This window comes from Cryptomeria japonica, chromosome 5 (genome assembly GCF_030272615.1).
Source record: "Cryptomeria japonica chromosome 5, Sugi_1.0, whole genome shotgun sequence".
Lineage (NCBI taxonomy): Eukaryota > Viridiplantae > Streptophyta > Pinopsida > Cupressales > Cupressaceae > Cryptomeria > Cryptomeria japonica.
In genome coordinates, this window is record NC_081409.1 from 588497928 (window position 1) to 588570016 (window position 72089).

Consider the following 72089-nt stretch of genomic DNA (forward strand, 5'->3'; position numbering starts at 1 on the left):
ATTTCCACTATTGGTTCCCTATCATATGATATAGATTGATTTATGTATTGCTCGTCCACTTTCACATTTGTGCTCTCCACAATTTTCTACAATGTTTTGTTATAACATCTATATGCTTTTCTTTGAATTGAATATCCAAGAAATATCCCATCATCAAATCTAGGAGAAAATTTCCCAATTGAATCATCCCTTTTGATATAACATTTACTTCCAAAAATTATGAAATATTTAATAGTAGGTTTATGTCCAAACCATAATTCATAAGGGGTCTTACTGGTTTCATCTTTGATGTGAACTTTGTTGAATGTGTAGACTGTTGTACTCACTGCTTCTCTCCAATAGATGTGAGGCAATTTGGCTTCCATAATCATGGTTCTTTCTACATCCAAAATGGTTCTATTCTTTCTTTCAACTACTCCATTATTTTGAGGAGTTCAGGGTGTAGATAATTGTCTCCTAATTCCATTTGTCTCACAAAAAGTGTTAAATTCATGAGAAGTGAACTCACCACCTTGATTTGATCTCAGACATTTGATTTTCAAACTAGTTTATGTTTTTACCTTAGCTTTAAAGATCTTGAATTTCTCAAAATCTTTAGACTTCTCCCTTAGAAAAGTCACCCACATCATTCTAGAATAGTCATCAATTATCAGCATGAAGTACTTATCACCTTAAAAGCTTCTAGTCCTTGTTGGACCACATAAGTCAGTGTGAATCAAATCAAGCACATCATTAGATTTATCATGTATGCTATTAAAAGAAGTTCTAACTTGCTTTCCCAATTGACATTCCTTACATACCGGATTATAAGTCTTTATAATCTTAGGTATATCTCTAACTACCTTTGTTGAACTGATCTTAACAATACAATCAAAATTAACATGACACAAAATCTTATGCCATAGCCAACTCTCATTAATATGAGCAATCAAACATGTCTTATTACCAGTGTTCAAGTGAAAGATATTACCTCCAGTCTGAGTACCAGTTGTAATCTCTAAACTAGTTTTGTTAATGATTTTTCATTTTCTATCTTTAAACTGAAGTTGGAATCCCTTGTCCACCAATTAACCAACACTTAAAAGATTATGCTTTAAGTCTTCTACATAATCAACATTATCAGTATTATGATTTCCATCCAGAGAAATAATACCTCTACCTTTGATCATACATGCTTTGTCATCTTCAAATCTGACTTGACCGCCATTGTATTCTTGCAAGGATAGAAAAAAAAATTTATCTCTAGTCATATGATGTGAGAATCCACTCTCAATCACCCATTCATCCTTGTCTTCAACTTTTGCTGCCAGGGCCTTTTCTTCATTCTTGATAGCTGGTTCTGGTTCATCTTCTTTTAAAGCATAGAACAGCCATTCCTTTCCATTGTTGGATCCACTAGCAGAGTTTGTTGTCGGTTCATCCTCAAAGTCATCACTTACTCCTTCCTCATCTGTTATGTAGTATTATTTTCTTTTCTTGAATCTATATATGTTTTGATTAGGCTTAAATTATTTCTTAACTCTTTCTTCAAATCTTTCATTCCTTTCAGGACATCTAGATTCAAAATGACCAATCTTATTACATGCAAAACATTTAAAAGGTGAGTTTCCTTCATACTTACTTCATGTCAGTCCTTTAGGTACTTTTCTAGCAAATAAGGCTTCAATTTTCTCAAATTCTTCATTCTCTTTCCTCATATCTTGCAATTATTTTGCATATATTGCTTTCCAATCACTTTTTCCAGTAGATGATGATGCATGAAAAGTAGGTTCGTACATTACAGCTCTAGAGGGTCCAAATTCTTCAAGCTCAAAAGAAAATAATTTCCTAATCAGATTGTCTCTGTTAACTGAAGTGTGTTGGCAAATGCACACTCCAACGAGAAATTGTAGGTGATTGAAGTTTTTTTCATTGATGGCAACCTTGCAATCATATGATACCGGCAAGACAATTTATCGGCACCAACAATGACAAACTCTACACTAGCACACAGAACACCGGCAATGAAAGGAAGGATATCGGCACCCATGCCAACAGGAATTTTGTTTATAATATATTTTGTAATTAATTGTACAATCATTGTAAGCTTACATGGTGAGTTGTAAAATGACTCATATATGTATGAGATCATTGTAGAACATTTTGTAATAAGGAAATAGGAGAAATAATGCAGACCTAATATGCAAATTATAGGTTAAGGGTTTATGTATATAACAGAGCTAAAATCGGTACTAGATCTGGCATAGGAGATGCTATTTTGAAGCAGTACAAGACATTGGATTTGCATAATCCATTTTGTAAGTCAGTGTGAATTCCCATTTTGTAATTGAGCAGTGAGCTCTAGGCACTTGGCCTTCCTGCATGTGCAGGCCCCTATTGAAAGAGTAATATTCACTTATTGGCAAGTAAGCGAATATTGTGGGTCACAAATCCCACTGAGGTTTTTCCCACACCGGGTTTCCTCATTAAACTACTGTGTTATGGTGTGATTTTTATGTGGTTGTTGTTATTCTTGTTTACTGCACTATTCATGTTTACCGGTACACAGTATTGATATGCTTTTCATGTTTTAAATCAACTAAATTCATAAACCGGTAAGATACTGATTCACCCCCCCCGTCTTAGTATCTTTGGGAATCTTAACAATTGGTATCAGAGCAGGGTCCTCTATTTTCAGAAGCCTAATAGCTCGAGGAAGATCTTGACACTGATAGAGATGGAAAACTTGATGAAGCAATTAGAAAAAACTCATTCAGACTATGATGCAGAAAAGTTGAAAAATATCAAACTTGAAGATGATCTAAAGGCTATACAGGATATTATTCAAGCACTTCAAGAAAATCTTACCATTGCAAGAAATAAAAGAAGAGAACTTTGTGAAAAAATGAAGAATGAGAATGATGAAAAGGAAACTCTTAATGATCTGGTAAACAAGCTAAGACAAGAAAACAGTACAACAAAGAATGAGATGCAGGATATGACTATGAGATTTTGCAAAGAAATTGAAGATAGAAAGAAAAATGAAGAAGACTTGACTAGAAGACTGAATGATGCTACAAATGAAAACACAAGACTTAGTTATGAAAATGATATGTTGAAGACAGATTTGATGCATGCACTAAATGACTCAAATGAACTCATGAGACAGAAAGGTATCTTGGAAAGAGAACTAGCTACTGCAAATCAACACAAGGAGAAATTCAAGAAAAGCTCAGAAGAACTTGGTGACTTGCTAAAGAATCAAAAACCTAATGGTGACACTAATGGCCTTGGCTTTGAAGTTGGTGAAAGCTCCGATACTACAAACACACATGATCATAGCAAACGGGTAAGACAACCAAATGCTTATAAATTTAATGGAAAATGCTTCAACTATAATAAGTATGGTCATAGAGAAAATCAGTGTAGATCTAGAAATTATCAGAGAACTAATACACCCACCAATCAATGTTCCAAATGCAACAAGGTTGGTCATAATTTAGAGAATTGCAGAATGAATGCAAGATGTTATGTTTGTGGAAGATTTGGACATTTATCTAATCAATGCAGAACACAAACTGACATAGGATATGGGAAAGCTATTCAAAAAAACAATGTGACCTATTATGCTTGTAACAAGATTGGACATATTGCAAAATTCTGCAGAAGTAAGGCATCATTGGCAAATAATAATGGTGCTAGTTTGAAGGGGAAAGAAAAGGTTGAAGAGGTAAAGCAAGAATTCTCAAAACAATGGATCAGAAAGTCAGATCTAAATGTTGATAGGAATACTCCTCCACCGGTAGAATAGAGTAACACTCCACCGATAGGAGACTCTTCATCTAACTAAAGAAAATTCCTTTGATGGTTTAGCAACTAAATGAAAAACATGTTATTATTCCCTCGATTGATGGTGAGAAGTTAAAATTACTTCTATACCGGTAGATGAGTTAAGTTGTGACTTAATCGACAAGCATTAAATGTGGTAAGTGAAGAAAATAACATTATAAAACAAGTGTTTTGGCTCCATTCTCATTTCATTGAGCATTCAAATCTTTGAGAGTGCGAAAATTCCTAAGCAAAGGTATCCCAAGCGAAGAAGTGAAGCAATCCATCAAATCATTCATCCTTAAGGCAGATAAAGGTATTTATAACCATGGCTTCTTCATCTACTCCTTAATTCATTGAAAACCCTACTGTTGTTGAGTTTGTCAAGCGCCCTAGACCCATCTTCAAACCGGTTCCCAAAATTGCTAAGAAAGATGATAACATTGGTGCATTCTCTAAAATCCCTAAGGGAGTAGTTTATGCTGAAGACCCTAGAATGTATATACATTTCCATATAGAGTAATTGGGTGATGATGAAATCAAAAACATGTATAAATCTATAATTTTTTATGAATCCAAAAATATCAAACCTGAACACAAGTTAATAGAAACCCTAGGTTTTACAGAAATTCTTAGTATTCCATATTTTCCCAAGGATATCATAAGAATTGTGCTAAGCAGGGTTCATGGTGAATTCTTTTGGTTGGACTCTATTCGCAAGATTACTAAGGAAGTTGTCAAAGTTGTAACAGGGTTACCTTCCACCAGTAACAGACCAAACAAAACTAAGAAGGTCTCAAATGACTTAGTGATAAACCTAACCGGTGCAACATCAGATAAGAGATCACTAAGGGTAAATGATGTAATGGATATCAATGTCAAATTTATCAGTATGATCTTAGGCTACAAAACTACACATGCAAATAGGTTAAACTCAGTCTCTAGCCTATGTATCAAAAGTGCCTATGATATGGTAAAAGATAATGCAAGAATAGATGTGTGTGAATGGCTTAAAGATGAACTGATTGATAATTTGGGAAAGATAAAGAAAGACAAAAAGGGAACATTCAGATTTGGAAACTTACTTGTTTGTCTAATGTTGCACATAACCAAACAAGTACCCGGTATTGGTATTAGAAATTTTGGTTTTGATATACCAGTAGGCAAACAATTGTTAGATTTACTGAACAACATGGGAGAGAACAAGGAAAAGAACATAAATGAGTATTTTCAGGCATTGAAGGCCTAAATGAAAACTAGAGTTAGATTGTCACAAGCAATTGTGGACAAATATAAGGATGAAATCTATTTTGTAATAAAGAAGGATGAAATTTGGATGGAGGCAATTATTCCTAGAACCATCTGGGTAACTGAAATGGGGTATGAGACTAATGACAACATAATAGAAACTTATGCAAAAGCCCTCCTAGAAGCACCTAAGGAACCTGAAGAAAAAGTATTTGGCAGTGCTGAAACTTTAGAAAAATAAATTCAATCCAAGAAAAATGTTAAGAAGGTTGAGGAAGCTGTTAGAAAAGGAACAAGGCAAGCAAAAGATATTAAGGAAGATGTACTTAAATGAACTAGTATTATTGAAAATGAGTTAGAAGCACTTCAACCAGAAACTTACCTTTCACTGGTTGGAACTTCTTCAAAAAGTGACATACCAGTTGTATTCAAAAGAGTTGAGAGGAAAAGAAAATCTTCACCAGTATCCTCACCTTCTCCTAGAAAAACAAGACAGAAACAACAAGCAGTAAGGCCCCCAACTAAGAAATTAATTCTAAAGAAGAAGATGACCCCTAAGAAGAAGACTCAAAAAACTATTGCTCCCATTGATAAACTTCTCAATGAAATAACAAAGGATGGAAAGTTGAAAAACATTAACAAATTATATGACACACTATCAGCTGATGACAAGGAGAAAGTAGAGAACAGTGTAATCTTACACTTAGATATTTACAAGAAATTTTGATGTAAGTTGTTGATGAAATACCAATAGATCTATATAAAAGACTAGAAGCTAGAAGGCTAGCTATTGTTGAGCTTGATAAGAAAATAAAGATTGAAAAACTACTTGCGGTACATCCTGTTAACTCACCTAAAGAGATAGATGAATTGATCTTTGAGGCTAACCGGTCAGTATTTTCAACTGCTCACTGGCATGTAGCACTGATGGTAGGTAGAGTGAATGAGGTAATAGAAGAAATAGCTGATGCATGGGATATATTCCTTGTAGAGAAGGAGAAGCAGGAAGAGTATCGAAGCCCTAAACCCATCAAGGTATATCAAAAGGATAAGGGAAAAGGTAAGATTGGTGGACCACCCAGTATAAAAATAATAGACAACTTATCCCCACCGCCTCTAGATACTCCACCGGTAGTTACTACTGACAATCAACCGGCTACTGAAAGTATGGACATACCACATGAGGATACAAATCCTGATTCTGAGGTGTTATATACAATGAACATTGACACTCAGAAATTCAATATTGTGGTAGATAAGCCACCGGCAACAAGCAACACAGAAGAAAAACCGGTAGTGGACAACATTGAGAAATAGGCAAAGCAACAAGCTCCCTCACAGGAATAGATTCATGCAGAGACAGTGCCACCAACAATATCTAAGAAACCCAAACCTTTTCTTAGAGAAATGCAAACACAAACTGGCCTACCAGAGGTCACTACAAGCAAAGAAGTTACTCACACCAGTGGAATACAAATTGTTGGTTCTTCCATGGCAGAATTCAGACCAACAAATGTGAGAGAAGTTCTATTGGATTCAATCAATAAAATAACAATCCCAATTTTGTAAATGATAGCACCCAAGTGTAATGTGGATAATAAAGATTCTTTAAATCAACTTGACACATTGTCTAAGTATATTACTGACAACATTGTGATAGTTGAACAAATAAATTAGGAAGCATTCAAAGAGAAAATTGAGAAAGAAAAACATAAATTCTTTGAAGAGGAAATAAAGAAGTGCATGAGACAATTTGACACTCTTTTACCGGCACTATGTAAAACACTAAAAGAATTTAAAACATTGTACAGAGATACATGTAAAACAAACTTTTTGACAGTAGATATAGACAAGAAGATTAGTATGGTACAGGAAGAAATAAATAAATTAGCTAACAATTTCATTAATTCATCTGAACCATTATCAATTTTTGAGAAGAAAATAACAAGTTTTGAGGAGGAACTTTAGAAATTTCAAAGAGAGAAGGAAAGAATAAAAGGAAAGGCAAAAGATCTGAAAGGAAACTTAGTCCAAAATTGGACTACCTCACCTCCTTGAGAAAAGAGATATCTAAGGCATTAGTTCAAGGATAGAAGATGTCAGAACAGAAAATGCAACACCTCATCGGTATAATTGAGAGGACAGAGGTTGCATTAAAGGACAATGAACAGTTCACTGAGAGCCTGAATCTGGTATTGGCAGACCTTTTTCAGATTGTAACCAACTGGTTACAGGGATGAAGCTGGAAACCACACTCAGTTGACACTTTGACAACCTTTGTCATTGATGCCAAAGGGGGAGTAGTGGTAATGAGAAAAATAATCAGCAAATTGCTCATCAGCTTAGGGAGAGCACATATTTTTTGGCACATAGTTTTGGGTAAGACAATTTTGGCAGATTCTTTTTGCACAACACTTTTTGGATTTTTCTCATGAGTGTTGCCATCAATGCCAAAGGGGGAGATTGTTGGCAAATGCACACTCCAATGAGAAATTGTAGGTGATTGAAGGTTTTGTCATTGATGGCAACCTTTCAATCATATGATACCAGCAAGACAATTTACCAGCACTAGCAACGATAAACTCTACACCGGCAGTGAAAGGAAGGATACCAGCACCCAGGCTAACAGGAATTTTTTTTATAATATATTTTGTAATTAATTGTAAAATCATTGTAAGCTGACATGTGAGTTGTAAAATGACACATATATGTATGAGATCATTGTAGAACATTTTGTAATAAGGAAACAGGCAAAATAATGCAGACCTAATATGTGAATTATAGGTTAAGGGTTTATGTATATAACAGAGCTAAAACTGGTACTGGATCTGGCATAGCAGATGCTATTTTGAAGCAGTACAAGACATTGGATTTGCATAATCCATTTTGTAAGTCAGTGTGACTTCCCATTTTGTAATTGAGCAGTGAGCTCTAGGCACTTGGCCTTCCTGCATGTGCAGGCCCCTATTGTAAGAGTAATATTCACTTATTGGCCAGTAAGCGAATATTGTGGGTCACAAATCCCACCGAGGTTTTTCCCACATCAGGTTTCCTCGTTAAACTACTATTTTATGGTGTGATTTTTATGTGGTTGTTGTTATTCTTGTTTACTACACTATTCTATTTACCGGTACATAGTATTGATATGCTTTTCATGTTTTAAATCAACTAAATTCATAAACTAGTAAGATACTGATTCACCCCCCCCTCCCTCTCAGTATCTTTGGGAATCCTAAGAAAGTGTTTTCCATTGTTCTCAATTCATTAATTGCAATCATCTTCATCTTGTAAGCTGGTGGAAGGGCTCTCAAGAATTTGGAAACTATTTCATCTTCACTCAGAGATCCTCCACAACATTGAATTCCTATGACAATCTCATTTATTCTTTCTATAAATGTAGCAATTCTTTCATTATCTTCCATCTTCAAGTTCTCATACCTTACCTAATAACCATCAAATTTAGCAATTTTGACAGTAAGATCACCTTCATTCAAAGTTTTCAATTTATCCCACATAACCTTTGTCGATGATTTATCAGTCAATCCCATGATTCATTGATCAGTAAGGGCACACAAGAGGGCTTCTATAGCTCAACAGTCATTTTCAATATTCTTGTCCAAGTCAGCAGGAGCGGGATTGCCAGATGCCAGATCATAAAGTGTATATCCTTTCTCAGTGATCTCCCAAATATCCTTTCCAAGACATCTAAGATGAGTCTCCATTCGGATTTTCCATATCCCATAATTTGTTCCATCAAGCTTAGGGATTTCTCTTCTAAAAATAGTTGTCGATGGATTTGAAATATTAGTTGCCATAGGATCTACCTCAAGCAGTTAAGCTTCTACAAAAGAGGACCAAAGCTTTGATACCAATTGTTATGATAATCGATGGATAACTGAGAGGGGGGGTGAATCAATTGTCAACAGATTAAGTTAATCAAACCACTTTGTAACCTTTAACCGAAGCACATAAACATTGAATACCAGAATAGCAGAAATAGATAATGATAAGAAATAAAACTTAAGAATGAAACAGAGAATTAACACAATGCAACCATAACACATAGCACCATGATTTGTACGTGGAAAACCCGATAAAGAGAAAACCATGGTGGGAAGCCTACCCACAGTCAGATGATACATCTGTAGAAAGTATGTGATATAATAAGGGGCTTGCACATGCAGGAAGGCACACTTCCTAGAGCATACTACTCATTACAAAGGAGTCTCACTGACTACAGAGAAGTTATAACCACCTCAACATAATTGGACAACAATCTAGAAGAATGAGCTGCTAGAGATGGCATCTACCATGTCTGATTATAGTCTCGATTAAGCTCAATACTAGGGGCCTTTGACCTTTTTCTTAAACTCAATTTGATCACCTATGATCGACCAAATCTCCTTCGCATATGATATTTCATTCTGTGACCATGACACATGATCTACAATGAGATCTTACATCAATTTATACAAACCCTAAGGCATAAATCAATTAGGTCAGCCACCTAAAAGATATTACAATAAGATCATTACATACATCCCTATTAAAATGGTATTCCATACCATCTTAAGACCAAAAAATCATTAACCAATCCATAAAACATCCAAGTAACATGCAGAGAACATGTTAACATGATATCGATCCATAACCTAGATGGGTACTAGACCTAATCTGGGTCCACCACGCCAAGATGATGTCTCCAATCAATTGAGGCATGATCAAGGATCACCTTCAACATCCTGAATTCCATCTAGAAGCCGCACCAACACCACTTATGCATCATGTCAAAGATTCTCGATAAACGCTCTCCCAGTAAAACCTTAAACTATTACCAGTAACACAAGATCTTCTACCGGTAACCAAAACTTGTATGTCGGTAACCAACCATAATATCTAGTGTTGACATCAATGACAAAACATCAATGCAACACATAATCAATTCCTCCATATTCCCAACATATTGAACTATACTTCATTTCACTACCCACTTAGAAGCATGCAAATTGGCCTATCATGACATTTTAGAAACTTGGAGATGCAACTAAAGGTCCTAATTTCCAAGATGAGATCTATATAGATAGACTTTTCTTACATACAAAGACCTTAATGCCTCATGTGTTTTGTGAGCATTTGTCTCATGAGCAGTCTCACCTTTCTCAGCTGGACATGCTCCCGGGGTCCAAGAACAAAGCGTTGCTTTCTCAGTCCTCTAAGGAGAAGCAAAAGTAGAAACTAAAGCCAAAGAAGAATTCTACAGGCAGTGAGCATTCCTCCAAGCCACCTCCTAAATTTGATTCTAAACCACCATTTCCTCTGAAATAAAGGAAATCCTCACAGTCTGGCAAGTCTTCCTCCAAGACTAAGAACAAATTAGGAGATACTTGCAGTTTTTATGGCAAGGAAGGACATCTAGTTTTCAGGTGTTGGAAATGATTAGAGGCTTTAGAGCAAGCTATGCAGGAGCATCACATCTCCTCACCTCAAGTGTCTTCTCCTTCCATAGGGAAAGGTCATGCTCTCACTGCTCGAGCTTCGACCTATGGGTATACTTGGATTTTATATGTTGGCACTTCTCACCATATGACTCACACTCAGCATTTGGTTACTTCTCTTTCCTCTTGTGGTACTTCACAGATTGTAGTGGGTGACTCAGTTCAACTTTCAATCTTGGGTTCCGGTTTTGTCTCTTTGGATGGGGGTACTCTGCAAGATGTTCTGGTTATTCCTGTCATCTTGACAAACCTCATGTCCATTTATCAGATTTGCCATTCTGGCTCTGGTAAGACAGTTGAGTTCTCACCACATGATGTGGTTATTCGGGACCTCCATGACTTTGATTTGGTTGTGGCTACTGGGTGTATGGATACTGCATCTCATCTTTATAGATTTGATGGATTTGATCCCTCTGTGGGTGTAGGCTCTTCTCTTATAGCACATGCAGATAGTGAGTAAGCTTTGGCATGAGCACTTGGGCCATGTCAATTATAGATATCTTCAGCTGATGAGTACAGAGGCACTTATTCTTGGGCTCCCACAGATTTCTTGAACTCATGGTGTTTGTCATGGTTGTGTGCTTGGAAAGCATCATCGGGATCCCTTTCCAGAGGGAAGAGCCCCTTGTGCTTTGGCACCTTTGGAGTTGATTCACAATGACCTCATGTCATTCCCTACTTCTTTTTCTGAGGCCAAGTATGTACTCACTTTTATTGATGACTTCTCCAAACGCACATGGGTGTACTTTCTGAAGTACAAGTCTGATGTCTTTGATTCATTTTGAATCTTCAAGATATTTGTAGAGAAGCAGTCTGGTTGTTCTATTTGGTGGATACATACAGATAATGGGGGGTAGTATTTGAATCAGGATTTCAAAGATTTTTGCATTGAGTATGGTTTGCAGCATCAGTTTATTTTTCCCTACACCCCTTAGTAGAATGGTGTTGCTGAGTAAAAGAACAGAACTTTACAGGAGATGGCGAATGGTATGATTCAGTCCAGGTCCATGGATTCATCTTTTTGGGCTGAAGCAGTCAATTGTACCAACTAAATTCAGAATCAGATGCCTCACAAGGAGATTCGACATATGACTCCTAAGGAGGCTTGGTCTCATGACAAGCCTGATGTTTCTTTTTTTCGAGTATTTAGCAGTGAGGCATGGGCATTTATTCCTGATGCTCAGAGGAAAGTATTGGAGCAGAAGAGAAACCCCTCATTTTTGTTGGCTACTATGAGGATGTTAAGGCATACAAGTTGTTTGATCTTGATTCCAGAGAGGTCCTATTTTGACAGGATGTTCAGTTTGATGAGCGCCTTCCCACAGTGGATGCCCTATCTCCAATGTCTACCCCTCTGCCTACTCCTCCCACTACATCTCTTCAGGATTATTTTGAGGCTAATTTTGATGATGTTATTGATGATCCTCCATTCCCACCTCCACCTGTTCCACCTAAAATGCCCAAGTGGGCTCGCTTTACTATTGAGGTGGCAAGATCTATGGTCGATGATCCTTCAGATACTCGTCACACCCATTCTCATACTATGGGTTCTAGTCTTTTGAGTCATGCCATTTTAGATGATCCTCAAAAGTTTTTAGAGGCTATAGGCCACCCTGAGTGGGATTGTACTATGGAGGAGGAGTATTCTTCTTTGATGAGAAATCATACTTGAGATCTTTGTCCTCTTCCTAAGGGCAGAAAGATGGTTTGGTGTCACTGGTTGTATTGCACTAAGTATGTTGTTGATGGTTCAATTGATAAGTACAAAGAATGTCTTGTTGTGAAGGGTTTCTCACAGATTGAGGGTATTGATTACTCCAAGATATTTGCCCATGTTGCCAAGATAAATTCTATTTGCTTTGTACTATCTCTTGTAGCTTCTGGGGGATGGCCCATTTTTCAGATGGATGTGAAGAGTGCTTTCTTGCATGGATACTTACAGGAGGAAATCTATATGTAGTAGCCTCAGAGATTTGTGCAGGATAGTTCTTTGGTTTGTAGACTTTGGTGTTCATTATATGGTCTCAAACAGGCCCCTCAGGCTTGGTATGAGAAGATGGACTCTTTCTTGCTCTCCATTGGTTTCACCCATAGTCATTCTGATCACACAGTGTACATTCAGCTTCTTGAGGGTGAGATCATGATTCTTGTGCTATATGTTGATGATTTCCTCATCACAGGTAGCTCATTCTCTATGATTCAACATGTTCAGCAAGCTTTGATGGACCAGTTTGAGATGATAGATCTCAGTCTTCTACACTATTTTCTTGGTCTTCAGGTGATTCAGTCTTCTTATGGGATCTTCATTTACTAGCAGAAGTATGCTCTTGACATGCTTCAGCACTTTGGTAGGCTTGATTGCAAGCCTGCTCCCACTCCTTTTCAGTCAAGGTTTCTTTTGATTACTACTTGCTCCACTCTTTCAGTAGATTCTACACTTTACAAGTAGTTGGTTGGCAGTTTGTTGTACCTAACTCACACTCATCCTGATCTTTCCTTTGCAGTCGGCCTTGTCTCTTGATTCTCCCATGATCCTCATGAGAGTCATTCACACGCTGCCAAACATATTTTGTGGTACATTCGGGGCTCTATTTCTCATGGCATTCACTACACATCTAGGAAACCTCACATTGTTGGCTACACTGACTCAAATTGGGCTGGTGATGTCACTGATCGGAAGTCTACTTCTGGCTTTGTTTTCTATCTTAGCTCTGGTCCTATCACATGGTCTTTCAAGAAGCAGACTACTCATGCATTATCATCTACATAGGTTGAGTACCGAGTTGTTGTGCTCGCCAGTCAGGAGATCGTATGGCTTCGATAGTTGATGACTGAGTTTGGTTTTCCTCCTGATAGTCCCACTATTTTTTGGTGTGACAATCAGAGTGCTATTCATATTTCTCACAACTTAGTAGAGCATCAGTGGACAAAGAATATTGAGCTTCACATGCATTTCATCCACCAGTTGATTCAAGATGTCTCTCTCATTTTGGAGTACATTCCCATTGCCAAGCAGGTTGTAGACATTTTCACGAAACCTTTTGCTTCGCCACGCTATCTTCAGTTGCGCTCTATTGTTGGGGTGAAGTAAGTTGTCCTTGGGGGGTCTTTATGAGGCCTTCCTTCCTTCTTATTTCTTTCAGCATGTTCTTTTATCTCTTTTTGGAGAGGAGTTTTTTCCCACTGGGTTTTCTCTTTTTTCTTTGTTTCATAGAGATTTCATTGTATTTGGATGCCTGATCAGGCCTTGTTGTCAGGACCCATCATTCCTACTTTCAGTAGTTGTTTTAGGTTTTAGCTTCTCCCTAAGTCTAGCTTAAGGGGGGGTATTAGTGTAATCGGGTCTTTACTTGATTAATTAAACAACATTTGTTTAAATTAATTAAGTTCCCTTTATCTCTTTTACACTTAAGCTAACATTAGGTGCATAATAATTAATTTTTTTATTAATTATTATGTGCAAGCCTAGGTTTTTCCCTTTTAAGGTTTCTTGACCTATTAGAGGTTAATTATTTTCTTTGTATCATTATTCTATTACACATTTTTTGGTGAATACAGAGCTCTCATCTTTTTGAGCATTTACTGTGTATTTTATTTTTTCTTTGTTGCTTTCTTGTTTCTCCTTGTAACAGGTTTATTTAGCTTGCAGAGATCATTTGGGCTCCTATGGTGTTGTATTTCTCAACTCTCACACCTTTGACTGTATAGAATCAATGTGTTCAAAATAGAATTAGAATCCTACCATCTAGTTCCATCACATATACATCAATAAAACCACGTGATTATATTGAATAGATACATCGTTGTTACATAATAATTAAATCATATTTATATCATTGCCATGAAGGCATGCACATACATAAGTTACATCTGATGCACAAAAGTACAATGGACTTATACATAAAGTCTCCATCTAACTCACTGAGCTAACGAAATCCAAGAGATAAATCTGGAACAAAAGAAAAGTTGATCCACACAAGATCGATACAAAATCCCTGATGTGAAAAGGCACTACCACCCAGCCATGTGGACCCAAAAGGACCACCCCTTTGTGCTATGAGATAGACATAAGGCCCTCCAGAATACAAAAAAAAAGGTGAAAAAAACATGGTCAAAGCATACTTCCACTGGTTAAGGCACAAACAAGGTACAAATAGACAAAGCTTTAACAAGAATACTCTAGAGATTACAAACATTGAGGTAGGACTCTAGTGCTCAAAAGGGAAGAGTAGCATTACAATATCAATGAGCACCCCTCACGATAATTTATCTTTAATCTTTGCAATAATTTATAATGGTCAATTGGTACAACAATAGTCTCACTAGGATCTATTGAAAATATGAAGGAACTGATTATGTGTTGCATTGATGTTTTGTCATTGATGTCAACACTAGATGTTATGGTTGGTTACCGGCAAACAGGTTTTGGTTACCGGTAGAAGATCTAGTGTTACCAGTAGAAGGGACTATCTGTTGGACACTTCCGGCATGTTTGGATCAATGGAGTATGTTTGGTTTTATGTGTTACATGCTTTTGGAGCATTTTTTGGTCAGGTGGTATTGACTTGGTGATCGAATGCTATCATACACTCTAGTAATCCTATACCGGTAAGGGTTTAAAGTTTTATCAGCAGAGATTTTACTAAGAATCATTGGCAGGTTGCATAAGTGGTGATTGTGCGGCTTCTAGATGGAATTAAAGATGTTGAAGATGATCTTTGTCAGTGCCTCAACTGACTGGAGACATCACTTTGGCATGGTGGACCCAAGTTAGGTCCAGTACCTATCTAGGTTATGGAGTGGTATCATGTAATGTGTTCTCTATATGTTACCAGGATGACTTATGGATTGGTTAATTTTTTTTTGGTCTAAAGCCCACATGGCATATCATTGTAATGTGGATATAACTTATTGTAATATCTTTTAGGTGGCTGACCTAATTGGTTTAAGCCTTAGGGTTTGTATAAATTAATGTAAGATCATATTTTAGGTTGCAGCCAAGGTTATGGAAAAAAGGAATGTAATGTGTGAATAATATAATATCATTCAGGAAGGAGATTTGGTTGATCATTGAAGATAGAATTGGGTTTATTTGAGAGATCAAACGCCTCTGATATTGAGCTTAACTGGGACTGTAATCAGGCATGGTAGATGTTATCTCTGGTAGTTCATTCTTATGGATTGTTGTCTAATTATATTGAGGCAGTTATAACCTCTCTGTAGTCAGTGAGAACTCCTTTGTAATGAGCAGTACGTTCTAGGCAATGTTCCTTCCTGCATGTGTAGGCCCCTCATTGTATCACATACTTTCTGCAAAAGTATCATCTGACTATGGGTAGGCTTCCCACCGTGGTTTTTCCCTTTACTAGGTTTTCCACGTACAAATCATGGTGTTATGTAGTATGGTTTCATTGTGTTAATTATTTGTTTCATTCTTAAGTTTTATTGCTTACCAATATCTATTTCTGCTATTCTGGTATTCAATGTTTATGTGCTCCAGTTAAAGGCTATAAAGTGGTTTGATTAATATAATCTGTTGACAACTGATTCACCCCCCCTCCCCCCTCTCAGTTGTCCACCGGTTATTCTAACATGATCAAACATGATGCATAATTAAGATTTAGGTTTTTCAATGAGGTTCACAACAATAGTGGACTCTACACCTAATTCATCAGGAAAGAATGCAAGTAGTTGAGACTCAACAAAATTGGTAGAGTGAGAAGGTAAAGGGTTGGTGAAAATTTGGAGATTTTGATTGGGAGGTGCTACAAATTTGTTTCCTTTATCATTCACACCACCTATAGATATAACATTGTTATAAATAAGGTCTTGGAGGTTATACCTCAACTTATAACACTTCTCAATATCATGTCCTTCTTGACGATGTATTTGTTAGGTCCTAGAGACAACTGAGAGGGGGGGGGTGAATTAGTTGTCTAATAAATTTAAACCAAAAACAACTTAAACAACTTTAATGCTTGATACCAGTAAACTAGTCTTTTATGTTGGTAGTCAGTTATATCAGTTAATTGCAATACTGATAAGGATTAATGCATGAAACAAAAGGACAAAGTCATCCACAACACATAACACAAAATTTGTATGAGGAAACCCTGTAAGGGGAAAAACCATGGTGAGAAACCTTACCCACAATCAAATGATACTACTACAAATAGTATGTGTATACAAATGGGGTCTACACATGCAGAAAGGCCAAGTGCCTAGAGCTCACGGCTCAATCACAAATGGGAGTCACACTGACTACAATTGGATGGTTAAATCCAATATGGATGTACTACTCAAATTAGCATCTTTCTATGATGGATTCAATATCAGTATAGTTCTGATTGTCTTCACAAAAACCCTCCTTCAATCTTCAAATGATGTCTGCATGTATAGCTCTGCTTATTCTCGCATATACCTTCACACAATTCTTTTTCGCATTCCATATTCGATCTTACAAATAAGACCTTACATTTATATCATAACCTAAGACCAATTTTAGTAGGTCGGCTCTAAAGGATATTACAATAAAATCAATTTACAAATAAATTAATGCCCGATGCAATAATTGATTCAACATGTTGGCTTAATGCATTTACAACAATAATAAATCATCTCCATACGTGTCATGCTGATCTAAAAAACATAAGCCTGTCGATGTATAACCTGGACCTATTTGCCGATAACAACAAATATACAAATATGAATATGCCAATAAACAAATCTTCAAGACAGAATGATGTCTTTGACATAACCAAGTGTTTTCCATGTCATTACAAGTGTCGGTGATCATTATATCCTATCGGTGTACTAGATACCGGTGACTATGTATGAGTCATTTGCTTGCCGGTGAATGTTGTTGATTCTCCAAAGTGCCAGAGTTGATAGTGTTTAGTAGGTGTTGACATCAATGACAAAACTATAGAATAATACCAAAAATCTCCCCCTTTGGCATTGATGGCAACACAAGATGGAAAACCCATCAAAGTGCCAAAATAGAAATGCCAAATACCAAAAACCAACTGTAGTCACATAAATCTGTCCATTTTAATTAAATGAATATTTCGTATTTATTTGATTAAAAATCCACTAGTCATCAATTAATTAAATTAATATTTAATTAATTCATCCCCAAACATTCTTCTATTAATTAAATAAATTATTCAATTTATTTTAATTAATTCATTAAAACCAAATACAAATCAATTAATTAAATAAAATCTATTTATTTAATTAAATCCCCCTTTTCCTCTTTTAAATAAATTAAATAAAACATTTATTTAAATCATTATCCCCATCCCACTTGCATTTTCCTACAAATGCAACTTGCACACATATTTGAAATAAATGAATTTTTATAAAATCCTATTTTCCCTCACCCACCAAATCCACTTGCAAAATCTAATCCCCTTCTAGATTCTTCTAAACCCTTCCTAATTAGCCTAAACCATTTCCTAAATATTGTCACATTCCTAAGCAAAATGGAGTCACTTCTCAAAGACCCCAAAGTCTTGGATAACCATTGAAGGTTTTCAACCTTCAACCACCAAAAACCCCAAAGTCTTTGAAAACCATTAAAGGCTTCCAACTTTCAACCACTTAATTCCCTAAAGTCTCCAATAACCATTAATGGTTAATTCAACCCTCCCACATGGTTAAAACATTTGTTTGACTCAACCTCTATCCAACCACAAAGGTCTCATCAAGCATTTAATACTTTGACCATGATTATCTCTTAATCATTTGCACAAAGGTTTATCCTTAGATTAACTCCTAATCCAGTGGGTAATCCTAATTTAGGCTTGACTCTTAGCCTTTAGATAGCCATGAGGTCTTCTCGGGCCTTTAATGCCTCCAACCTCTTCTTTAAATCCAACCCTATGTTGACACTTGTCACCATTTCATTGGTGCAAATTGTGCACATGGATCCCCAACTTTCAAGCTTGACCCTTGATTAAACCTTTCAATCCTGGCCATCCATTGCTCCATTTTTCCTATAAATAGAGCCCATTCCTTCATAATCCAGATCCTGAAAACTTGTATGCATTTAGACTATAGCCATTTTAGAGAGCATTTAGCATAGCATAACTAAATATTGTCTTTTGGTTAAAACACATCATTTTAGCATTAAAATAGCTTTTCATTTCATGTTTGGGAGCTATTCTACAATCTCAATCCTCCATAAGCATCCATAGTGCGAAAAGCTGCTGAGAGCTACACTATTTTGGAACTTGGAGAGGAGAGGAACAAGGGAGAAGGAGCTAATCTCATGCTAAGAGATAGTTGGAGATGTCTCTTTGTCTTTACTTCTTTAGTTAGATTCATTAGCATGTGTTTTTAGTATCTCTCTTGGAATGCCTTCGTTGTGTTTGGTTTTTTGATTGATTAACTCTAACATCTTGTGTGTTTTGTGTTCTTTGATCTTAAGCTAATATTGTGCCATTTAGGAGGGCATCACCAACAATTTCCCAAAAAGAAATTATAACCAAAAATCAAAGTTCAGATATGAATAGTCTCTCCTCAAAGTAACAGTCTCTCCCCCTGAGAGTGACATGTGTCTTTCTTCTATTTTTCCATATACCAATCTCTCCCCCTTTGACATCAAATGCCAAAGTAATAAGAAAAAAAATACATTTTCAGATACAAAATACCAACCAATTCAGTATACCAACTACTCCCTCTGAGAAGTAGCTTCCTCATCAAAGCCGGAGAAAAAGATTTCTCTGTTAATTCTGTCGGTTGATGACAAACATCAACTTCCTAAGTCTCTATCGGTGGGGGTATGACCCCAAGCTAGTCTCTAAGATATTCAAAAGTCTTCTTAGGCAGAGGTTTAGTAAAAATGTCTGCAATCTGCTCTTTAGTATTCACATAAACTAGTTTTATTTCTTTTGCTTCAACACTTTCCCTTAGAAAATTCAGTTTTATAGAAACATGTTTGGTTTTAGAATGTAATACCGGGTTCGTAGATATATCAATTGCTGCATTGTTATCACAATAGATAGTTATAGGTTCCTTGCATTTTACCTTTATGTCCTTCAACATTTGTTTAAGCCATAATACCTGTGTACAGTTTGTTGATGTTGCAACATATTCTGATTCAGCTATTGATAAAGATGTACAACTTTGTTTCTTACTCAACCAAGAAATTAGTCTGCTTCCAAGAAATAATTCTCTACCGGTGGTTCCTTTCCTATCATCCACATCTCCTGCCCAATTTGCATTTGTGTATGCACATAATTCAAAATTTGCATCTCTAGGATACCATAATCCAAGATTTGTAGTACCTTGTAAGTACCGGAAAATCCTTCTTACTGTTGATTCATGATTTTCTCTAGGATTACTCTAAAATATTGAAACAATACATACTGCATTCATGATATCAGGTCTTGTTTGTGTCAAATATAGTAAATCTCCTATCATAGATTTATACCTAGTTGGATTAACAGGTGTAGATTAATCTCTTAGTGATAATTTGTCATTTTTAGTCATAGGTGTGCTTACCAGTTTAGAGTTCCATCCCAAATTTCTTTAGTAACTCCTTCAAGTACTTAGATTGACTCAAGAATATACCTTTATCAGTTTGTGAAATCTACAATCCTAAAAAGAATTTTATTTCTCCAATCATAAACATTTCAAATTCTTGTTGCATTTCAATAGAAAAGTCTTCACATAATCCATCTTCCCCTCCAAAGATTATATCATCAACAAAAAATTCTATAACCAAGATGTCATCATTAGTCAATTTATAATATAAATTGTTGTCTGCATAACCTTTAGAAAAACCAATCTTCAAAAGATATTTATCTAACCTTGCATACCAAGCTCTTGGAGCTTGCTTTAACCCATACAAAGCTTTCCTTAACCTGCAAACCATATCTTTATTTTCTGTCAAAGAAAATCCATCAGGTTGTTCAATGTAAACTTCTTCTTCAAGATCTCCATTCAGAAATGCACATTTAATATCCATTTGATATACTTTGTAGTTCTTGTGTGCTGCAAAAGCCAAGAATAATCTAACTGCCTCAATTCTAGCTACCGATGCAAAGGTTTTATTGTAATCAATTCCTTCTTCCTAAGAATATCCCTTACACACTAGTCTTGCTTTATTTTTTATAACCTTACCATCTTCATTAAGTTTGTTTCTGAATACCCATTTTGTTCCAATCACATTTTTATCTTTAGGTCAGGGAACTAATGTCCAAGTGTTATTCTTCTCTATTTGTTCTAATTCTTCTTCCATAGCTTTAATCCAGTGTTTGTCTTCACATGCCTCATTAACTGATGCTGGTTCAATTTGAGAAATAAGACATACCTCTTCATTTGCCAATATTCCTCTTGTCATAACTCCTTTATACTTGTATCCAATTATCTGATCTTTAGAGTGATTCAATCTTACATATCGGGGTGTCTTTGTTTGTTGTTGTTCCTCAGTTGCAATGGAATTTTCAGATAATACCAGTGTAATTGGATCTTCATTCTGTACTAGTGGATTTAGTGCAAATTCATTTGTCAGTATTTCTGTTACTGGTTCAGAGTCATATACCTTGAAGTTTCTTTGAATTGTTCATCAATCTTTACATTTGTACTCTCAATAATTTTCTGTAATCTTTTGTTAAAACATCTATATGTCTTACTCTTAGATGAATAACCAAGAAATATTCCTTCATCACTTCTAGGATCAAATTTTCCAATATACTCATCTCTTCTAATATAGCATTTACTTCCAAATATTCTGAAATATTTAAGAGTAATACCAAACCATAGTTCATGAGGGGTCTTACCGATTTTACCTTTGATGTGAACATTGTTGAATGTATAGACCATTGTACTTACTACTTCTCTCCAATATACATGTGGTAGATTTGATTCAGACAACATACTTCTAGTTGGATCCAAGATAGTTCTACTTTTTTCTTTCTACAACTCCATTTTGTTGTGGTGTCTAGGGTGTTGATAGTTGTCTTCTAATTCCATTCACTTCATAGAATGCATTAAATTCCTTAGATATAAATTCTCATCCTTGATTTGATCTTAAACATTTGATTTTCTTACCGGTTTCATTTTCTACCATTGCTTTGAACAGTTTGAATTTCCCAAGTGCTTCTGATTTTTCTCAAAGAAAAGTAACCCAACACATTCTAGAATAGTCATCAATGATTAGCATGAAATATCTATCACCTTGTAAACTTTTAGTTCTAGCTGGACCACATAAATCAGTATGAATTAAGTCAAGAGAATTATTAGATTTTTCTAGAATAATTTTGAAAGTAGCTCTAACTTGTTTTCCAAATTGACATTCCTTTCATACCGGATTGTGAGGCTTAACAATCTTAGGTAAATCTCTAACTGCCTTAGTAGTACTGATCTTCACAATGCAATCAAAATTTACATGACAGAGTCTCTTATGCCATAGCCAACTTTCATCAATATGTGTAATCAAGCATGTTTTTTCACTGTTATTCAAATGAAAGATATTGCCTCTAGCTTGACTACCGGTTGCAATTTCCAAACCAGTTCTGTTCATAATTTTGCATTTACCATTTTTGAACTGTAACTGAAATCCTTTTTCAACTAATTGACCAACACTCAAAAGATTATGCTTTAAACCTTCAACATGGTAAACATTATCAATATTTTGCTTACCATCAAGAGATATTGTACCTTTTCCTTTGATCAAACAGGATTTATCATCTCCAAATCTTACTAGACCTCCATTATACTCCTGAAAAGTTAGGAGTTTACTCTTATTACCAGTCATATGATGTGAGCATCCTGAATCAATGATCCATTCATCCTTAACTTCAATTTTAGCTACCAAGGCCTGCTCTACTGGTTGAACAGTAGGTGTTGGTTGATCTTCTGTTATAGCAACAAAGACCCATCCATTGTCTATTGGATCCTCATCAGAATCATCAGCGACTCCTTCATCAATAAGATAACAAGATTTATCTTTATTTTTCTTAAATTTGTATCTCTGATATTCAGGGTTAGGTTTGTATGTCCTTCTAGCTTCTTCTCTTAGCCTAGCATGTCTATCAGGGCATCTCAAAGCCTTATGACCAATCTTATTACATTTAAAACATTTAAAGGGTGCTTTACCTTCATACTTACTTTTAGCTGGACCTTTAGGCATTTTTCTTGCAAATAGTGCTTCAAGTTCTTCAAGTTCTTCATTTTCTCTCCTACTTTCTTCAAGTTTTCTTGCATAAAAGGCTTTCTAATCAGATTTGTCAAATGATGGTGCAGATGATGTTGATGCTTTAAAGGCTAAATCTATTTTTATAGTAGCAACAAGACCAAATTCCTCAATTTCAAATGCTAAAAGTTTTCCAATCAATATATCCCTAGTTACTGATGTGTTAGGCATTGTTCTTAGTTCATTTATAGCAGTAACTTTCATCTTATATGCTAGTGGAAATCCTCTTAAAACTTTTGAAACAATTTCATCTTTACTTAAGGTTCCTCCACAACATTTAATACCCAAAACAATTTCATTAACTCTTTCCATAAAAGTAGAAATCCTTTCATCTTCTTCCATTTTTCATATTTTCATACCTGGCCTAGAAGCTTTCAAGTTTTGCAATTTTGACTATGGAATCTCCTTCATTCATTTTTCCAAGTGATCCCAAATACCTTTAGCAGTAGACCTATATGATAGTCCCATGATTTTCTGATCTGATAATGTGCTCAAGAGTGCTTCTCTTGCCTTGCAATCATTCTCTTCATCTTTAGTCAGATTTGGTGGATTAGGCTGACTTGTAGAGCAAAATAGCCATTCTTTGTAACATCCCATATATCCTTTCCAATGCAATTCAGATGTGTCGCCATCTTGATCTTTCATATCCCATAGTTGGTTCCATCAAGTTTAGGACTGTCCTTCCTGAAATAGTTGCTAGACATTGGATCTCCTCAAGCTGTTAAACTTCCACAAAAAGAGGACTAGGCTCTGATACCAATTGTTAGGTCCCAGAGACAACTGAGAGGGGGGGTGAATCAGTTGTCTAATAAATTTAAAGCAGAAACAACTTAAACAACTTTAATGCTTGATACCGGTAAACCAGTCTTTTATGTCGATAGTCAATTATATCAGTTAATTGCAATACCAGTAAGGATTAATGCATGAAACAAAAGGACAAAGTTATCCACAACACATAACACAAAATTTGTACATGGAAACCCTGTAAGGGGAAAAACCATGATGGGAAACCTTACCCAAAATTAGATGATACTACTGCAGATAGTATGTGTATACAAATGGGGTCTGCACATGCAGAAAGGCCAAGCGCCTAGAGCTCACTGCTCAATCACAAATGGGAGTCACACTCACTACAATTGGATGGTTAAATCCAATATGGATGTACTACTCAAATTAGCATCTTTCTATGCTAGATTTAGTACTGGTATAGTTCTGATTGTCTTCACAAAAACCCTCCTTCAATCTTCAAATGATGTTTGTGTGTATAGCTCTGCTTATTCTCGCATATACATTCACACAATTCTTTTTCGCATTCCACATTCGATCTTACAAATAAGACCTTACATTTATATTATAACCTAAGACCAATTTTAGTAGGTCGGCTCTAAAGGATATTACAATAAAATCAATTTACAAATAAATTAATGCCCGATGCAATAACCGATTCAACATGTTGGCTTAATGCATTTACAACAATAATAAATCATCTCTGTAGTGTGTCATGCTAATCTGAAAAAGATAAGCCTGCCGGTGTATGACCTAGACCTATTTGTCGGTAACAACAAATATGCAAATACGAATATGCCAATAAACAAATCTTCAAGACAAAACGATGTCTTCGACATAACCAAGTGTTTTCCATGTCATTCCAAGTGTCAGTGATCATTATATTCTACCAGTGTACCAAATACCGATGACTGTGTATGAGTCATTTGCTTGCCAGTGAATGTTGTTGATTCTCCAAAGTGCCAGAGTTGATAGTGTTTAGTAGGTGTTGACATCAATAACAAAACCATACCAAAATACCAATAGTATTGGCAAAAGGCTTTATGGTCAAAAGAAGGTTCTAGAGGCTTAGAGGTATCTATAGGTTTGATTGGAGGAAGTTGCAACACATTATCATTAATCAACCTCAACATTATACTATGCCTCAGAAAGAGGAGTTAATTATTTTCTAAAGTATTTCAATAAAGGGGTCACACCTTATGTTGTGGTTGTCACTTTTTTGTTAAGACTGTTGGGAGCGTTATCATTTATTTTGATGAAACCTTTGTCATTTTTGTTAAATTTTTAAAATTATTGTGGATAACTCTCATTCTTATCAACTGAAGCCATGGAAGGGGATGATTCACATCATCTCACTTGAAGTTCATAGTTATGAGCCATTGCACACAATTGTGTAAAAGAGGTAAATTCAAAAAATAGAAGCTTCTCTAATATTTTTTTCCAAATTAGTAATGAATTTTCCTTAAACATCATGATTGGGAATAGGATAAGCAATTCATGAATATAAATGTTTATATCTACCAATAAAATCAGTCACTTTTTCTCTAACTCCTTTCTTACAATGAATCAAACTAGTCAAAGTAATCTTAGGACCAATGTTATTTTGAAATTTTTTAATGAAAGCATTAGCTAATTATTTAAAAGAAGTGATGGAATAATAGGGAAAAGCACAATACCTTTGAAAAGCTATTTCTATAAAGGGTTTGGGTGAATACTTTTTCCATGACTCTTTGATTGTGAGAAAAAATACTACACAAGGTTGATAATGTCTTCACATGAGTGAAGGGTCCTATTTTCCATTGTATAACTCTAATTAAGGGATTTCCACATTCTTAGTAGCAACCATATGGACAATATATTCAGATAGTAGGATTGATACATCATAAATGGAAACATTTAATTTGGATTGGGCTAAAAAACCCAATTGTTTTTGTAAGGATGAAACACTTTGATCTAGGTTATTCATAATGACTTTTGTGGATGGATTGGAATTGGACATATTGTATTGTGATGTAGGATTAATTTTGTTATAGGTGGGTGGAGTTTGAAAATAAGGAAGAGGAACATTATGATATGTCTATATAGGAGACGGTTGGGAAACAAATGGAAAACTCATAGAAGGAGGCATGTAAGAGTGTGAATTAATAGGATTTCCCCTATGACTAACATGTATAGGATTAACATTTTGTGTAGAGGTAGTCATGATAGAAGATTTATATGTAGGCACTCTAGGCAATATGTAGTCATGGAACTGGAGTGCTCAACTTGACTAGTAGGATGAGAGTAACCAAGAGCTTTAGCACAACCTTTGATAGGCATAATATTGATATCAACAATATGAACAATTCCACATAACACTTCCACACCTAACTTATCACTTTAAACCATTCTCATCAACCCTTAAATCAATGAGATTGCCTCACTATTTGGGTGTTCTTGGCTTGTCCATTGTTGAAGACTATCAAATTCCATGTCAACTTCCCCAATTGAGCATTAGTAACCCTACTTAGTGAGTCATCATCTTCATCATGAGAAGTGTGAGGTGAATGGGGATATACAATATTAGGTATGCCATGTGTTGGATTAGAGGAAGTACCAATACTCACATGGAATTTAAGTTATTTAACTCAGGCTCCATAACCTTGTTATTTAAATTTTGGGAAGCCCCAATTCTATAACTTCTTCTCAATGGAATATTGGATGTAGGAATAAGGGTAACAAAACTCATAGAAAAAGAAGTAAATATTGAATGCAAATATTTTAAACCACTATTTTTTTATAATGCTTGCTATATGCATGATTAAAAAATGTAACTTTTTTTGTAAAATTATTGATTAACCTATTAGCTATGCAATGTGAATTTTCAATTTGAACACAAAATTCTTTTAAATCTGAAAATGATATGTAATAAAAATTAAATATAAGCATGTAAGTTGAAAATTATGTAACCCATAAATCAATTTTAACATAATATCTATGATTGTGTCAATTTAAACTTTAAATTGATGTGATTTAAATGTAATTTATTAAAGGTAATTTGAATTAAATGTCTAAAAATAAAATTTTGTACATAAATGATTTTTAAAAAAAGCATGAGCTATGATGATTTCACTAAAAAATTTAGTGTTGAAAATTAAAGTTTCACCACCTTAATAGATAAAGCCACTAATTTTCATGGGATCACCACAAACATTAAGTAGAGGAAATTGAACTTGATTGATCCAATCCTAAAAGGACTAAATTGAGATCAAGTTAATTCTTCCCTTGTTAGAGTTAAAATTGAATTATAATTAGGGTTGACTTGCAATGTTAGATCTAAGACAAACAATGAGAAACTAATATAAAACAACAGTAACATAATGTTCTAGATATCATGTAGAGTTGTAAACATAGATATGAGGAGAAAAATTAGATCAAAATATATGATGAAGAGCTTGGGAATAATTGTTGGGACTGAGGGGAGCAGGTCACCCTGGTCCTTCGAATATCGAAGGCAAAGATACTGATTATTTTCTAAATCAAGATGATGCACAAAATCCACTATCAAAAGGTCATCAGAAATACTTAGGATCGAGGGTAGTCGGTTGATGGGAGCATTTTAATCCTCATCATTTGATTTATCAATCTAGGGTGGTGTCCATGGTTGTATGCAAAAAAGAATGAAGCAAACTTGTTTGGCAATGTATTCTACACACACATTGGCAGGAAAGGAAAGCTAATCTAAAGCACACTTGCAAGAATTGAAAGAGCACACTTGCATAAAAGGAAATTCTAATCTATCTCACACTTGCATGAATTAAAAAGAATAGACTGATTCACACTTGCTAGAAATGAAAAGTTTAGTTGAATTGAATTTACTCTAAAAAATTTTGGGAAAATACATTTCTAGAAATGAAACTAGATCTATCCTATTTCCTCAGGATAAAACAAGACTTTTTAATCCCTGCCCCTTTTCTTAAATTATTAAAATGTATTTATAGAATTCATATTTCATATCTACCCAACCAATCCATTAAGAATGTGGATCCAAGATCCAATTTTTAAGGGGGCATTTACAAATCTTAGAGAAAATTGAAATTGTTGTACTTGATCATGTTTCCTTTGTCTCAACCATTTTCTATCAATTACTGCTCCTTGTTGTGAATATTTCCAAATGCTCAAAAAAAAAATACCCATTGATTTGTAACTTACAAATAAGTTTTAATTTTTGAATTTCATTGAGAAATGAGGAAGTGTTAGAACATAATGTAATTAGGGATCTCGTCCTTATAACATTTATATATAATGTTCTAATATATATTAGATGCTTTATAAGCATATCTGATTTGAAATAATTATAATCTAATAATTATTATGAGTGGGGGTTATTGAAAAGGTGTGACTAGTGAAGCCACCCTTCCTCCTATATTTATAGAGGTTCTCTCTCATTTGAGAGTTGTATAAAATTTGGAGCTTTATGGTGAGTTGTATCCCTATGCACAAGAGGTATTATTGGCCATGTGAAAGTATTAGAGGAGTATCCCCAGGTTCATGTCTATTTTATGATAGACTATATTTGTAAGTGTTTTAATTAAATGATGCTTTATGGGGTTTTTTACCTGAAAGGGTTTTCTTCATGTATATGTTGTGTAATGTGTGCATTTATGCATGTATGTTTCTCATTTCATTTACTTTATGATTTTGTTTATAATGATTAGTATCCTAAGATCCTAATTTATAACATGGTATCAGAGCGGAGATTTTATGTTTGAATGTAGATACGTTCCATGAGCATAAAATTATAGTCAAAATGGTCGATATTCCACTCATTTATAGCTAAAGATAAAACTAATGAAAGTAAATGAGGAAAGGTCATGACTTTAAGTTAATTTACCTTATGTTTACAATTGAGCTCTTCGACTTTTATAAGACAACATAGGATGCTTTTGTTGAAGTGTGGGGCTTGGGATCTTCTCATGGTAGACAATGATTAAATCTAGAGACGATGGTAGAAACATTAAGTCACAAGGCATAGCCATACCGAAAAAAAGGACCTATAGTGAATAGAGTTTGATATTGTGATGAAATAAAATATGTAATCATTGAATGATAATAATCATACTATTACATATATATTTATAATATATATTTTTATATATTTTTAATCAAGTCTTGTGAATGTTTTTATAAAGTTATTTTTTAATGAGTCTTTTGATGATCACAAGATTATATTTATTTTATATATCCAAAAAACTAATTATACGTGAAAAAAAAAGGTCATTTTAAGCATAAGGCATATAGATGTTCTATAATATATTTAAATTGGGACAATGATCTATTGATATGGGCATATAATCTATGTTTATCACCTAATAATCAAACAGTTGTAAATCAAAATCAAATATTTTAGACCTAAAAAAAACAAGGTGAAATTTTTAAAGGATATCAACAAATATATTGCACAAATGGTATTTTGCAAGAGCATGGAGCAGTTTCCCTTTAAGTTCAACATATCTTCTAGTATGACCTGTCAAAATGATTGATATAGCCTAATAGGCTCTGATACCATGTTAGAAATTAGGATCTTAGGATACTAATCATTATAAACAAAATCATAAAGTAAATGAAATGAGAAACATACATGCATAAATGTACACATTACACAACATATACCTGGGAAAACCCTTTTAGGTAAAAAAACCCAATAAAGCATCATTTAATTAAAACACTTACAAATATAGTCTATCATAAAATAGACATGAACCTGGGGATACTCCTCCAATACTTCCACATGGCCAATAATACTTCTCTAATAGCGAGCTTGTTCTTTACTCAAAGACAACTTAGTAACCTCTCTTTTATCGATACAAAAATAATGTTACTATTTTTTCTTTGAAGAGTAGTTTGAATGAATGTGGATACTCATGTTCATTCAAACTAGTAATACATTTTATGATTGGTGGCTTCCTTGACTGGTGATGCTCGCAGCATATTCTATGTGCATGTCTGAATACGCTTTTGAAAAATACACTTTGTGTAATCTTGTGGGAATATCCATGTTCTATAGGGGGATTGTGAAAGGAGTCATGAAATTAGCCTTTATAAAGGCCCATTCGGTATTTTATTGGGGTTGATGTATCATGTCATTTCAAAATTCATTTCGGGAAAATCTTGTAATAGATATAATTATTTGACACAACAAAAGAAAAATATAAGATATTAAAAAATATGTATTGATACATCAATTGTTATGAACTCATGAAGCGTCACTATTGTTAACACGCCATCCCATGAAGGCTTCTCTCTTCACAACCCCATTCATCTCGGGCAAAAGTGAATTGGCCTCATGAAACGACACCTCTATATGAGATATTTGTTTTCTTTTGACATGTATGTACATGAAGCATTTAATCTCCTATTTTTTCAAGACAATCATATAATAAGCTTAGTGCATATATAGCATTCGGTGATATAGTTCTATTTTATTTACCATTCCTAGAATTTCAAGGTATCTAATATAGAAATTTCCAAGTCATCGACCTCAATCCTCAATAATGGATATTTCTTATGTTGGCATTTTTTATGTTTATGTTGTGATTGTCATTGATGGACACACACTTGCATTGAGATCCCCTTTATATGTATGAGTTAGAGCACAACCGGTATTTGTTCCAACCGGAATGTTGTATTATAGTCTTTAGACTATTGGTGTTTTGCAGAATGTGTTTCCCAATCTGAAGCGGCATGTTGACCCCAAGTGGTTTGTGGATCCCAAGCGGTACGAGGAATTAAAGTGGCATAACACATTTTTACCAGTCTTCATTTTTGACAAACCGGCAACCTATATATTGTATGAACCGGTAATACTCTGTGATGAGTTACCAACTGGCATTTTGTGATGAGTTACCATCCATCGATTGTTTGATGGTACCGACACTTTAACAGTGTTTTTTGTGTCGTGTTACCAAGTATGTCCAGGTTCATTGAACCTAGGAAATTGTAATGTAATCCTATTGGACCAACATGAAACCAGATTCCTTTATAAGGACATCATGTCTAGGGTTTTAGGTTGTTGATGTGGCTGTAGCAAAAGTTTATGTTGTTGCTAGGGTTTAAGGTAGTTGAGGAGTTGGAGAGAATATGAATGTGTAGAAGACTGAAGTAATGTTGGAATGCATTAGGAATGAGCTATCAAGGATCTAACCGAGCAGTCTGTGCTATTAGCTAGATCAAACACTTGTTGATTACTCACATCTTTGACAAGTCTATAGCCCTTAACCGGGTAGGCCCAAAAGCCTTTTGTAAATCCTCTAACAAGGTGGTTCACATCTGTGGATCTCAAATCCTCTAGCAAGGTAGTATTTAATCGGACTTATCTCCTAACAGAGATTGAGATTCCTAACAAGATCTATTCTGGTAAAGAACATTGTAAGACCTTAACCGGTCTGACCTTAACTAGTCTAGTTCCTATTCTGTAGATAGTTACTTGTGAGTTCCATCTCACCGTGGTTTTTCCCATTTGGGTTTCCACGTCAAAATATCTTGTTATGGTGTTTTTGTTTCTGTGGGTGAATGCATTATTAGCTATTTGGTTTGCATGTGTGTTAACCAGTTTGTCTGCTAAACTGTTTTACCAGTTTACTGTTAGTCTTGCAAAGTGTTTAAGTGCAGAGATTTTTGGCATACTAATTCACCCCCTCCCCTCTTAGTATTCATCAATTGGTATCAGAGCCTACCTTTCTATAAGTTTAACCACTTGGAAAGAGATATGGGGGAATACTCTATAAGGGAACTTACTCATCGGCTCACTCAGTCTGAGCAAGCCTATGATGATCTTATGGTCAAATACAAGGCGTCTCAAGCAAAAAGGAGAGAACATGCTAAAAAGCTGATGGAGCTATCTGAAAATAGTTCTTCAGATGAAGAAGACATGGAAGCCCTGATTGCAGAAGTAAATAAGTTGAATTAATCAAACTCCAACCTGAGAAAGGAGTTGGAAGGACTGACTATCTGAATGTGTCAAGAGCTTGAGAACCAGAGGAAAGCTAAAGATCTGGTGAAAGAAAGAGATCATGAGATCTCCAAGCTAAAACAAGAGATTAGTTCCCTAACTGCTCAACTCCATGCAAGCAAAGTGTAGTACCCCTGCCCTAATCAATTTCTAATCTGGGTTTAATCTTGGTCAGTTTATCTTAATATAATGTTATAGTCAGATGTTTGATTTAACGCATAGCCGTTGATGTGGTTTTCACACTAGTCGTATGCAAGTTGTTTAGTGTACCTATTTCGTGGTACTAATATCGGGCTAACACTTTCATTAAGTTTATATATGTATGTATGTATGACTCTTGGTTGCAGGAAATTTCAGGTACAACGCCGCATGAGTGCGAGGTTCGTCTTCACCTGGATTTGCAGGTTTGAGTGTACCTCTTTAACCCTTAGAGTTGGATTAGGTGGTCATAGGACCCTAGTTGACCATAGTCGTGCTCAAGTGAGCATCGCTAGTCGTCGTCGGTATCCCTTTTTGTTTGGGTTTGCAAGTCATCTATTTGGTTGACCTTCTCGGTTTGCGTGCTTGGTGTGTATGGTTAAATTGATTAATTAGTCCTTAGTAATTATTTTGATTAAATATGTATTTGTGCATTAGAGATTAATGGACTAAATTAATCGGGATTTCGTTATGCGATTATCGTTGATATTGGATTGCTTATCTTAAATTGGGAGTAAGTTCGATTAAATGACTCATTTTGAATATTAAATGCATTTTGTATATGCTGTTAAAAAAGAAAGTTTTGTATTTAAATTGCAATAGATTTAATTGTATTCTGTTGGCTTTTGAAATTAGAAAGGTTAAATTGAATTAAATGAGGAAATCAATTTGGAATTGAAAGGCAAGTTTAATTTGTTGTTATAGATAGAAAAGAATTATTTTTGGGAAGATTATTTTAAATAAAAATTTTAATTCCAAAAATGGAATTTTGGTCAACTCTTCCTTATAACATAAATTCTTGGAAAATTTAGAAGAGGGATATTTTTGGAAAATATTTGGTTGGAAAAAGATTTTGGGATGAAATTTGGGGATTCTGGAAGGAGGAGGAATTCTTGAGCTTGCAAGTTGGGCTCTTCAGTAAATCTCTACCAGGATTGCGTATGAAGGTAGGATTTTAAATTGTTTTCTTGTTGCCAAAAGAATTTACTGTTCTAGTTGAAAGAAATGAATTTGTTATTGAAAAATTGGTTTGATTGATTAATAGAGTAGAATGGAAATAAGATCTTGAATTATCCCTCCTAGATTTCATTCTTTGTTTTCAAATCAATTTTTGGTTTGCTAAGAATGATTTAAAATAAATAAAATTGAAATTTAGTTGGGGGTTTGGCAGATTAGATGTTAAATTTGTGAAGATCAATCTTATTTGGCCAATATGCTGTTGGATTTGGAGAAATTTTCCCCTTTCCTGATCTGGGTATTTTACTATTGCTTATGAAAGAATAAAAACCAAAAAAAAAATTTATTTATTTCACCCTCTGTGAGACTGTGTTTTTCCTTGCTGTGTATGAAATTTTTTAACAGCAAATTTAAAAAATATATATATAATATTAAACGGAATTTAACCCTGCGTGGAGATTGGTTAATGGCGGTTTTGGAGGGGACGGTATTGCCAAGGCCCTCGACCCATGTTTGGGGAGAGCCAAGGCTTCCCTAAACCTTGGGGAGAGGCCTGCGAGAGGCCATGTCGTGCTCTCCACGCAGCCTAGGCTGGGTGGAGACCACGTCATGGTCTCCCCAGCCCTTCCTGTGGGGAAAGGGAGGCCCGCGTGGGAGAAGCCCACGTGGCCCCCACATGGGTCTGCCCTTGGAGTTTTTAAAATCAGTATTTCATGTTTTTTTTTAATTGTTTTTTTTTATATAAAAATAAATAAATAAATAAATTTGTAATTAAAAGTATTTTTTTTAAATAAAGTTTTCAATTAATTATTAATTATTTTATATATATTAATTAATGGAAATTAATATGTATATATATAAACTAATCGATATTTAAATTGAAATTTGTGCAACGCATTAATTATTGGTAAAATATATTTTATTAATAAAGATTAATAATTATATATTAACTAATAATTAACTGGGTTATTGTGCACTATTAGTCGTTAATTGTGTATAGTTTATTTATCGTGGAATAATAAATATACTCATTAATTAACAGTTAATTTTGGATTCTTCTATACGTGCATAGGGAAGTAATATTTGGATTTTGGAAATGATTATTTACATTTGGATTCCCTTTTTATATTTATATTTTCGTGATCCGTATAGTGCATCTGGGCTTAAAAAATATGAAACTGTAGAGGTTGGTTTTGAACCAGTATGTCAATGATGTTTTAATTGGAGATTAAATATCTTATTTAATTGATTAATGGTTGTCTGAATTTTATTAATATGAATTTGGTTTAAGAACTCATTATGGCTTAATATGCCTGTTCGATGCTTTGAACCTTAGAGAGTTAGAAAACCAAGAACAACCTATTCCTAGATGAGGTAGATAACTGTAATCTAATATAGATCTTGTAGAAAACTTGATCGACGTTTAATATTTAGATCAATTCGGAAAGATTGTATCTGTTGAATATTCCTATGCGAGTTTAATTTCTGTATTCGCTTTTGCTTATGTAATGGCAAGTCGTGCTTTGTTTGTTAGGACCCTGTCGTATGGAATGATTTGGGGTACCTGTTTTAGTCCTCTGTTCCGAGTTGACTGTTGTTTTGTGGTAGTGTCGTATTTTGGTCATATCCTCTATGTGGGTGTCGAATGATGATTCATGGTTGACCTTAGTCAGTCAGGTCTCTAGTTAGAGTACCGTTTGTCAGTGCACCTCATATGAAGTCATGTTTGACCAATGGTGGTTTTCTCCTTCTTGAACTCCGTTCGTCTGACCATGTGTATTCCTTGGGTTTTTGAGTTCATTTGAGTTTAGTCTAGTGTCGTATGGGAAAATGGCTTTCGATTGGGGGCCGCGCCCAAAGTGGTTGTTGGGTAACCCGTCGAAAGTGAGTCTAATAAGTGATAACCTATCAGTAGATTAGAATGTAATCTCTAAGTAAGATGTTTTTGCCTCACACATGGGACGAGTGCTAACATAGACTCGACATGCTGTGAGAAGGCCGGAAATGGCAATCCATCATCCTTGTCTTCACGAGAGGATGTGTGGGTCCACATGAGGCTTGGATGGGCTGGAGGCTTGGATTAGGTTGCCAGGGTAACCCAATGTATGGGGCTGGGATCTATGAAGACCTACCATGGTAACCGTACCAGGTTGTGTGATGACACTTGTCCCTACGTTCACTAGTGTGTTGTCGTTTTGTCCTGTTAGGAGTACCTTTGTGGGTCGTCCTTTTGTCTCTGCCCTTGTGAGTATCGGTTTCATGTTAGACCTTGGGTGGTGATGGCTCAGTTTGTGGATGCTCCAATGGACCTTTGTATTAGTTTTGGTTATGTTCAGCTGGATTCTTTCCTTTTCAGGGATCGTTTATGTATTTATTGACCGATGTGGTCATTTATATATCGTTTATATTTCACCTTGATGGCCGGATTGTAATGGTGTAACCTCTTGTATTCTTAACTTTATTAATTATCAGAGGGGTATTGCAGTTGAGCAGACCCAGAGATGTAGCCCTTTTAGGGGTGAACTCCGAGATCATTATGGTGTTATGTGATGTATTCTCTTATGTTTCCCTTATTCAGCTTTATCGTGTATGAGTAGCTTATGTTAGAATGGTTAAGTGGATAAATGGAATTAACTTTAAATGTTTATATGCAGTTCTTTCTTGAATGCCATTTTGATCGAATGCATAAGTGGTTTAGATGAGATTTATCATAGATGCATGTATGCAATCGTCTTTTAAATGCAATAAGTTGGAATATGAAGGAATGTAACTTAGAGTAATGGAATATATTCAGTTGTTGTTAAGGAAATTAAGTATGCTTGAAAAGATCTCTTCTGTTTATGATGGGATTCTAGTGTGTTAGGATATTAGATGTATGGCTCGTAATTTTAAATGAAAAGCTTGAATGAAGATTATGAATAGATCTTAATGGATGAGTCATTGCTTGTGATTTATATTTCCATCTTTTGAAAGAAATTATCCTGATTAAGAATTATCTCGTTATTAAGATTATCAGCTTATTGGATTAATTGTGTGAGTTAAGTGAATTGTGAAATTTAAGTAATCTCATTGGGAAACTCTTTAGGTGTTAGTTGATGTCTTCCGCTATGTAATCTGAATCTTTGATATCTTGTTGTATCTTAATGTGGTGTAACTTTAAAAAAAAAAAAATTATTGCACTCTATTCTTGAGTTATGGCTTAATCCCTTCGGGGTTTCCTGGCGGGGCATTACACAAAGTGGAAAAGGAAGATATGCAAGGTGAAATGAATAGTGCCATCTTTGAGAATGAAAACTTGATGGAAACAAATGCTGCTATTTCCAAAGAACTCTCTGAGTCAAAGGAAATACTTGCTAAGTTCAACAAGAGCACTATCAAGCTAGAGCAAAAGCTTGAATCTGCCAAACCAGTCAATAATACTGATGGACTTGGCTATTCCGGTCATGAGGAAGGTGAGACCTCTGGTATAAATGTTGGAGCATCAAAGAAAAACCCAGCATCAAAGGGTAAAGGTAAGAAAAAGTTTAAACATGTTTGCTTTAACTGTCTTAAAGAAGGACATACTGCCAATGTGTGTAGGAGTAAGGCTTACAATAATTTTCCTTATTTTCTAAATGATAAGCCTAGATCCTATAGATTCAATGGTAACTGCTATGCATGCAACAAGTATGGGCATAGAGCATCTGAATGCAGGTCTGTTATGAACAACACTGGAAGATATCCTCAGAGGACCCAAGGAGTTGGTCCTAAACCTTTTGTGAACCAGAATCACAACCAAGAAGCAGTGGCTATCAAGTGGCAACCGGATGGAGAGAAAACTGTATGGTCTGTCATGGTCATGGTCACACTACCGAAACATGCAGAAGGAAGAATGGAAACATGAATAATGGACCTTGGAGAGCACCTGGATTGGTCTGCTATCACTGCAACAAATCGGGTCACGTTACCAGATTCTATAGATCAAGAAAGAACATATCTAATGATATACCAGTCACTCCAGAAGGAAACATTGATGTGGACACTATTCAAGGGGATATGAACAAAATCTGGAAGAAGAAACCAGCGGTGTTACTAGAGGAACCGGTTTCTGCACGTAGTGTGGAAATTATGGAACTGAGAAACTAAGCTTCAGAAAAGCTTGGAAGGAGCACACGGCAAAATGTTTCAAACCCCTGGTTGACACTGGTAAAAGACCTTAACTGGTATGCGATACCTGTCATTTGGTGGAAGACTGGAAAAGGTAAAAGGCAAATTAGGGTTTATGCCCTAATAGTGGAGCATTTATTGCAGTAGGTGAGGAATATGTTTAAAATGATTTTTTCAAATCATTTCTCACTATCAGTTTTCGAATGAAGAAAATTTTTCCAAAGAGAAGAGTGAAGAAAAGGTGATTTGTGTTGAGATTTTGAGAAAATGAGAAACTGCAAAGGAGATTCAAATTTAAATTGCAAACGGTCAATTGAAGAACGCAAAGTGGTGATTCTGCAACCGACGGAGTGTGAAGTGAAGGAGAATCTGAAAGCCCTAAATTCATGTGTTTCAAAAGGTATTTCTCGAGTTTTTAAGTTTCTATCATGGCTTCCCCATCTCATACCAGTTCTAGTGCATCTATCGAGTTTGCAAGTTTTATTCAACACAAGTCTAAGTATAATGCCCTATCACAAGTTTCAATTGGTGTTATAGTAGAAGAAGGGATTTCTGATTACATAGATTGCAAGATTGAAGACCTAGGGTCTCTAGCTATCCACTCCTAGCTAGGTTTTTTCTGTGGCCAAGATAAAAAGATCAAACCAGAGTATAGTATCTTGGAGAAGAAGAAGCTCCACAATGCTATTTATTTCCTAGAGGATTTCACAGATGATAATATTAGGATCATTCTAAGTAGAGTTCATGGTGACAAGATGTACCTGCAAAGAATGCATGATATAACACCACAAGCAATTCATGTCATCACCAGTTTCTGCAATACAAGGGGATGTGCCAGCCCTAAGGACGGTAAGCAAAACTAAAATGTCCAAGCTCACTGGTTCAATGAGTGACTCACGAGGTATGACCGTCAATTCTATCAAGGATGATCTGGTGAAGTATGCATGTATGGTGATTGGATATCAGACATTCTCATCTAGCATAATTAACTTTGTATCTGCTACAGTAGTAAATGCTACTTACCAGATGATCAAGGAGGATGCATCATTTGACCTATGCACCGGTATGCAAAGGTAACTCATGTTGAATCTGAAGTTGATCAAACAGGATAATGCATCGAGGTTCAAGTTTGGACAACTGCTGGTTGGGTTGTTCTTTTACTTTCAAGGATACTTCCCAGGAGTGGGAGACATCTAGTGGTTGGCCGACCAACTGGTTACCAAACAAATAAAGGAAAGTTTGCAAGCAGTGGGAACTGGTTACCCTGAAGTTATGAACAAGTATTTTGATGAGTTCAGATGGAAAATGAGCCAAAGAATGAAAATATCAGGTGACATCGTCAAGAAATATGAAGATGATATTTGTTTCACCATCAAGGTGGATCAATGCATAATGGAGGTTGTTGAGCCTAGAGTGGAAGAAGTGGAGCCAATGGGCTATGAGGTGATGTATGATATGCTGGAAGGGTATGCCTCTACCCTTATTGCCTCACCACTTGATCCTAAGGAAAACAGAACCAACACCTACCTAGAGAGGATAACACCGGTTGAGGAACCACCAGCAAAGAAAGGAAAAGAGCCTTCAGTGAAGAAGGGAAAAGAAGTGCCATCTGCATCTGCATTGGTTACAATAGCAAGTCCAAAAGTGACCAAATGGTCACCGGCCAAGAATAAACTGGAAGCAGCACCAGCTAAAGTCTTCGAGAGGAAAAGGAAGACAAAAAGCAATACACCGGACTCAGAGGAAACTGTATCTGAGGAGCAGCCCAAGAAGATGAGACAGACAAGAAAGAAGACAAAGAATGAACTGGCATCATGTGCACCGGTAAATATAGATATCTCTTCCTATAAACCTTTGACACATTGTCAAAGAACAATAGAGAATATTAGGAGAAAATTGCTACATGATTTAATTGAGTATTTTGATGACTTTAATGATGATGAAAAGGAAGCGGTTGAAAAGGAAATAATTCAGTATTTATGTGTTAATGACCGCTCGCCTTCAGAAATTAGATCTAAAACACCGGATTCTTTGTATAAGTCCTTAGATAATAAATGGCGCATTGCCATAGAGCAGGAACAGGAAATGAGAGAAAAAGTTTTCGTTGAACATTTTCCTAATGTATCAAATTCAGAACTGTTCGAAGTAATGAACAAATACAAAGGTCTTTTCTTCATGAGAAGAAGAAGACTCTTGTTACTAGAAGGAAAGGGTAAAGAAGTGCTCAAGGATACACACACCTGTGCTCTAGAAGCTCTGAAGATGCATTGAGTGGCTGAAGCCAACCGGCAAGCTAAGAAAGAACCGGTTATATCCAAACTAGATGAAGTACTTGATGATGAAGGAAATCCAATTGATGAATTGGTTGACACTATTGATGTTGATGCCCTGGACATAGAAGATGTTACTCAAGAAACACCATCTGAGGCAACAGGACAGGAGCAACAGGCTGAACAAGTTGATAAGCAACACGAGGACAGACAGGAAGCGGCAAAGGAACAGGCAGAGCAGAGGAAAAAGGATGAAGAAGAGAAGAAGAAGAAGGATGAAGAAGAGAAGAAGAAGAAGAAGGATGAAGAAGAGAAGAAGAAGAAGGACAAAGAAGAGAAGAAGAAAAAGAATGAAGAAGAGAAGAAGAAGAAAGATGAAGAGAAGAAGAAGAAGAAGGATGAAGAAGAGAAAAAGAAACAAGAAGATGCAAGTAAGAAGAAAGAGGAAGCAGAAAAGAAAAAGGCAGGTGAAGCTAAGGTAGAGGAGAAGAGGAGGGAAGCTAAGAAAAAGAAGAAGGAAGAGGAAGACAAGGAACAGGAGAAGAAGAAGGAAGCATAGAAAAAGAAGAAGGAAGAAGAAGAAAAGTAAGAGGAGAAGAGGAGAGAAGCAGAGAAGAAAAAGGCTAAGGAGGAAAAAGAAGAGGAGAAGAGAAGAGAATCGAAGAAGAAAAAAGTAGAAGAGGATAAGGAAAGAGAAGCGGCAAAGAGCACCCAAATGGAGACTCCAAAGGCAACTGGTAGTCAAGCCAAATTGGCTGACCTCACCAGTCCTATCGACCTCTAGTCTGCAAGTGAAATGGAGCTGATGCAGAGCATCAAAGTTGCCCAAGAATGGCTTGAAAACATTTAGAGGAAGAAGGAGCAGGATGTAATTCAAGCGGTTGTGGACACTCTTACCGGTTTGATACCCGGTACTAACCTTCAGTGCACTGAATCATCACTGGTCAAACTAAATCTCCTATGCATAGTAGTGGATGATCAGGTACGGAGCCTAGAAGAGGCAGAAGAGGCAAATGTCAAGAAGGAGCATCAAAAATCTCTTAATATAGCTCTAGTAAAGAAGTTGAATGAACTTTGGTCTGAACTGAAAAAAGAACAAAAGGATATAAGGGACGCTCTGGATGAAGGGAATTTGCTACTCAGCAAGATTTGCCAACCCCATCTATTCTATGACGATGTGCTAGCTCAAAAGAAAAATCCTCAAATGGACTTACAGTCCTACATGAGCACATTCAAGCCACCTTATGATTCCTTTACAACTTATGGGCAAACTATTCACCGGTTTCACATCCAGTCAGCAAAAATGGAGCAAGATATCAACACCCAGTCTAGAGATTTGCAAGAGCTACAACTGGTTCTACTCCCACGTCTACAAATTCTTCAAAAGTTATATCTTAATCTAGATGCCTTAACAGTGACATAGGAGATGAGCACAATTGATGCCATGGAAGAACAGGTCTCCCAGATGCAGACAGAGAAAGAAGTAGCCACCTCCCTACTTGAGTCCTGGTCTTTATCGATGAAACAATTCTTGCAGGACTTTAAATTTGTTTTTGACAAGTATCATTCCTTATTTTCATAAACTTTTATTATTTTAATATCAAATGAAAACAGGGTTGTTCAGCTATACTTTGTCATTGTTGGCAAAGGGGGAGAAGAATTCTATTTGAGAGAAGTATTTGGTAATCAAAATTTTGATATATGCTCTAAATATCTCAATGTTTATGCTCTATATGCAAAATTGTTATACATTATATTGTCAAAGGGATAGTGTATATGCTTAGGGGGAGCAATTTTGCTAATAGCATGATTTTGTTGTAAAACACTTAGATGTCAAAATTTTATTTTTCCAAGTGTTTCCATCAATGCCAAAGGGGGAGATTGTTGGCATTTTTAATGTTTATGTTATGATTGTCATTGATGGACACACACTTGCATTGAGATCCCCTTTATATGTATGAGTTAGTGTAATGCCCTGCCAGGAAACCCCAAAGGGATAAGCCAAAACACAAGAATAGAGTGCAATAAATATTTTTTAAAGTTACACCACAAGAAGATACAACAAGATAACAAAGATTCAGATTACATAGCGGAAGACATCAACTAACACCTAAAGAGTTTCCCAACGAGATTACTTAAATTTCACAATTCACTTAACTCACACAATTAATCCAATAAGTTGATTATCTTAATAACGAGATAATTCTTAATCAGGATAATTTCTTTCAGAAGATGGAAATATAAATCACAAGCAAGGATTTTTCCATTAAGATCTATTCATAATTTTCATTCAAGCTTTTCATTAAAATACAAGCCATTCATCTAATATTCTAACACACTAGAATTTCATCATAAACATATGAGATCTTTTCAAGCATACTTAATTTCCTTAACAACAACTAAATATATTCCATTACTCTAAATTACATTCTTTCATATTCCAATTTATTGCATTTTAAAAGATGATTGCATACATGCATCTACGATAAATCTCATCTAAACCACTTATGCATTCGATCAAAATGGCATTCCAGAAAGAACTGCATATAATCATTTAAAGTTGATTCCATTTTATCCACTTATACATTCTAACATAAGCTATTCATACATGATAAAGTTGAATAAGGGAAACATAAGAGAATAACATCACATAACACCATAATGATCTCAGAGTTCACCCCTAAGGGCTACATCTCCGGGTCTGCTCAACTGCAAGACCCCTCTGATAATTAATTAAGTTAAGAATACAAGAGGTTACACCATTACAATCCGGCCATCAAGGCGAAACATAAACAATATACAAACGACCACATCGGTCAATTAATACATAAACGATCCCTGAAAAGAAAAGGATCCAGCTGAACATAATCAAAGCTAATACAAAGGTCCATGAGAGCATCCACAAAACTGAGTCATCACCACCCAAGGTCTAACATGAAACAAAGAACTTACAAGGGTAAAGACATCAGGGCGACCCACAAACGTGCTCCTAACAGGACAAAACGACAACACACTAGTGAACGTAGGGACAAGTGTCATCACACAACCTGGTATGGTTACCATGGCAAGTCTTCATAGGTCCTGGCCCCATACACTGGGTTACCCTGGCAACCTAATCTGAACCTCCAGCCCATCCAAGCCTCATGTGGACCCACACATCCTCTCGTGAAGACAAGGATGATGGTTTTCCATTTCAGGCCTTCTCACAGCATGTCGAGTCTGTGTTAGCACTCATCCCATGTGTGAGGCACAATTATCTTACTTAGAGATTACATTCTAATCTACTGATAGGTTATCACTTATTAGACTCACTTTCGACGGGTTACCTAGCAGCCACTTTGGGCGTAGCCCCCAATCGAAAGCCACTTTCCCATACGACACTAGACTATACTCAGATGAAATCAAAAACCAAGGGATAGGCATGGTCAGAGGAACGGAGTTCAAGAAGGAGGAAACAACCATCTGGTCAAACATGAATCATCATTCGACACCCACACAAAGGATATGACCAACTATGACACCACCACAATGCAACAGTCAACTCAGAACCGAGGACTGATACAGGCACCCCAAGTCAATCCATATGACAGGGACCTATCAAACAAAGCACGACTTGCCATTTCAGAATCAAAAGCGAATACAAAAATTAAACTCGCATAGGCAATAATCGGAAAAGACAATATTTTCTCATATTGATTTAAGCATAATAGTTGATCCAATCCTCTGATTGCTCTAAGTTTTCAAAATGCATTGACGGGAAATCACCGTTACCAGGTGAGTACAATACCACAATTAGCAATAGTACCATTGTCTATTTCTCAAACAGAGGAAAAATATAAATTAACCATTCATTTTACTAAATGAGAATATCAGTAACTAACAGTTTTCCCAAATGGTACTTAATTAAATTTCCAAAAGCACATCGTTTAAATTCAAAATATCCAACGATAAAATATTTCACTTACTTCTCAATTACTCAAATGATATGTTCTTGAATAATATTTAACATCATCAATTAGTAATTATATCATATTTCAACAATTTTCCAATAACATAATATTATATTTTATTTTTAAACAATACTACCTCAATTAGCCAAATACTCTAATTAGCTAGAAGGTAAGGTATATATTTATTAATCCAAGATCAATCAAAATATAACCATTCAATATTCAATTGCGAAATTAGCAATTCTAGAATTTAATTAGAAAATGTGCATTAATCATAAAATGAAATTGAATATTAATTAACATATAAATTCTATTATACAATTAATTAATATCAAATTATCATTAACTATGATTATGCCACATTAATCATAATTAAAAATCTAATTAAAACTTAACATGAAATAATATAAAAATATTATACATATTTTTTTTTGAATAAAAAAAATACATAAAAAAAACAATTTTATTAAAAAAACTATCAACAAAAAAAAAAAACAATATTAAATGGGTCGGCGAAGGCCGGGCCCACCTCCCAACGCGAGGGTTGGGCGAGCCAAACCCCAGCTGCAGGGAAAAACCCACACGGGCGGCGCCACTGTGGTGTGCGCAGGTTCCGCGGTGCCCTGCGGCCACTGCAGTGCGCCTATGACCGCCGCGGGTAGCACACAAGCACGGGGGGGGACTAAGGGAAAGGGGGAGGAGGAGGCAGGTGGAGCTCCGCTCCCCGCCCTCCGAATCCCCACCAAAATTTATTATTATTTTCGCGTTAAAAAAAAAAACTTTCGATAAAAAAATTCCGAGATAACAAAATGAACTGTTAAAAATTTCATATTTCGATCAAAAGGAGAAATTGATTTTCCTTTGATCATAGATCTGGGTTTTAATAATTTATTTCTAAAAATAGCAAAAACCCCCATTTTAAAGAACAGTCTCATAATGAGACTTACAATACAATTTCCCAAACCCAAACCATTTCCAACAAAGACCCATATTGGGCCAAAAGGAGCCATTTTAACACAACGATTCAGCTATGCTTGCAAGAACACCAGACATAGGCATAGATCTAAACCCACAAATCCAAAATTAAATCTAAAATCCATTTTAAAAGATTGGAAATAATTTTATTTTTTTTTAAACTAAATTGATAAACAGATCCTACCTTATCTCGCATTCCTGGCAAGATCTGCTGAAGAGCTCCAATCTCCAGCTCCAAGAATCCTTCCCCATCCAAAACCCCCAATTTACCTCCAAAAATATATTTTCCAACAAAAATATCCATCCTCTAAAATTTCCAAAAGTTTAGGTTATAAGGAAGAGTTGACCAAAATTCCATTTTTGGAATTAAAATTTTTATTTAAAAATAATTCTTTTCTAACTATTTCAATAAATTAAATTGTTTTCAATTCACAATTGATTTCTCACTCAACTGAAATTTAACCTTTCTATTACAAAAATGCCAAAAGATTAAATTAATTCTATTGCAATTAAATTTAAATCTTTCTTTTTCAACAGCATATACAAAATGCATTTAATATTCAAAATCAACCATTTAATTGAACTTACTCCCAATTTAAGATGAGCAATCCAATATCAATGAAAATCGCATAACGAAATCCCGATTAATCTAGTCCATTAATCTTTAATGCACAAACACCTATTTAATCAAATTAAATAATAAGGACTAAATAATCAATTTAACCATACACACCAGGCACGCAAACCAAGAAAGTCAACCAGACAGACGACTTGCAAACCCAACCAAAAGGGGAAAACCGATGACGACTGACGATGCTCACTTGAGCACGACTATGGTCAACTAGGGTCTTACGACCACCTAATCCAACTCTAAGGATTAAAGAGGTACACTCAAACCTACACATCCAAGTGAAGACGAACCTCGCACTCATGCGGCGTTGTACCTGAAACTTCCTGCAACCAAGAGTCATACATGCATACATATATAAACTTAATGAAAGCGTTAGCCCAATATTAATACCATGAAATAGGAACACTAAACAACTTGCATACAACTAGTGTGAAAACCACATCAATAGCTATGCGTTAAATCAAACATCTGACTATAACATTATACTAAGATAAACTAACCAAGATTAAACCGAGATTAGAAATTGATTAGGGCAGGGGTACTACAGTTAGAGCACAACCGGTATTTGTTCCAACTGGAATGTTGTATTATAGTCTTTAGACTATTGGTGTTTTGCAGAATGTGTTTCCTGGTCTGAAGCGGCATGTTGACCCCAAGCAGTTCGTGGATCCCAAGCGGTGCGAGGAATTAAAGCGGCATAACACATTTTTACCAGTCTTCATTTTTGACAAAATGGCAACCAGTATATTGTATGAACCGATAATACTCTGTGATGAGTTACCATCCACTGATTGTTTGATAGTACTGACACTTTAACGGTGCTTTTTGTGTCGTGTTACCAATTATGTCCAGGTTCATTGAACCTAGGAAATTGTAATGTAATCCTATTGGACTGACATGAAACCAGATTCCTTTATAAGGACATCATGTCTAGGATTTTAGGTTGTTGATGTGGCTATAGAGAAAGTTTATGTTGTTTCTAGGGTTTAAGGTGGTTGAGGAGTTGGAGAGAATATGAATGTGTAGAAGACTGAAATAATGCTGGAATGCATTAGGAACAAGCTATCAAGGATCTAACCGAGTAGTCTGTGCTATTAGCTAGATCAAACACTTGTTGATTACTCACATCTTTCACAAGTTTGTAGCCCTTAACTGAGTAGGCCCAAAAGCCTTTTATAAATCCTCTAACAAGGTGGTTCACATCTGTGGATCTCAAATCCTCTAGCAAGGTAGTCTTTAATCAGACTTATCTCCTAACAGAGATTGAGATTCCTAACATGATCTGTTCTGGTAAAGAACATTGTAAGACCTTAACCGGTCTAGTTCCTATTCTACAGATAGTTACTTGTGAGTTCCATCTCACCATGGTTTTACCCATTTGGGTTTCCATGTCAAAATCTCTTGTGTTATGGTGTTTTTGCTTCTGTGGGTGAATGTATTATTAGCTATTTGGTTTGCATGTGTGTTAACCAATTTGTCAGCTAAACTATTTTACTGGTTTACTGTTAGTCTTGCAAAGTGTTTAAGTGCAGATATTTTTGGTATACTAATTCACCCCCCCCTCTTAGTATTCATCATCTTACCCTTTATCTATTGTCTTGGATATCTTCATAATGACTATTTTAGAAAGAGGGAGGTCGTGCACTTTTCTCCAACAAAGAAAAATAACCTGAAGACTTCTCTCTAATTAATCTTTCTGAACAATATACATATTAAAAAATGTGTTGTTATGCTACATCAAGAAACCAAACTTAAGATTGAGCATCATATGTCCCTTTAGACCAAATGCCTTTAAAATAAATTGTTGCTCTTAGAGATTACACACAATTTTCATATAGTACAGATTTTGAATACTTAGTAAGGAAAAAATATATATAAAACTTTGGTTCAGATTTCAATTCTAGTGGTAATTAGATTTGGTAAACAAGTAGGAGAAAAATCTTGTGGACTTGCATAACATGTTATTTCCTTCAAATCTAATCATTTGCATTATTCAACATTGCAATAAAACTGAAATATTTTTAGGAACAAGTAGCAAGTATTGAAGTCAAAAGATTTATACATTGAAGTTGGCTAAAAATTGCATGTCTAAGAGTTAGGCCTGTTATATTTTTATTGGCTTATATTAATCAAATTCATTTATAAATTTATCTTGATATCATTTATAGTATCACTTATATCTTATTATTTACATGTATGAATCTGTATTTTTTTTACAGAGTTCATTCTCTTATATTTTTTATCTATTTATATTGATCAGATTTTTTTTTCATATCTATTGAAAACTTTATCTTTCATTATAACTTTTAAACATGATCACTTCAAATATTATAATTTGATTGTGAAAAAAAAAAGTATATTTTAAAAGACATGTAGCATGCAAATATAATTTGAGAAGTTATGAGAGATATTTCAAATCTTAAAAGCTAAAATTCACTTTTTATGTTTGCATATTTTAGAATTCAAATTGAATTTCTAGACATTAAAATCCTTATCATTTTATTACATCAATGCACATTTAATAAAAATATGAACTTACCACCTCGTATAATGCCATAATCATATTTTAAATTATTTTTTTAATTTTCTCATCAAAATATTATCAAAATTGAGTTAAATATCTCTTATAGGTGGCATTAATTGCCCTTATAATGTGAAAATCTTTATCCTAAACTATTATTATCATTTTTATTTTTTTTTGTAATTCATTCCAATGAAATGCCTTATGAAATCAAAAATAATTTTAACTTGGGAAACATTATTATAAGTACTCTTCATTGTTCCCCCACCATCTTTCACATGCTTATATAGCTCAATATTTTTAATAGAAAACTATCACAATGATATACAGGAAATCATCTATCCATAAATACAAAATAAAATTTATTTATGAAATGTAAATATGCATAAGTTCAAAATTGACAAATTGCTCACTAGCATCCTTTTGGAGATCAAAGAGATTTATTATTCTATTTGATCCATTTTTTCATACTATTCATAATGGGTGGCTATCGCCCTTATAAACAGTCAAGGGAGAAGACCTAGAAAGGATAGCTCAACCATTGCCTAATTTCTTTTACGGATCATTACTATATGTAGTAGTATGCCTATTTTTTAAACAAGACAACTAATTATTCATTCTTATTCTCCCAAAAACATATGTTGATCTCCTTGCAACGAATTATTGGATTATATTTACATATATGAGGAATATCATATGATCTTTGGCAAATGACAAAAAAAAATTATGTTCTTTCTTTGCACCAAAAATGAAGTTGATGACTATGTTACTTACTATATTGTTTCTTCTATGGCGAGGTTATGCCTTCAAAACATATGGTGCAAGTGCTATTACATGGATGGTGCAATACTTTAATAAGAAGACTATCTTCTATGTGTCATTGAATCAAATGGGAAAAATATGAATGTAGCTCCTGAAGAATCAATATGGCCTTGAAGATTTATGGAAGAGTTCCATTTGGATACATATGAAAGTACCATATTACTTGAAGTTACTTTACTCTTTCTAGAGAATATCATTTCTAAAGATCAAAATGAACATTGAAGATCATGGGCACCTCACTCAAGTGAAAGCATTCTATAATTAAGGCACCTTGGAGATCATGGGCACCTCACTCAAGTGAAATAATTCTATAATAAAGACACTTTGAATATCATGGGCACATGCTATATATTGGAATTTTAGCCATCACCTTGAAATCCTCTGTGCAGTGATTGGTTTTAGGCAATGTTATCAAGGGGGAGTTTACATGACACCACCTAGTGGCTAAATCCTAGATGTAAGACCTAATATTCATAAGACCTTTAGGCATTATATGCTCCAAATTTAAATAATTCTTAGCCTTAGGTGATGCCATTGAGGGGGAGTGTGCATGTCAATGATACCACCTAGTGGCTAAATCATAGTTTTAAGTCCTATATTATCTCCTCTATTTTTGGAGGTAGACATATTTACGAAAAGATCTCTTCCTCCCTCTTTAAAATGATCCCTTTAGATCTAATATAAAAATGCTTAAAACTGAACATGATACCTTGATGAATCTTTCTTGAATCCTCACACAAGGTTTTAGGATGTCATGCAGACTGTTGATCATGAATGTTGTGCTTTAACTTGAATTCTCCTTCAATGCTTGATGAATGCTTGATTTCTTGTTCACTTGGAATTTAATTGATTTTATAGTTAAGAGATCACTTGAATTGTAGGTAGACCCCTTCAAATGATAGGATAGGCTTCCTTTTATACCTAATCATACATAAAGTGTTTGAATTTTTTCTCACACATGAGGCAAGAAATGAGGGGTCATATTTTGGGTCCCAATCACAAGTCTTGTCAATTTAGGATGTGACATGCTAAAGTGGGAATCAATGTCTCAAGATCAAATGGACCTTAAGTGATTGTCTCCCTTGCATATGATTTGTTTGGGTGATAAACTTCACCATTCTACTCACAAGAATTTTATTAAGTCTCAAATATAGAAAACTTGTACATGCAACTAAATCCATTGACTAATCAGAAGAACAAAATCAAGAAATGGTTCGATCATCTAAGAGATGTTGTAGACTTTCAACTCACGAGCTACTTAGTTTTTGCGGGTAAGAATTTTTTTGTTTTGGTTATGGTTGTGGTGTTTGTAGGGATACATTTACAAATTTATATCTATTTTCACTATTTAATGGTTTATGGGTTTGTAATGGTAATTTAATGTTCTTTCATATTTTTGTATATATTCTTTATAATAGCCTATTATATTGATTTGTTCCATTATGGATAATGGTGTGGGTCAGACGAATTTTCCATCGGTGCATGAAAGCATTGCAGGAGTTCTACTTTTAAAAATTACATGAAACATTTTTAATTTATTTGATTCAGTGTTATTTGCAAAAAAGTTTATCAATGATGTTTCCTTTCTCCAAGAATTATTTAGGATCTTTCTGTCAGATAATATGTAGCATCAAATGACTAAATCTTTTCTTTACAAATGCTTATTTTATTTAATTATTATCTGAGTGTGAATTAAAATTTATATCTGTACCAAAGCAAAACATACAAGCTGAAGAGTCATGTGCAAGCAAATTTCATAAAAGAAAGCAAGCAGGCATTATCTCGAATGACATGGAAACAAGCCCATCAGCTGCCTAGAAGAGAGCAATTGGAGAAAAGCAGAGGAAAGTGTTAAAGGGTGATAAATACATAGAGAGTATGCAATACAAACAAACAAATGTTTGGAGTGTGTGATGTGACATCTCTAATTTATGTCCGAAGGGACTAACTGGTTTTGGAGGTCCGACAAAACCTATTGGGCCACGGTTGGAGGAAATCAATGTGTTCATGCAAGGAGTACCTTTTTTCTATTATGAGAATGATGTTTTTGCACCGAATGACATTTGGAAGGCAATATCCAAAAAAATTTATAGTGTGGAACCAGAGTTGGCGGACTCAAAGTAATTTTCAGCTTTCAGAAGACCAAGAGGTTATGTACACAATCTCCCAATAGAAGGGCTATTTCAAGCATTACCTCTCCCCCCCATGACTATTCAGGAAGCACTTCCTTAGACAAAGGACTATTGGCCTCCATGGGATCAAAGAAAAAAATTGAAGCATAGACTCTAGACGATGTGGTGGTGTCCTTTGTGAATAACTCTGCACTATAATTGAAAATTCACGAGGGAAACTGCAAGATAGTGAAGAGAAATACATTCTTGAAAAGTGGGAAGAATAGATCTTGGTTTGGGTGGGGCCAAGTCAGGTGGCTCCTCTAGAGGTTGATGAGATAGAAATCATATTAGGATTTGAAAAAGATCACACTTGTGGAACTTCGTGTGCGACTAATCGATTGCATTGTTTGGGTAATGCATTCCAAATAGATACAGTTCATAACATCGTCAGACGACCGATGAAAATGGAATCATCAGGAAGCCCGATGATGAGTTTTCGATGGTAAAGTTGGTCGGAAGTCTGACGTGGTGTCATCACAAGTCTGACAATTAGCCGTTGGAAATTAGGCCCAAATGTACTAGTGGCTAATTTAGAAGTGATTAGAAGAATCTAGAAGGGGGCTTAGAGAGGCAAGTGGGAGATGCATGATTTTGCAAGTGGGTGGGGAAAATAGTATTTAATTAAAATAAAATTTATTTATTTCAATTGTGGTTGCAACTTGCATTTGTAGGATTTTGCAAGTGGGGGATTTAATTAAATGTAAATTTAATTAAATGGGCTAGAAGGGGGATTTTATTTAATGTAAATTTAATTAAATGGCTTAGATAGAAGAAGGGTATATTAATTAAATCTTAATTTAATTAATAGGCGATTAGAAGAATAGGGATATTAATTAAATCTTAATTTAATTAATTGGAAGAATTAAGAATAATTAAATGAATAAAATTCACTTAATTCGTTGTGCAACTTTTAGGTGTCTAAAAAAGCAATAAAGGAAAGAGACATTTCATATCTACAAGAGTTTCAATCAACAATAGTGTTGGTTGAAAATTTTGTACACTTAGGAAGATGTGTAAAATTATGGTTTTAGCCACAATGTGTGAATATAAAACTCTCCTAATTTAGGGAAGGCTCCCCCTCTACTACTATAGACACCTAAAAATGTCTCCCCAATCATGTACTAATTTATCATCTTATTAGTTAAATAATTATTTAATTATTTAATTAAGCTAATTTATTCTTCTAAACTAACTCAAGCATCAGCTTCAATCATTACTAATTATCCAATTTCTATCTATTAATTAATTCATCATTAACCTCCTTTTCAAATATTATTTATTTAATTAATTACGATTATTTCCTTAATTAAATAATCTTTATTATTTAATTAGTTCTATTTTTATGATTAAATAATTTTATTTAAACTATTTAATGAATTAATTATTTCTTCCAATTCCCCAAATTTGAATTTCAACTAATTCCATCTAATTTCATTTTTCCCAAATTCACATTTCACCAAATTTGAATTTCAATAAATTTCAATGAATCTCATGTGCATTTCATCATTCAAAAATCAAAATTCAAATTCAAATCAAAATCAAAATGAATTTCAATTCAATCTCCTACAACACATGTTGAAAATCATGATTGGTTGATCAAATCAATTAACTCTCCAATGTCCCCTTTTCACTCCAAATCACATTTTCTAACTAATCAATCAATTCAGTCTTCTCCTCAATCAATATAGTCAACCGCCTAATCAATTCAATCATCTTCCTAATCAATTCAATCATCTAGTCAATCAAATGAGTTAACAAATCAATCTATCTTTTTAACAGATCAATCAATTCACTTAACTAATCAATCAAAATCAGTTATCTATCAATCAACACTCTAGTTCCAAATCTCTCCCCATCTCACCTTGTAGAGGAGGGGATTTGTCACCTCCAAGATGATGAACCTCAAAGGACAAATTGATCCACCACTACCTCACTCAAACTGGTGTTAAGGTGAGATAGGGGATAAAAGTGAAAAGTTAAGCTAATAAACTGCAAACGAGACTCTTGGATGACTTTGTTGAGTCTCTATCCTCAGGATGCTAGTGCAGAGATGGGACACCGGTGCGATGCGTTGTCATCTAGTACAGACAGAACACATAAAACCGTACAGTGGTAGCAGATACAATTATAATATTAAATTAATATGGAACAACTACAAGATGAACTAATAACACAGAATGAGAAATATTGGAATGACTTGAGAAGAGGGAAAAGAAGGAAGCTCACCATCGGTCCACAATATGAAGCCTCCAGCCAAATGATCTTCTTCCTATGATTATAAACCTACACACAAGAAAGAAGAAAAATGTTGGGGGTTGTGTTTTGGAGTCTACCTTAGTCAGACCCCCATTTTAGTGTTTCCACATCCACGGACAACCCAGATAGATTGATAGAATAAAAGATAAATGCAAGATAAAATAAATGATAGAAGAGGGATGTGATAGATCCCAAGGTGCTCAAAGATAAGATAAGTAGATAGATATTACCAAGAAGGCTTGAGAAAGCCAAGAGAATTGCAAGAGATTATTGTGAGAGCTTGAGAGTGTTGTAGCAAGATCCAAGAGAAATCATAGAGATTGTATGGAGGAACTAGAGAGCTTGAATGGAGAGAAAAGATAGATTTAAAAGACAGAAAAAGAGGGAAAGAGAGGATCACAAGCCATTTAGAATATTCTGATCCATTTTCACTGACATATGCAAGTGACAGGTGGAAAGGCACGCTCAGAAATGACATTTGAATGTTGAGATGTCACAGGACGAATGCGCAAGGTGCAAACATCTGTGTGTTGCGCTAGTGTCCAGACAAATCACACTAAAAAATGACAAGTGACAAGAGAAACACGTGGCTAACATGAGGCATAAATAGAAGGATAGCTACTGAAAGGTGTCTTGAGCATCCTGAGAGGGAAAAGGTTGATGCAAGGGCTAAAGTGAGCCTATTTAGGTGCTAGGGGAATGGACACCAAAGTGATTACAAAAGATGTAGGTCAAATTACAAAGGGGTATGCAATTTTTGACACTACACACCCAAAAACCTATAAATTCAACCTCATTTCTCAATTTCAAGCTAGAATCACTATCTTCAAAATAATTGTCTATCTTATGTAGGAATCCCAGTGCAACACCTAAGATCCACCTACATATACAATTTGGAGAAGAGGAATGAAAGCTTTGTTGAATCAATTGAGGGAGTTTTATATATTTTTTTAGTGTTCAATTGATTTGATATATTTCATTGCCATTTAGGAGTATTTCTAATTATATTTGAGTTGTGATTCACTCTTATAATCTTATTATTTATGAATGAATTTATCCCTGAAAACAAATGGTGAACCTAACATGAACTCTAACCTTTTGATTCCTTTTTCATGATTTGCAAATTATGTACGGACTTAGGAAAACGTGCTATGCATCCGTCCCCATAGAAATTTGCATTTGTTCATAACAATTTGCATTTGTCCAAACAACAGTTCACATTTATTCAAACAATTATTCACATTTGTTAACCTTGATTCGCATTTGCAGGTCTTATTCAAAATTTTAATTTTAATTGTCGTTGTTGCTTTTTAACATTTTGTGCTACTAATCCATAAAAAAAATTGAATTCTGGAAAGTTTCTTTTTTTTTCTGAATAAAATTTGTCTGACCGTATAGCAGGAAGAGTGACCTTCAAACTTTTAGGTTCTGAAAAGAGAAAAGAAGACAAAAGGCAGAAGAGAGCTCATCAATGGCTGATAAGAGCAAAGAAGAGATTCCAAGATCTCAAAGAATTGGCAACCTTATCCTAATACTATCATATTATGCATAGATACTGGAAAGATTTGATGTATTTAACAACATTGAGATCATGGGAAACATGATAATGGATCAAACACATGTCATTTAAAAACTTCCATCTTCTATCTTTTGCTTTTGTTTAACTAATTTGCATTTGTTCAGATAGTAGTTCGCATTTGTGTAGATAGAAATTCGCATTTGTCTATACAAAATTTTGCAATTGTGCACACGCTAGTTCGCATTTGTGCAGACCCTGATTCACATTTGTCAGAGGCTAACAAAAGCTTTATTTTTTGTGCTTTCTCTGATTATGGCATTGTAATGTTCTATTTTGATAGGCAGCGAGACAATCTCTATAACCAAAAGAGAAAATTAGGCTTGTGAGCCCACAATGTGCTAACATTTTCATGAGTTTTTGTTGAGATAGTTGGACCTAGTTTAGCTCACACTTACTTTGGTGCTCTTTAAAAAGAATAAACACAAATCGGCTTTCATTTATCTCATCATTGCTATATGGATTAAAATGAACACCATGTTTGTTGGAGCGACATCTCCAAATAGTTTGTAGAAAATAATTGCAATGAGGGGTTAAAAAGAACAATGTCTTCTGTGTCTCGAAGATGATAGGCATATTCTCTCCCCTTAATTGGGTGATAAAAAAGCTAGACTCACCATTTATGCTTTTTGTCATTTTTTTCATTGGGATAAAACCCTTAGCGGTCCTACCCTCCCAAGAAGCCCATAAGGACGGTGAGAGGGGAACAACCTAAGTGGCAACAACTAAAGCCAAGTAATCCAAGCCACTATAAATAAATGTGTTTGTGATGAAAATCACAAGTGATGAGTGTTACATGTTGTTAGAATGACGTCATGCCTCCCTCAGTGCGTTATAGCACGTAAAAATTTGTAGAGTGCAAGCTCTGCAAATTGGGAGACCTCCTTTAACAAAGTAGAAAATGTTGTTAATTGTGACCTCTCAAATAGAACCCTCATTAAAAGCCTTAGGAATTAGTGGCCAAGCTGAGTTAGTAGCTAGACACTTATAATATCATAGTGCAAGGGTGGGGAAGAATCTGCCCCCAAGACACTCACCATATATCTCCCAAGAAAATGAGCAAATTGAGAAGCAATTCTCTTTGGCTCAACTTCTAGGAAAAGGCAAAAAAATGGGCGCACCCTAGGCTATGAGAGCGTTGTTTGAGCTAACAGAGTAACAAGATGTGGGTTATGGTACTATTTGTGACCTTTTGACCTTATGAGAGTCTGATTGATGTGTTATCATTTGGCCAAAATCTATCGAAAACATTGGGATTTGAAAAGATCCCATCAAACAATGTTCTCTTTTGATTATACAAAGTGTCTTCTTACTTGCTGATGTGTTTTAATCATTCTTAAAAAATCATACTTCAAACATTCAAAAACATAACAAGGAAATTAGTCAAACAAGTTTGTCAAGTTCAACACATCAAAACAAGGTTACCACTTTTGGAAGTATGAAGAAAATAGGTTATCTCTTGTGATCTTAGGTCTTAAATGCATAGTCCATTTGGCATAGTACATGCATAGTCATTGTTGCATGCTATCATTTTGCACAAGTCCTCACTTAGATAAATAGTATTTGCATTGTCACCATCAACCCACCTAATAGAAAGTCTTAGAAGCATATTATTTGCATGGGTTTAAAAGGTGATGGCGAGATCCCATTTGAACAACCCAATATTGGGCAAAACAATGATCAATTAGAAATAATTGATGGTCTGGATAATCTTGCCTAGGAATTGAGAATTGATATTCCTCAATATGAAGAAGTTGAATCTATTATAGAAAACAAAATGTAAAAATCAGTCCGGATTGAGAGGCAAGTTGCACAAGAAATTGCTCGACAGAGAGAACAAGAAATTGTTCAACAAGTACTTGAAAATTTTGCAAGAGAAGAAAAATCTCCTCATCAAAATCCTCAACAGAGTTTCGTCATTAGATTGCATACATAGTTAGTCCTTGCATAGTATTGCATTCATCCAAGTCCACCATTTATATTTTAGGAGAGTCATACTGAGTCATAAGATCACTTTAGAGATAGTTTTATGCCCATAACAAGATCACAAAAGGCCAAAATGGATTAAAAAAATAACACTTTTGTCAATCCTACCTAGAACATGGATTTGTCAACATATCAAAACCCAAAAGTTAGAAGACCTGCAACGCTACCAACAAATGCAAACAAAATGCCTTCAATAGATGAAATCCCATAATCTGACACAAGAGGAATTGGAGGTATCCCAACAATACCCAACACTTCTCATGGTTTTAAATGCACTTATCCACAATGATAGATATCGATACCTTTCTCTTCTGATTCAAAATGGGGCCAAGTTCCCTCTAGGTGTTGACATCTCGGCAACATTTCTACCAAGAGTGACATTGACTCAAAATACAACTCAAACATTAAATATCATAGAAACTCAAGCAACACCTTCTAATTCAAGCCAAAGTACTACTCAGAATATGCAAGCTACGACAACTCAAGCCACAATGGCTTCAACATAAAATCTTCAATCTGGAGCCATGTCTTCAAATACCAATGTCACATCCCAAACAACACCCATTGTTACATCAAAAACAACATCAGATTTTTTGAATACCTCAACACAAGCTCAAACAAGGGCTTCTCTTCCAACAAATACTTCTCAACCAACAATATCAGTTGCAATTAGATCTACTTACAGTGGTCAGAACCTGAATCAGGGCCCAACATGGATTTATAGCTCAAGCCTACGAAATGTCAACACTCAGTTTGCATATTTTGCACCATCTAGTGGAAGTCATGGAAAATAGTTGTGTGATCAATCAATGTTCCAACAAGCACCAATATACTCAAACACTATTCCCTTTGTAGGGAATACATATGGAACTAGTACACCTTTGACTCAAACAAAAGTCTTGGCCCAACAAGTGTAGAATATACAAAGGCAAATGACGAACATGCAAATAGTGAATGATAAGAAAAGATATACTATGGAAGATCTTGGTCCTTACCCTTTTGATAGGACTATGTATATGCCACCTTTTCCACCACATTTCAAAACTCCAAAGTTTGACAAGTATAGAGGAAAAGGTGATCCAAGAGATCATGTCCAAGAATTCTTCACAACATGTAATACCTTTAAAGCAACCATAGAATAAGGTATAAAGTTTGAAAAGGGCTTGGTGCAAGAAGTAATATTGAAGCATCATAAGAATAGTGGACCAACCAATCATTCAAAAACTAAGAGGTCAAGGTTTTGGTCTAAAAACAAGAATGTCATAAATGATGGGGTTGTGGATGCCCACGTTGTCAACAAGGCTCAACCAATGGTGATGCTTCAAGGACCAATTGATTCTTTTGTCTCCAATAAAGCTCAATCTTGAGGTAGAAATACACCATCAGTAAATGCCAATGTAGTACAATCTAGTAATCAATAACCTCCAAAGATCAGTACACCTAGAAGGAATTATACACCCCTTGGAGAACCAATTGAGTCCGCTCTTAAAAATTTAATACAAACCAATGTCATCACTCTACCGGAAGTCAGACCATATGAACCAACTCCATTAAAACTTTCTTGGTGGAATGATAATGACTATTATGAGTACCATCGTACTGAAGGCCATAAACCAACAAGTTGTTATAAGCTCAAAAAACTAATACAAGACCTCATTGACCAAGGTGACATTATAGTGGATGCTAACAAAGGATCAACCAACACAGATCATACCATTTTCAAAGACCCTTTTGTTAAGCATGAAAAAGGAAAAGCTTCCATCTTAGGGACATGGAATAACACTGCAAACTACACCAATGTAGCATATGATGATACAATCAATGCAATCAGTGCAAGAGATGCAATAGTAGCCACAATTACCGTCAACCCAAGGAACCAAGATCGTGCAATTATCACCCACAGATCAAAGCTCACATTACAAGGGGTATCACCTAACCCTTCTCTACAAACAAGCAATTATAATGTGGTTGACCAGCTAAGAAAGACCCCAACACAAATTCCACTATTTGAACTGATTTGCATCTCACCAACTCACAAGGCAATCTTAGATAAGGCACTACAAGAAACTATTGTTGCCTGAGACATATATAAAAATGCATTCCAATCCATGGTTGGAAATTTAGTAGCTTCCAAGGTAGCATTCATAGAGAAGGATGTACCAATAGACATGCCCATGCACAATGATCATCTTCACCTAGAAGTTTTTGTTCATAAAAAGAAAGTCAGAAGAGTGCTAATAGATGGTGGAGCTAGACTCAATATATGCACTCTAAAATTTGATCAAAGCTTTTGGATAATCACAACATCATATTTATCCTACCAAGAGAATCAACATCAAAGCATACGATGATGTAGAACTTCCATACCAGGGTATAGTGACACTAATTGTACAAGTAGGACCTGTTACTATATACACCTAAAAATGGTCTGAAGATAATTAATTAAATAAGTAATTATTTAATTAATCCCCCTCCCCAATTTAATTGAATTCATTAGAGATTTGATTAAAATCTTCCTTTCTTCTACTTATTAATAAATCTAAGGATTTTTTTAATAGGTTCATTTCAATTATCCCCTTTGATTAATTAATTCAAATTAATTAATCTTCCCCCCACATTTAAATTCATTCCTTCTAATCCTCTAATTAATTAAAACAAATCAATTTAGGAGTTGTTGAAAATTAATTAGTCTTTTCCTATTATTTGAATTTTTAAATTCAAATTACCCACATGCCTCCTAACTTCCTTATCCTAACCTCCTATGGTGTGGATATTCTTCCCTTGAGGCACAAGGCACTTAGGCCACATGTCTCCTCTCTTGGACACTTGCCCTCTTATGAGCAAGGCTCCTTGACACTTGTCACCACAGAGATGACATGTGTCCCTTCTTCCAACCTCTTCTCCAACCTCCTCCAATTTCACCCTTGATATCTTCAGACTCAATCTTGACCGTTGATTCCTACCACCTCACCCCTGGCCTTGGAAATCCTATAAATATCCCCCATTTTGGAGCACAAAGGATCCCATCTCATTTCATCTTATGCATTGTTACTATAGGCATATATCTTTTAGCATATCATTTGAGCATTGTTATTATAGGCAATTGCATCTTAGATTTAGCTTAATTTAATCATTTCCTAGCATAATTGTTGAATCATGTAGCTTAATCAATCTCTTTTCTAGCTTAATTGCATCATTATCATAGCTTAACCATGCACATCATTAGCTTAATTAGTCTATTGGATCAATGTATCTTAATCAATCTCATCTTTGCATATCATTATCATTTCAAATCCTTCATTAAGGTGTAGTCAGGTCACTAGGATTTCTTATCCAGATCTAAGAGAAAATCCATACTCGCATCTCTTAGGAGGTGATAGGTCACTTTGTCATGGTTTTATCTTTATTTTGCTTATAATTTGCTAACTATGCTTGTAATGATCTATTGAGTGCTTGTGTTGCAGCTGCAGGTATCACACTTCATAGGCACGACATTTTGAAGCCCACCATGAGGCCAAAAATCTCATTTTTGGCCTCTCAAGCATCATCAAATCTTCTTTTCTGGCCAGGTTTGAATCAGAATCTCATACAAGTCCCTTTTTAGTCTCATACGAGCTCCTTTGTGCACTAAAATGAGAATTCTTCCTTACTCATATGAGCTTTTAAGGATTCTGAAGTGTTGTACGAGCTCCATTTTGCACTCGTACGGTCACGAAAGGATACTCATATGATCAAGTAAATAGTGTCATACAAAAATATGCTTGCGTTTTCAAAGAAGATTGCATTTTAGGGTTTTCATGCTTCAATTTGATTATTACTCATGCTAACCCTGCTCTGTTTGTGATTTTTTTGGTAGCCTAACTGGTTTTTGCAGGATGATTGTCGAAGATTACGCTTGTCAAAGCTTCATTTCATCCAAACATCATGACTACTAATGCATCTATTTTGCAGGTTGCCTAGGAAGACTCAACCAAACTTTATGTCTTCTTTAAATTTTCTAGGCACACTTGTTTTTGCTAATGGAAATGAAAAATCATGCATTATGTGTTTTGATGATAGGCGATTATGCTCTCACCTTTCTTAGGTGATTGGAAATCTAGACTCATCCTTTGCTTTCATTAGTGCATATCTTTAGTGGGTCTGCCCTCCCAAGGAGATAATAACTCTTAGCCATTAAGGTCGGTGAGAGAGGAACGACCTAAGTGGGAATGGCTAACGCCAAGTAATCCAACCCACTATAAAATAAATATGATTTGATGAAAATCAAGTCAATGATAGTTCCCAGGAATAGCTCTCATCTGTACCTTCAGGTATATCAAACCTTGGTTTTCAAGGCTGGGAGACCTCTTAATTGAGTTTGTACCCCAACGTGCCAAACGGATCCCTTACTAGTTCCAATTAAATTAGAAGCTACCTGATTCACCTCCGAAAGGGTGATAATCTTTGTGCAAGAGATATGGTAACTCTCCCAAGACACTTGCCATATTGTGCCCCCATTAGCATTTGGAGTCGGATAATACAGTGTTGAGAATCCATTGCGTGAGACTCAACGGTCGTATTCTGATTATCTATTGGGTGTGTACCTAAGTTTGCAAGCAAATGTTTTCTCTCTCAACCAACTTCCTTAGGTAGTGTATTATGCTTGAGGTCACTTATCATATCGAATGTTTGTTGTGTCTTCATCCCTAAAACAAGAAAATCACACATTTAAAATTGGAAAACATAAGCAAGACATCAAACTTCAATAATCAATAATCTATCCAAACAACATTTTTTTACCTTTGTTCTATCTTGAATTGTATGAGCTTATGTTTTGTCGTATGAGCCTTCTTGTTTGTCATATGGTTTAGAAAGTTTTGTCATACAAGGTCTTTGGTTTGTCATTTTGCGCAGTGGGAATTGTCGTATGTGGTTGTGCTTTGTCATATGAGATTCCTGATTTGTTGTATGGGTCTATATATATTGTCGTTTGAAGTTGCTTAAACTATCATACAAATTTATGTCTTTGTTGGTCCAGAGTTGTCTTCTTGCACATATTTTTCAGGTCTGTTGTATTTGCTTGGTTAGTTTGCAGTGATCATAAACACCTGTTATCTATCATTTTGTGCTTGGATTGTATCCTTTTTATCTTGGTCAAGTTATCATTTGTCAAATCGAACTCTAGAAGATAAACACCTAAAGATTTTCAAGTATTTCAACAAGTTCAAGATCTAAACACCTCAAAGTGCATTATCACCCTCTTTGATAAACTGATCACTCAAACATAGTTTCTCATTAGGATCTATCATCCTTTATCACGAAACTGAAACATTTGATCAGGACAACCTTGTCCCACATCATAGGATATATTGTTCCTATTGGACTTGGTTTTTATCAAAATCATCATCATTGCACTCCAAAACTGAAGATTTTAAAAACTTGCAAACTTTTAAACACTTGAATTATTTGTTCGTATCATATCACTCTATCACATTTACATTGACAGTTGATCACTTATCAAAACAACTTTTAGACAATTGAACCCTTGAAATGGAAACATAAACATTTGAAATAGCTGAAAATCATAGAAACATGGCATACCAAAGCAAAATACAAGTAACACGACAACATAACAGAGAAATCAAACAAGTCCAAAATTAAAATCCAACTATGTCAAAACCTCACAAGGATTCGAATGCATCTCCAAAGAAAGGTGGCTCTTTTATGCAACTCTTAAAGAGATCCCTAAGAGATTTTGATGAGAAAGATCACAATCATTCACCTATGTCTAACAATGGCTCATCCCTCCATGACAAAATTGACTCTCCAAAGGAATCTATTCCTCCACCTCTTGAAAACTTACAAGAACCTTCCATAGCATCATCACAAAACAATACATCCAAAGATGAAGTTCCCCAAGGGATATCCATGGTTGCCATCAAACCTATTTCAAAGGATCATATTCAAAGCCCATCTCCTTCATATCCAAGCATTTCTCCCTTGAAAATTGAAGTCCTCATTCATAGAACGCTCGTTAAACATGTCCTAATAGATGGGGGAGATAGCTTAAACATTTACTCTTTGAGTCTAGTCTATGCATTAGGTTATTTAGAAGATGCAGTTGATCGCCAGAAAAAGATGAAAATCAAAGCATATGATGAAGAAGAGCATTCTTCTAAAGGAATTATGGTATTATCCATTAGAGTGGGACCTTTGCAGAAAGACACAGCATGCCAAGTTCTAGACTTAGACTTACAATACAACATACTCTTGGGTAGATCATGGATATGTGATATACAAGTTGTTCCATCCACATGTCATCAGTGTCTAAAATTTCCCTACAATGGGCAAGAAATCACGATCTCAGCAGACTCAAATCCATTGCAGTGTTGTAATAATCTGAAATTAGCTCAAGAAGTCATTGTTTCACATAACCGAGAGGCAACATCTTCAAGCACACAATCTAAGGAACACTCATTTGCATCAATTTTGTCAAACATGGAAAAAAAAATGCAGCTAAAAGATCGAGGGAAGGGAGAATATTTACTATCATGGAAAAAAAAACGAGAGCAGCTTGAAATTGAAAGGGAAGATGCAGATGTAGGAGTTGATGAAGTTCACACATATGCAGGAAAAATGTTAGGAATTAGCCTACTTGAATCAAAATCACATTCGACTGACTTGGACTTAATTGAGGATGATCAGGAACCCCTTGTGTGAGATTATTCTGACGAGAGTATTGTTCTAGACATGAAAATACATATCGAAAGCTCTGACATCTCTATCATGACCCCTAATATCTTTGACATAATTCAACATGAGGATCCTTTATCCTTATTCCTTCCTGAACCTATGGATTGGGAAAATGAAGGACATACTATCATTGATACCTTTCTAAATGACCATGTCATATCCTTATATCTTAATGAATTCAAACCCACAACAACTTTCACCAGGATTTTCAGCAACGCATCTTCCAGTCAAGTGGGTGCCAAATCTCCTAGTCGCAAAAAGGAAAATAAAGAAAACAATAGCAAGTCTAATGTTGAAAACCATTTCTTGGCAATGTTAGCTCTGAAAAAAGTAAAAAGAAAGGACACTTCTAATGGTGAAAACCTCCTTGAGGCTCCAAAAGATGGGAGATTTGACACTTTACCTGGATACTATCAAGAGAGGTTATCTATCCTAATTGAACCAACAAAGGCAGTTACATTGGCACAACTGATCTGTATCCAGTAACTTCTCTATCAAAAATAGAAAGGCAAAAATATTTGGAACCCTTCAAAAGATGGCAAATCAATTTTACCTGGTCATATACAGACATTCCAGGGTTTGATCCATATCTTACAATACATCACCTGAATATCAGTCTAGGAATATACATCAATAATGGAACACAACATAGATCAGGAGCATGTATTCTATTCATCACACCACAAGGTCATACAATTTCAAAAGCATACAAATTAAGCTTTCCATGCACCAACAATACAACAAAATATGAAGCTTTGGTTACAGGTATCAAAATGGCTATAGAATGGAACATTACACAACTTCAAGTCTTTGGAGACTCTCAGGTTGTCATTAATCAAATCAATGACAATTACCAAACAAATGATGAAAAGTTAATGCCTTATAAAAATATGGTTGATGATATCAAGAAATAATTTGTAGAAATAACTTTTCAGCAGATTTCAAGGAATGACAACAAAGCAGCAGATGCCATGGCTACTCTTTCTTCTCTCCTTTAGACATAGGAAAATCAACAACGTTATGAATTCCTGGTGGAAGAATTATTTTACCCTGCTCGTAATTGTCCAGATTCCCAAACTATCTGTCACCTTGTTGGGCATGATTTCTCCTGCTATGGCTAAACTTACACATACCTAAAATATAATATCCTCCCTCCTGACTTATCAAAAAATCAAAAGAGAAACTTTATTCGCCAGTCCTCCCATTATACTCTTGTCACAAATACCCTGTTTAAATGAGGTCTAGACGGTACTCTTTTAAGATGTCTCGAACAAGAAGAATCTGAGAAGGCCTTACATGAAGTCCATAATGACATTTGTGGCACTCATTCAAGTGGTCTTACCCTTTCAAAAAAACTCATACGCTTGGGCTATTATTGGCCGACTATGGAACGAGATTCTTTTCAGATAGCTAGAACATGCAAACAATGTCAGATCCATGGTAATTTGATTCATGCACCAGCACAAGAACTTCATGCTTTGGCAACATCTTGGCCTTTTTGCCAATGGGGTCTTGATCTAGTAAGAAAGATAAATCCTTCTTCATCTAATGATCACAAATTCATCCTTGTAGCTACAAAATATTTCACAAAATGGATTGAGGTAGTACCTCTCACAAATATCACAGGAAAACAAATTGCTACATTTATCTTGAACTATATCATCTTTCGCTATGGAATACCTCTGACCATTATCATTGGTAATGGACGACCGTTCAAGAATCAGGATGTACAAGAACTATATGATAAATTCAAGATCCAACACAAATTTTCCACACCCTACTATCCACAAGGGAATGGGCAAGCAGAAGCATCAAACAAAACTATTTTGAAAATCCTCAAAAAGACAGTAAATGATGCTGGCAGAGATTGGCATATTCAATTGAACCCCGCTCTATGGGCCTACCTTACTAGTATCCACATACCAGTAGGTGCCACACCTTTCTGTCTTGTTTATCGATTAGAAGCAATACTGCCAATAGAAGTAGAGATACCTTCTCTACAAATATCATTAAAAGGTCTTATCTTAGATGAAGAACAATGAGTATCTAGATTACAAGAGTTAGAATTGATCCATGAATGAAGAGAAAATGCCTTTGATCATTTAAAGGTATATCAGCAAAGAATGTGTTGAAGTTATAATCACAAGGTCAAATCGAGAACATTTCAAGTTGGGGAACTAGTACTAAAGGAAAATCTACGAAACCAATCAGATCGAGAAAAGAAAGGAAATTTTGAACCAAATTGGTTAGGTCCGTTTGTGGTCACAACAATATTTGGGTTAGGAGCATATTAGCTATCAACACCAGACGGGGATCAACTCAGGGAACCTATCAAAAGCATACATCTGAAAAATAAAAAATAAAAAGAAGTGAAAAAGTAGAAAAATCCAAAAACGGTGAAAAACAATCAAAACAACAAAAAAATCAAATATGAGAAAAAGTGCAATAAAAATAGATGGTGAAAACCTAGCAAACAGGCGCTATCTATCTGCTAGCTCTTCCATCTATTAGTTCATGCATCCTTCCACTTGCATTCATTCATTTTCCATAAACGTTGTTCATATTCATAATAAAGCCTTTGTACATACGCAGGCATCCCGGGTGGCTTCTCGCCATGGTTTGGATCATTGGGTCTATCATAATGAATTTGTTCCTAGGCTTGGGGCAAAATCCTACACCTAGCTGGGGGAAAACTTTTCGATCATTTTTTAGCTTAATCAAATAGGAAGAACAATAGTCAGACAACTCTTATCAAGCGAAAACTGAGACACATCCAATATTGAACACGAGATCAAACTATCAACTATCAAACTATCAAAAAGTCAATCTAAGCACATCACACACTTTCAATGGATGGTATCTTTTAGATAATGATTTTAACATGATTGTTTGACTTTTCTATCTTTATTTTCGCTATCATGATTTCTGAGTGACTCCAGGATGTCTATGACTAGAGGAACAAGGAAGGAACATGATATTTTTCTTGTTTGCTGTCTATAATTAATCATTAATATGTGCAATTTTTTCTAAGGACATGATCATTAGAGCATCATCGAATACATTTCCAATTTGCATATTGAAATGGTTAATATTGCATGTTTTACGCAAGCAACACTCATGTCATCTTGGTTCAATTATGCCTTGATGCTTGTGCTAACTTGCCATATCAAAATCCAGGAAAATAGTGCTTAGGTCATCATGGTTTAAATATACCATTAATGTTTGCACTAATTTCCCATATTTTCAAAAGCTCAATGATGACAAAACGCAATAACCCAGTGACTGGTCCGGTCATAGCTTTGCATTTTTATTTTCGTTTGCATTTGCATTTAGCTTGCATTTCTTTCTTGCATGGGATCCCGCATGCTCATTTTATCCAAGGTTAAATCTATCACAGGAATCATCAAGGTATCATCATGAGTGTATACGCAATCAGACTGATGACTAATCTCTCTCCAAATATTGTCGACCCAACGAAAATCTTATATTCCCCTCTCAACCAAACCAACATTAGCATATTTGAATCTTCCTACAACTAGATATCAACGAATCTGTCAGTTCTTTTCTCAATCAACCTTATCAATTCTATCAATCATTCACATCTAATCTATTTGATTATGTCTTATACAGGATGTATCTTTCCTAAAATGAGACGTTCTGATATTTGTCTTATACAGGATATATCGTTCCTGAAACCAGATGCTTTGATCATCTTTGTCTTATACAAGAGGTGTCATTCTTGAAACTAGACTGAATCTTGATCTTATCAATCTAATCAATCAAGCTTTATCAATAATCAAGAACCACATCACCATGATTGTAGAACTCACATTTTCATCAACCACAATTGCAGAAAGCAAATCATTTCTAATCGGGATATCATTTTCGAAAAGATCCAAAAACTCCAAAGGTCAATTATCTCAATTGATCTCTCGAGGGGGCATCATCGTACCGCAATCTATCAATCAATAGCTAGGGCATCCTATCGAACCAATATCATCAACAAAATGAGATTATTATTTGAATCAATGCATCATGACACCTCGCTTCAAAGAGGGAAAAAATGTATAACCTAAAAATGGTCTAAAGATAATTAATTAAATAAGCAATTATTTAATTAATCCCCCTCCCCAATTTAATTGAATTCATTAGAGATTTGATTAAAATCTCCCTTTCATCTACTTATTAATAAATCTAAGGATTTATTTAATAGGTTCATTTCAATGATCCCCTTTGATTAATTAATTTCAATGATCCCCTTTGATTAATTAATTCAATTTTTTATTTTTTTTGATAGGTAATAGGCCAAAGCCGCAATATTTTGAATTATTATTATTATTATTGTTATTATTATGTTTGATTAAATTGACCCATGACCTTCCCCATTATGGAAGGCCAAGAGTCACAACTTATAATTCCACTTTAGATGTCCCTATTGGGAATTGAACTTGGGTCTCCACAGTGAGAACCCAGTGTTTTAACCAATTAAGCTCAACCCCTTGGATGATTAATTAATTAAAATTAATTAATCTTCCCCCCATTTAAATTCATTCCTTCTAATCCTCTAATCAATTTAGGAGTTATTGAAAATTAATTAGTCTTTTCCTATTATTTGAATTTTTAAATTCAAATTACACACATGCCTCCTAAATTCCTTATCCTAACCTCCTATGGTGTGGATATTCTTCCCTTGAGACATGTGGAACTTAGGCCACATGTATCCTCTCTTGGACACTTGCCCTATTATGAGAAAGGCTCCTTTACACTGTTACTATTTACTAAGTTGTCATTAGTTTTATGTCCAAAGTCATCCTATATACTCTAGTCGGTTATTACTACCGAAATATTTAGTCAGTAAGCACAGAGCAGTCGGTTATAGAAGTTACAAGTCACAAAGTTTAGTATACATTGAGCTGTCTACCGAGCAGCAAAAATGGTATACCGAGTTAATATGAACCAAGTGAAACATGTTACTAGATTCATTGAACCTAGACACATATGGGAAACGTGTTACAAAGATCGAGGAACAAGAAACCGTTAACACATTGGAAATTGCACCTTAAGATTTTATATGATTTTGAGGATATCTATCCAATGAAATAATTTTGAATGGTTATTCATTTAATGAATCATGTTTGTAAGGTCAAAGCATGAACTGATCACCGTTACAAGAGATCTATTTATACAACATGAATTGAGGATCAAATATATGTGTGTGAAGCAAGACATATGTGAAAAAAAAAATCATGGGAAAGCATTGAGTGTTATGACTGTTACGATTGACAGAGATACACAAAGGTCAACGAGAAGGATTTCAGAGAACAGTCAAGGAACAGAGTAAATAGAAAGGTTTACCGAGTTAATTTATGATTTACTGAGGTATTCTATAAGCAAGGTAATTTTAGTTTGAGCACATAGAATCTACTATAACATTTCAGATGTGAAGTTGCAAATATTTTGTAAGATTTTGATTGTATTATTTTGAGTTGTAAGAGAAACCTTTAACAGGGTAAAAGACTCTAACAAAGTCTATAAATTGTAAAGCCTTTAACCAGGTGCAGCATTTAGAATAAGTGTTGTAAAATCCTTTAGCAAGGTAGATCTAAAGATCTTGATACTCCTAACAGGGTAAGCTATCAGAAATAGCTAAACATGTAGCTCTAACCGAGCAACCTTTATTAGTGCAGTAGTGAAGTTGTGGGTGTCATCCCCACCACAGTTTTTCTCTCTAACAAGGAGTTTCTGCATAACCAAAATATATGTGTTATGGAGTGAATCATGTATGATTGTTATTTATTTGTTTTAGCATTATATTATGTTACAACAATTTTTAGTTTATGCTTAACAGTAAAGTTATTGTTGAAGAAAAGATTTGAAGTACTCATTCACCCCTCCCCTCTCAGTACATTAGCTTTCCATATTGGGCCTAACAATTGGTATCGGAGCGAGAATCTTGGAAAAGGGTTTAACTACCTAAAGAGAAAGATCTTATTAATGGAAGGCTACAAACAATCTCGAAGAATTGTGAATCTACAAAATGAATTGGATCATGCTAATCAAGTGATTGCTAATATGCAGAAACAAATGCAAAAATCTCTTAAAGTTAGAAGAAGATTGTTTGATGATTTACAGGATTCTCAAGAGCTAATGGAACAAATTGAGACATCATTTGAGAACAATATATCTAAAGAGACTGAAGAAATGATTGGAGCATTGAAAGAAAATAACTAAGCATTGACTGATCAACTAAAAGTAATGAAAAGAGAACATGAACATTTCAGCACACAGATGACTAAAAAACTTGATGAATTGAGGACAACTGAGGATAAATTAAGAGATCTAGAAAGAGAAAAACAATAGCTTGAATCATTAGTGTCTGAAAAGAATGATGAAATCTTGGTTTGGAATGAACAACCGAAGATCATGGAGAAATCCTGGTATGGCATGTTTTCATTGTCACAAAGTTGGACACTTGGCTAGAGATTGCAGAGATAAACCTATAGGAGATATTGAAGAAATAAAAAGAAAATTCTAGATGATTTGGAAAAAGAAGGAAATTGTGTCAAATGAAGAAAGCATCTTACCTATCAAGTTAGGTGCATCTATTCCAAATTAATCGGTAAGGGTATGAAGGGACTGCATTCTCTCAAGGTTAAAATCTCAACAGTTCCTATTTTATCATGTACTTAATTCAAAATCTATATAGCTAAGATGCATTAGCAAGTTTGAAAGTTTATCAAGTCTTTTGGAGCACTAGTCAAGTCGGTAAATGCAAGAAGCCTGTCAAGTCAGTAAATGCATGAAGTCTGGCTACTCGGTAAAAGCATAAAAAGGAAGGTAAATCAGTTTAGTGGAACCGAGTGCATTTAATGTTTTTTGACCTAACTGCACAGAGCCCGATAAGGTAAAATGTGTACTTAAAGCTTTTGCATGGTCATTTTACACTTACCAAGTTTTCAGAAAGCAGAGCAAAGCGATTCAAAGGCGATCAAATCTCTTCCGAAGTGAAATTCAAGGTATTTATATCAATCACAACGCATTGTCAAGCAATTTAACCGATCATATCAGTTGTGAATATCTGTTTTATATTTACTAAGTGGAAAGCGTCTGCTAGTTAAAAGTTTTCAAACCCTAAGGCTCTTTCATTAGTGATTATCCAAAGTTTGAAATGGCTCCTAAGATTCAGAAACCCGTTGTTGTTGAGAACATTGAGAAGCCCTCACTGAAATACTCACTACCTCCCAAAGTAGCATCTGAACCATATGATAAAAATGCATTTTCACTCATTCCGGATAGGGTTTTATTAGTTGAGGATGTTAGATTCTTCACTAAGTGTCATGTTGAGGAACTAGGTCACACAAAGATCAAGGACATGTATGATGAATTATGTACCGATGGAAAACTGGATAGCAAGTTTGAACATATCAAAGTCAAAGGATTGACCGAAGCCCTAACCTACCCGCGAGTCTTCAAACCCCAATGGGTTAAATTTGTTTTGAGAAGAGTTCATGATGACTTTATGTGGTTAGAGGAGTAACTATTCAAGATCACCAAGGAAATCATCCACTTGATCATTGGTTACCCTATTTTTTACCATGCCCGAGCTCAGAAAATGATTTCACAGAAGGAATTGATCGCTTTAACTAGAGTTGAATTTGATTGCAGAGGTCTGAAACTGAACAATGTCACAAATCCAGAGTTGAAGTTTGCAATTAGAGTCATAGGTTATTGTTTCTTTCAATCGGCAAGGGAAATCAGTGTACCATGTGTTGTTGTTGATTTAGCCTATAAAATTGTGAAGAAAGGTATGAAGATTGATCTATGTGAAGTGTTGTTGAAAAAATTGTTTGAAAATCTCAACACCATAAGGAAGCCAAAGAAGAACAACTCGGCAAACACACTAAATTTTGGATCACTTTTGGTATGCATGTTTTTCTATTTTGAGAAATTCTTTCCATTAGTCGGTAATGTAGTTTGGGAGCTACACCGACCAATCACCCATCAAATAAATGACTTCATGAAATAGTTAGGTGATAATTTTAATGATATAATGGATGATTACTTTAGAAAATTTCAAGAAAAGATGCATAACAGGTACAAAATACCACCCCAGTTAGTGGAGAAATGCAAGGACAATATATGTTTTGAGTGGACACCGACTACTGCTATGTCAATGCAGTAGAACCAAGAACTCAATCCTTGTCACCTATGGGTTATGAGATTGATTTTGACATTACGCAACAATAGATAGATGCCTTTCTTGCACTACCAAGGCATGCTACCGAGATTAGATATGGTACATATGAAGAAGCTAAAGAAAAAGTCAAAATGAGCATTGTAGTACCAAAGGCTAAAAGGAAAGCAACCAAAATGATCAAAGTATTAACATAGAAATTTGGAGAAGGTTCTTCCTCCACTCCTGTCAAGAGTGATCAAGTCATCACTGAGGAGGAATCTGAAGTCCAAGAAGCAGCAATTACATTGAACACCGAGTTGCCAAAAGGCAAAATTTTGAAAAGGAAGAAACAGGATACATCATAGGTATCACCGACTCCTTCAATAAAGTGCCCAAACACTAGATCATCTGCAGTGTCACTGAGCAAGAAGCAGAAAAATGTTGCAGTTCCAAAGATAACAAAAACTTATAAAAAGTCTACTCGAAGACTCATTTGGAATAAAGAGTCCAGTGACACTGAATCTGAAGACGTAAGTAAATTTCAGATTGTTAAGAGTAAAAAGAAAGATGTACATAGTGTTGATAATTTTTGTGCCAATTTGAAACAATATGGTGGATTTGGAGCATTTAGGTATGTCAAATATGACTCTCAGACAGAAGAAGAAAAGAGACAAATAGAAGAGTCGGTTGTATGTACACTTCTTAAATTCCGATTAGTCCCATTGGAAGTAACTAATTCTCTCTCAAAAGCATTGTACTTACACATTGATAAGAGGTGGAAATATGCTATGGACTCGGAAAAGAAGATGAGAGAAAGAAGTCTGGTACATCTCTTTCCAGACATGTCGGTAGATGAGATAAGTGAACATCTGAAAAACTATCAGACAAACTTCCTAGTCAAGCAAAGAGCCTTGAAACTGATGAATGGCTTTTATATTGAAGTAGAGAAAGAGACAAAAGAACAATGGCAAGAAATTTTTCGAATCAAGAGTGCTGATGAGCAAAGTGAAGTTGAAATAGTTGATATCACTAAACAAGATCCTGCTGAAACTATACAACCTAATGAGGATGCCATGGATACCGAGGTACACGAACATGAAATGATAGAAGGGAATGCTTATGCCAAACTGGTATCAAGTGAGTTAGTTTTGGAACAAGTCAAGTCCTATCCTCTGGTAAGTCAACATGTTT